The sequence below is a fragment of the Saimiri boliviensis genome, chromosome 5, assembly GCF_048565385.1.
Source record: "Saimiri boliviensis isolate mSaiBol1 chromosome 5, mSaiBol1.pri, whole genome shotgun sequence".
Lineage (NCBI taxonomy): Eukaryota > Metazoa > Chordata > Mammalia > Primates > Cebidae > Saimiri > Saimiri boliviensis.
In genome coordinates, this window is record NC_133453.1 from 147536707 (window position 1) to 147608795 (window position 72089).

Below are 72089 nucleotides of genomic sequence, written 5' to 3' on the forward strand. Positions count from 1 at the left end.
TATGTTTCTAACTCAGAGGAGGCCCCTTTTGACCCTGAGTCAAGAGAATACATTTTTTTTTCCCCCAAGAGGCATCCTCCAACTACCATGAACAGTCTCAGTTTGGTGAGGGCAGCTCACCCTGTCTATGAGGCTTAGAGGGAATTGAATTGCTGGCTGGCCATGAGGAAAGCATACATCCCGATTCTCAAATATTTGTACATTCTTAGCTGGGTGTGGTGACTCATACCTGTAATCCCAGCACTTTGGGAGGCCAAGGCGGGTGAATCACCTGAGGTCAGGAGTTCAAGACCAGCCTGGCCAACATGGCGAAGCCCTGTCTCTACTAAAAAAAATAAATGAATAACCATGGTGGTAGCATGTGCCTATAATACCAGCTACTCAGGAGACAGGCAGGAGAATTGCTTGAACCCGGGAGGTGGAGGTTGCAGTGAGCTGAGATCTCATGACTGCACTCCAGCCTGGGCAACAGAATGGGACTCTTATCTCAAAAATAAATAATTAATGATAATAAATTATTAGCATATTCTCAAATAATAGTATGACAGCAAGGGAGACTTGCCTTTTATAGGAGGCCTGGGCAGACCACACCAGCGCCACCACCACAATTACCTCAACCACCCCACAGCCCATGAGCATCCCCGGAGCTCCTCATCACCCCTTACACCGGCAACTAAGGGAGACAGTGCCAAGCTATGTCATTTCAGGACATCTGGCATCCAAACTTCAACAAATACTGGATGCTCTACACAATTACAGCCACAATTTCAACCTAGTCAGTTCGAAAGAATCAGCACAAAAGACCTCTGCTGTCCAAGACGATAGCCTCACTCATGCTGTGCCGTTCCTGAGCTGCACACGGGGAGATCCCAGGGCTCTGCCAGGCTGCCGGTCTTGCCTCACCTGCGGGAGACGGCTGCCCTCTAGTGGTTCACTGGAATAGGAAAAACTCATAGGAGTTTTCAGAACCGTGGTTTGGGCACCTGTATCTAATTAACTTCTGAAAAATCCTAATAAGTATGATTAAGAAACACCCTGTGAGGGCCGGGCGCGGTGGCTCACGCCTGTAATCCCAGCACTTTGGGAGGCCGAGGCGGGTGGATCACGAGGTCAAGAGATCGAGGCCATCTTGGTCAACAAGGTGAAACCCCGTCTCTACTAAAAATACAAAAATTACCCGGGCGTAGTGGCGCGTGCCTGCAATCCCAGCTACTCAGGAGGCTGAGGCAGAATTGCTTGAACCCAGGAGGCGGAGGTTGCGGTGAGCCGAGATCGTGCCATTGCACTCCAGCCTAGGTAACAAGAGCGAAACTCCGTCTCAAAAAAAAAAAAGAAAAGAAAAGAAAAAAAGAAACACCCTGTGACTTACCAGGTATTGCTAGCAAAACAATCTCTGGTAAACAGGTGACCTTTGATGTACGCATTGGCTCTATTTTTATTAAACAACTCCCAGTGGCTGTGGCCCTGCTGGCTGTCACTTTCTCCATTGTAGGAATGTATACATGTTAGAATAAAATCCTTGGTACTACCGGTGGGAAAGGTCAAATGGGAACCAGTGTATACCCCCATACCAATAGAGATGGCACTAACCTTAATATCAAATAAAACAGGCCACTGAGGGCTACGTGATTACTGTCATTATTGACCTCCTCAAGGAGGGCGCCATTGTTCCTGCACATTTTACCATTTAGTTGCCCCATCTGGCCTGTACTCAAGACCACTATAAAAGCAAGTGGAGTTTACCCACAGACTGCCACAATTTAAACACTCAGGTCCCTCCAGTAAAGGCTTTAACCTCAAACATGGCAATTGATAATACCGGTGCCTTTTTTCATAGCCAATGACTCGGTCAACATGTTTTACTCAATCCTATTGTAAAGAATCCTCCACCAGGCATGGTGGCTCACGCCTATAATCCCAGCACTTTAGGAGGCCCAGACAGGTGGAACCCCATCTCTACTAAAAATACAAAAAAAATGAGCTAGGCCTGGTGGCACATGCTTGTAGACCCAGTTAGTCAGGAGGCTGAGGCGGGAGAATCACTTGAATCTGGGAGCCAGAGGTTGCAGTGAGCCAGGATCACTCCACTGCACTCCAGCTAGGAGACAGAGTGAGACTCCGTCACACACACACACACACACACACACACACGCGCGCTAAACAAACAAACAAACAAACTTCTCAGAGCCAGATTGTTTTCACTTTCAAAGATGCCCAACATACATAAGTTCACCTGGTTACCTCTGGGATACTTAGTCTTGCCCTCCTGTGTAATCTTTGCCAACAGGATTTACAGAGATACTTTTTTTCATCGCCATTCCTGGCATGGCGTTGATGTTATATTACTAACAGGCACCTCCCAGGAGACAGTATAAACAGACTTACTACGCTCAGAAGATAGGGGGATGGGCCATAGCTATCCATAAAAGACAAGTGCTTTTCACCATTGTTAAATTCTTGGGGATCAGGTGGTCTCCAATGGTCAAGGCATTCTCATGACAGTGATGCACCACCTTCTCACAGCTACATCCCCAGGGCACTCAAAAGAGTTACATCTCCTGGGGCTTTTACTGTCCAAGGGACAAGCCCTAACCTGTCACTTATACTTAAGCCTCCATTCTATTTAAATTTCTTCTACTTAAGCCCATCTAGGCCACTACAGGAAGGCCCACTTCCTTCCACTGGTGGGGGGGACCCCAACAAAGAGCTTTACAATGAGCACAACAGGCTTTGTCATCTGTTCCCCAGGGTCAGCATTCCGGATCCAGTCCTTGGGCATCATAGCGTATATATCGCGGAGGCTCTACACTAAATATGAATGTAACTGGCTGCTCATGAACTTTTGAACCAAGAAGCTAACATCAGTCACTAACCACCGTGCAGCCTTAGAACACCAGATTCTGTGGAGACTGAGGTGTTTTCACACTCACAGCCTGGGATGCTGCAAATGTAAATTCCCTTTCTGCCTTGGGTGCAAATGCTTCCCACCTGTGGCTCAGCACAACCATTGACACCTCCTTGTTAAAAGGAAAATGGTACCTTCAAGAAAGGACAAAACCTGACAATAAAGGAATTTCCAAATTACAGGAGATTGTAGCTTCCCCCACACTCAGCCCTGCACCTACTACAGTTGAGGAATGGGGGACAGCACCTCCCCTGCTTCCTCATTTTGCCAAGTGGGGTGCCCCTTGGGACCAGTGGTCTGACACGGAAAGGGAGTCAGGGTAGGATCATGTACTGCATGACATTTAGGCTAAAAACAGACTGTATATACAAACGGGGTCCCGTAAGACTAATGGATCATATATAGAAAACTGATATATGACTCTTATTATTGGCCTTGCAGATCAAGTAAGGGAAATGACTGATATTAACGGTGCTGGGACATTTGGTTTTTCCATATAAAAATATGTGTAAATAAAAATATATATACCATTCAGGTTTTTGTCAGCACACTCTAACTTGTTCAAATAATGATGAAATCACCTAACAACACATTTCTCAGAACACATCCCAGTGGTTAAGTGATATATGCCTACATGTCAATGGCACTGCCACCACTGTACACAACGCAGCCTGTTAACGCGCAGCAGCAAACCACCCACCCGTAAACCCACTACCAGAGGACAGCATTGGCATCATCAGGTCCACTCAATTAAAAGAACTTGTTGCAGTTCCTTTGGTTCCAAGAGATGCCCAAAATTAGGGTCTAGCAGAGTTTTACATTTTTACTGACTCACAAACTGTGGCCAACTTTCCACCAATGTATAGTATGTATGTATGTGTAAATCATACCAGAAAAGTGGGCTAAATTATAAGTCTTATTTTCGGTGGCATCAGAGAGTTTTGGAAGCAACCAAAACTGTAAGAGTTAAAATTCTGAAAATGAAAAGTATTTGCAAATATGTATTAATGATCTACTGTTGCTCTTTTTTCAGAGGTATTTGTTGAGTGATGTTTCAGGCTGGAAGCGGTGAACCACTGCCAGGGATCAGAGAATTCTCCACAGAATTTGACAGTCACATGCATGGATTTAGAAAGACAAAGTTGGAAATGCATTGTTGCAGATAATTTCTCCCTCAAGACATTGTCTAGATTCTGAAGCTAGATCTGGTGGCAGAGGAAACTAAGGAGCTCAGTATTTTCATATAGTAACAACAAACAATCTAAAAAGAAACAAGATAACAATTTTATTTACATAGCTTCAAAAAATAAAATATTTAGAAATAAATTTAACCAAGAAGGTGAAAGACCTATACACTGAAAAACGTTAATAACAGAAATTATAGAAGACACAAATAAACTGGAAGATAGACTGTGTTTATGGATTGGAATAATAATATAGTTAAAATGTTCATACTACCCAAAATGACTTATAGACTCAATGCAATTTTTATCAAAATTGTGATATAATTATTCATAGTAACAGAACAAATATAAAATTAATGTGGAACCACAACAAACTCTGAATAGCCAAAGGAATCATGAACAAGAAGATCAAAGCTGGAAGCACCACATGTGTGATTTAAAATTATACTATAAAGCAATAGTAATTAAAACAGTGTGACACCGGCATGGAAATAGACTCAACAATCAATATAACAGAAAATACAACCCAGAAAAGAATACATGCATGCATAGTCAATAAATTTTTAACAAAGGAGTGAAGTATACATATTGGAAAAGGGACAGTTTCCTCAATAAATGGTGATGGGAAAAGTGTCTAATCACATGCAGAAGAATGAAATTGGATGCTTATCTCACACCATGTACAAAAATAAACTCAAATTGGATAAAATACTTAAGCATAAGACCTGAAACTCTAAAACTACTGAGAGAAAACATAAAGGGAAAAATACACAACATTGGTCTGGGCAATGTTTTTTTTGGATTTGACCCCAAAATCATAGGCAATAAAAGCAAAAATAGAGAAATGGCATTATATTAAAATAAAAAGATTTTGCACCACAAAGAAAACAATTAATAAAGTGAAAAGACAACCTACTGATTAGGACAAGATACATGAAGCTATACATCTGAAAAGGGATTAATATCCAAAAATATATAAGGAACTCGACTCTACAGAGAAACAAACAATTACATTAAAAAGAGAAATTACACTGACATTTCTCAAGACATAAAAATGGTCAACAGATATATGAAAAAGTGTTTTTGACATCACTAATCATCAGAGAAATGCCAACAAAATCTATAATGAAATAACAGCTCACACCTGTTAAAACTGTTATTGTAAAAAAAAAAAAATGAACAATTTGGCTGGGGAGGGTGCTGAGGAAAGCGAACTTGTATGCGCTGCTGGTGGGAATGCAAGTTAGTACAGCCGTTATGGAAAAACGTGTGGAGGTTCCTCAACCAACTAGAAATCGAACTACCATGTGATCCAGCAAGCTCACTTTTGGATATTTGCCCCCGAAATTTAAAATCAGTATGTTAAAGAGGTTATGTGCACTTCCAATTGCAGCACTGTTTCCCAAAGCCAAGTCATGAAATCAACCTAAGGGTCCGTCACCAGATGAATGAATAAAGAAAACACGGTATACATACCCAATACAACACTATTAAACCTTAAGAAAGAAATTCTGTCATTTGTGACAACATAGATGGAATTGGAGAACGTTATGCTAAATGAAATAAGTCAAGAAAAATGACAAATATTGTGTGATCTCACTTATATGTGGAATATAAAACAAACTCAAAGAAGTAGAGAGTAGAATGGTGGTTATGAGAGGATGAGGGGATAGAGTTAGTGGAGAGATAGTGGTCAAAGGGTATCAAGCCTCATTTAGACAATAGAAGTAAGTTGTATTTTCTTTGGAATGTACTGCATACTGCACAGCATGGTGAATACAGCAAATGAAAATATATTGTACATTTCAAAATCATTGAGAGTAAATTTCAAATGCTGTCACCGCAAAAAATGGATATGTGAGGTGATATACATGTTATTAAGTTTGATTTAATTATTCTGCATTGTATTTAAGCATCATAACATTGCTTTGTATTCCATAAATATACATATATAACTTGTCAATTTACAGTGAACAATAAAAGTAAATCTTTACAACAACAAAAACAATAAAAAGTGAACACAGGGTGACTTATTTTCACCAGATAAGGAAAGCTTCCCTGAGCAGATCATTTCAGATCTCAAGGATATGAAGGCATTTGCCGGGATAAGAGCAGCACATGAAAAGTGTCTGCGACTGAAGGATGCATGGTTGTGGGGGAACCATGATAAAGTGAAAGAGCTGGTGCACTGAGAGAGGGTGGAAGATGATCATGGGGGAAATGATACCATCACAATCGCGATCGAGGATGATTCTTATAACTGACATCTCATAATGGAATTGAAGCTGAAAGTAAACATATGTACGTACACACAAATAAACCAAGCAAGAGAACTGCTATGGTTAGAATCTTTGTGTTTTCCCAAAATTGACATGCTGAAACCTAACCCCAAGGTGATGGTACTAGAAGGTGGGGGGCTCTGTGGTGGTGATTAGGTCATGAGGGTGGAGCCTCATGAATGGGATTAGTGCCCTTATAAAAGGAACCTTGGAGAGCCCTTTCACCCTTTCCTCCGGGTGAGGACACAGCGTAAAAACAGCCATCAGTGAACCAGGAAGCAGGCCCCCAACAGACACCAAGTCTGCCAGCACCTTGACCCTGGATTTTGCAGCCTACAGATCCATGAGAAATAAATGTCTGTTGCTTATAAGCTACCCAGACTATGGTATTCTGTTATAGCAGCCTGAATGGACTAAGACAGGAGCTGAAGGAGACCCCACAGAGCAAAATAAATAACTTTCAGGAACTTTATAAAGCATTACTTATACCTGAATATCGGCAGATTGATTAGAGGGAAGGGTTCACAGACTTCAGTGCTACCCACACCACAGGTTGAGGACACAGATACACTGTAACAATTTTTATTTAATGCCATTCCCTGCACGGGTCTATCAGTTGCCAACCCTTCTTGCATATCCAGTGGTATCATTTAGTAATTCTCGCCTCTTTCTAATATTATTAATGTATCACACTTAATTAAAATATTCTCATGAAAATAAAAGTGTGCTGGTATTTCTTTTTTTTTTTTTAATTTATTTTACTTTAAGTTCTGGGATACATACGCAGAATGTGCAGTTCATTACACAGGTATACATGTGCCATGTGGTTTGCTGTACCTATCAACCCATCATCTAGGTTTTAAGCCCCACACGCATTTAGGTATTTGTCCTAATGCTCTCCCTCCCCTTGGCCCCCACCCCCGGATAGGCCCTGGTGTGTGATGTTCCTCTCCCTGTGTCCACGTTTTCTCATTGTTCAACTCCCACTTATAAGAACACGTGGTGTTCGGTTTTCTGTTCCTGTGTTAGTTTGCTGTGAATGATGGTTTCCAGCTTCATCCATGTCCCTGAAAAGGACATGAACTCATTACGGCTGCATAGTATTCAATGGTATATATGTGCCACATTTTCTTTATCCAGTCTACCGCTGATGGGCATTTAGGTTGGTTCCAAGTCTTTGCTATTGTAAATAGTTCTTGAACTCCTTAACCCTAGTTTTATTATCAACCATTGCCCCATATATTTGATTCTCTTTAAAGTGAAACTCTCCAAAACATTGTATATACTCACTATCTCCAATTCAGCTTAATGTTCTGTTCTCTCTTAAAGACACTCCACTCTGGCTTTCACCACCCACCTCCATTATAGCTGCCCTTACTAAGTTCATGGATGACCTCCATGTTGCTGCATCAAATGATCCATTCTCAGTCTTCCTCTTGCTTTATTACACACAGTAGATGACACATCTGATGGTGGTTCTCTTCAATGACATACCTGTTCCTTTGGCTTCTAGAAAACCCCTCATCTCTTGGTGGTTCTCTTACTTCTGGTTCCTCCTTCCTCCTTTTTTGCAGGTATCTCCTCTGTAACTTAACTTCTTAATGAAAAGTGCATCCATGGTTCCATCCCTGTTCCTCTGCTCTACCAACACTCACTCCCTCGATGACCTCATCAAGCTACGTGGCTTTAAATAACATCTATATCTCAATGACACCAAAATTTATATCTCTCGTACCAACTTTCCTCCTAAGTTTCGCTAATATGCCCAACTGTTCATTCAGTATCTCTAATGAATGTCTAATGAATGTCTGATACTTTTAAAAATCCAAAGAACATCAGCAATAACTTTCCCCATCTCAATTGGTGGCAACTCCAGCCTTCCAATTGCTCATATCCTTGCATTTGTCATAGGTGATTTATTTTTGTGTGCATAATCTACGGAACCTGATTTTAAAAAGTCCTGTAGGCTCTACATTATGTATACATATATATTTAAACACACGCATATAATCTATAGAGCCACTTTCTCAAAACCTTCATTCCTATTATTTTGGTAAAAAGCCACCATCATTTCTAGCCTACATTATTGCAGTAGCTTTTTAAGACATGTCCCTACTTCCGCCATGATGCTCTTACACTCTATCATCAGTAGGGCAAGCATAGCGATTATTTCAAAACTCAAGTCATATGACTCCTCCGGTCAAACCCTCCAACAGCTCTTACTCTCAGAAGAAAATCTAAAATCCTTGCAACGCTTTGTAACTACATCCGGACCTCATCTCCTACCACCTCTTCCTCTTTGAAAGCACTTCAGCCATGATGGCCTTCTGCTGTTCTTTGAATGCTGGGCAGTCTTCAGCCTTAGAGCATGTACACTGGCTTTCTCTCTGCACAGTGCATATTGTTAGTCACCTCGCCATCTTGGGGTCATTGTTGAAATGATTTGGTCTCATTCAAGCCTTCCCTGGCCATTCCACATAAAATTACATCTCTTCCTGGAAACTTTGATCTGCTTTGACTTGATCTAGCTTTTTGTTTTTCTATAGCATATTATTACTTTCTAAAATATTACATAATTTGTATGTTTATCTGTATTGCTAAATTTTTAGCTTTTATCTGTATTGCTAAATTTTTGGCTTTTCTAATAGAATGTAAGCTCCATGCTTACATGTATCTTTTTTGTATGTCTATTGTAAAGGGGATTGTGTTGTTGATTGTGTTGTTGATTTGGCTCTCAGCTTGGATGTTACTGATATGTAAAAATACTAGCGATTTTTGTACATTGATTTTGTTCCCAAAACTTTGTTGAAATTGTTTATGAGACCTAGGAAGCTTTGGACAGATAATATGGAGTTTCTTTGGGTATAGAATCACATAATCTGTGAAGAGAGAGAGTTGGATTTCTTCTCTTCCTTTTTGGAAGCTTTTATTGCTTTCTCTTTCCTAATTGCTCTGGCTGGGACTTCCAGGACTATGTTGAATAGAAGTGCTGAGAGTGGGCTTCCTTGTTTTGTTCCAGTTCTCAAGGGGAATGCTTCCAGCTTTTTCCCATTCAGTGTGATGTTGGCTGTGCGTTTGTCACAGATCACTCTTATTATTTTGAGGTATGTTCCTTCAATGCTTAGTTTGTTGAGGGCTTTTAACATAAAGGGATGTTGAATTTTACTGGGAGTCTTTTTTGCATCTATTGAAATAATCATGTGGCTTTTGTTTTTAGTTGTTTATGTGATTAATCATATTTTTAAAAATTTGCGTCTGTTGAACTCACTTGGCATCCCAAGAATGAAGCCTACTTGATTGTGGTGGATTAGCTTTTTGATGTGCTGCTGGATTCATTTTGCTCATATTTCGTTGAGGATTTTTACATCTATGTTTATCAGGGATATTGGCCTGAAGTGTTCTTTTTTCATTGTGTCTCTACCAGGTTTTGGTATCAGAATAATGCTGGTATCACAGAATGAGTTAGGTAGGAGTCCTCCTCCTCCATTTTTATGAATAGTTTCAGTAGTATTAGCACCAATGCCTCTTTATATGTCTGATAGAATTTGGCTGTGAATCTCTCTGGTCCAGGACTTTCTGATGTTGGTATTTTTTAAAATTATTATTACGGATCCAGTTTTGAAACTTATTACTGGTGTGCTCAGGCCGTAAATTTCTTCCTGATTCAATTCCAGGAATTTAACCATTTCCTCTAGGTTTTCTAGCTTGTGTACATAGAGGTGTTCATAATAGTCTGAGGATCTTTTGTATTTCTTTGGGATTAGCAGTAATGTCCCTTTTGTCATTTTCTGACTGTGCTGATTTAGATCTTTTTACTTTCTTTGTCTAGCTAGCAGTCCACCAATCTTATTTATTATTTCAAAGAACAAATTTTTGATTTCTTTGATGTTTTGTATGATTTTTCTCATCTACATTTCATTCATGTCAGCTCTGATTTGGGTTATTTATTTTCTTCTCCTGTCTTCATCATCAATTTGCTCTCACTTTTCTAGTTCCTTTAGGTGTGATTTTAGTTTGTTAATTTAAGATATTGCTAGCTTTTACCTGTAGTCATTTAACACTGTAAACTTTCCTCTTAACATCGTTTAGCTGTGTCTCAGACATTCTGGTATGTGATATCTGTTTCTTCATTAGTTTCAAAAAAACACCTTGATTTTTGCCTTAATTTTATTGTTTACCCAATTTCCATGTAATTATATGGGTTTGAGAGATCTTCTTGGTATTGATTTCTATTTTTACTGCACTATGATCTGACCATGTGGTTGGCATGATTTCATTTATTTTAATGTTGAGAATTGCTTTGTGGCTGAGTGTGTGATTGATTATAGAGGATATGTCGTAGGCATCTGGGAAAAACGTATATTCTGTTGTTGTTCTGTTAGGTCTATCTGGTCAAGTGTCAAGTTTCAGGTCCTGAATAACTTAGTGGGTTTTCTGCTTCTATAATCTATCTAATACTGTCAGTGGGGTGTTGAAGTTTCCCACTATTATTGTGTGGATATCTACGTGTCTTCTTAGGTTTCTAGCAAAATGTTTTGTTTTGTTTTGTTTTTTTCATCTGGATGTTGCGGTGTTGGTTGCATATATATATATATATGGATAGCTAAATCTTCTTGCTGAATTGAACTCTTTATTATTATGTAATACTCTTCTTTGTGTTTTGTGATCATTGTTGGTTTAAAGACTATTTTATCTGAAAGAAGAATAGCAACCCCCGCCCTTTTTTTGTTTTTCGTTTGCTTTATAGATTTTTTTTTTTCATGCTGAATCAGAGGCTACTTTCTATAAGAGTCATTCTAAACTGACTGCGACAAGGTGCTTATCCTGCTACCATCACCCACTGTATTCAGATAACTCATCTTTGGTTCTAGAATTATATACAAGCGTCCAGAATCACTGGATACAAACAAGGAAGGACAAATAAGCATAATATGCTCAATGGCTGATTGGTTGACTTCTCCCAAGAGGAAGTCCCAGGAGAAATAGACCTCAGCACTGGGTCAGGATCCTGCTATAAAAATGATTTGTGCTGTAAAAGAACATCCATTTGTATCCTACCATCAACCTCAGCTTTCAACTGCACCTCTCGAGATAAAATGCTATCCATTCCTTTCTTTCTTCCATCAGTATATTCTCTTCACCTCTTAGAGCCTTTTTAAACTAATTCTGTAAGTGTAAAACCGAATATTTATTTTCACTGTCTTTTCAGATACCAAGTTTTACTCTTTGGAATCAGAGTTTTGGTTGCTCCTTCAAAGTAAGTGACTTATGTCTACAAGTGGTCTGACCCTCAGAGTACACATGAGAAAGAGGAAAAAATGTGAAACACCAAGATAAATATTTCAGTGTATCATCAGGCCACATGTTCTTTCTTGGTTCGGCATTGGCATATAAAGAAGCGTACTTCTTATTCCAGGGACTTCATTTCTAGCGTCCCCCTAACCTGAAAAGGTAGCAACTAAAATTCTATCCCATATGTTTGCTTTTCTGGAATACTAATTACCATTTGCTTCACAGACACATCATCAAGTACCAGTGAGAAACCATAATTCCTATGAGTCCATAACTCAAATGGGCCTTATTTTCCTTCCCAAATTAGAATTTTCATTATCGTTATTTTTCCCTTTTCCCTATTGGCTGTTTGAAACATAACTTATCTCTCTAGTTTCTGGGTCTCTGACCACAGCAGGGCTTGTTGGAGAAGACTGAGTCTAATTCTGAAATCCTGAACTTTGAGCTGGATTCAACACATAGGTGAATTTTGAGTTGTTTGGTCTAAGGAGAATGTGTTCAATGTTTAAGATGAAGTGTAAAGTGGATATTTGATAAACACAAGGGCTAACATGGCAGAGGAAAATGCTGTGATTTTATCAAATCCTATTTTCCCTTGGGCACATAGCTGCCGTACATTTACTATCCATAGCTGGAGTTAGTTGAGGTCATGTGACTGAACGCCAACTAATCTAGGTAGAAATAAAGAACTCCACTACCAAATGCAGTTTGTAAAAATCTCTGACACAATCCTCCACACTCTTTTACTTTCTCTGACAGGTGAAACTATGAGACTATGAGAACCAGGAAGAGAGCCGAGTCATAAAAGGGTTGGTGCCTGAGTGAGGCCTTGAATTCGTGGAACAGAACTTCACAGTCTTCACTCCCCTTACCCATACTGAAGTTTACATAATTGATATAATAAATATAACATAAAACTAAATCACTCATATTTGGGAGTTTCTTTGATTGCAGCTGGCGTTAATTTCTTGGTAACTAAGAAGGAATACATGTTGGAGGGCATGGTATTTGATCTGCAACCAATCATGGGTTGAGAGAGGAAGCCACCCATGTAGGTATGGGGGGAACCAATTATTCCAGTTAGACAAACAACACACACAAAACCCCAAATCTGGCAGAATGTGTTTAAGCAACAAAGTAACAACCACAACAAAATAATGTAGTTGGTCTCTAGTGAATGGAGAGGACAGTGGTAGGAAATGAAGTTTAAGAAGAGTGTGAAGACCAGATCACACAGGACTAGGCAGACAGTGAAGAAAAGTTCACAGTTCATTATAATTGTGATGGAACCTCACTGGAAAATTTTAAGCTGAGAAAACCTACGATCTTACTATGATACACATGTTCTTGAAAGATTAATTGAGTTACTCTTTGGAGAATGAATTTTAAGGATCCAGAGAGGATGACAAGGACGAGCTAGGAGATAATAATCTTCCAGGCAAGACATGTTAGTGACTTAAACAAGATTATTCTAATGGAAAGGGGAAAATGGATATATCTAACTGAGTCATTCAATTAATCAAGTCTAAAAAATAATATGGATCATACATTTATGTAATAATTAAATACAGTACAATCATTACATTAGCAAAATATATGGGTCAAGAATTATGTTATATTCAGCACAGTTGTAGACAGTCTGCAGGAAGGCCTAGTTTTAGCTTTCACATATTTAGTATAAATTTAGTGATGCCTATAGTTCTTCACAGTAACAGAAAATACCAAAAGCTGTTGGTTTTTCTAGTGACCACTAGATGGCCCGATAAGCTCTACTTCATAGACCTTGGAGCCAGAGTTTGCAGAGACTGCAGTTTGTTGCCGAAGATTATGTAATATAAAAAAACCTTTGTTGTTATTGTGAATGGAAAATAATTATCAACATTCTACAGATTAAACAGGTTCATACTGAAGAGGCTCTGCTATAGCTTCCTACACAATGGAATTAAATAATATTGCTCTGATATAGAAAAACACTCATTTTAGAACGAAAAATAGTAATACGCATGTGTGCAAAATGTGTAATCTTACTCTTGGGCTTCAGTTACATGGTCATATAGATCACTGCCCTCTTTTTCATGAGAAAAGACAGCTTCTAGATACTCATATTTGGGAACTGTATAAATAGTGAATAATATAAGGAAGAAAAAAGTCTAAAACAAGGACTTGTCTGCACACTATCTACGAATGTCTTGAACACGTTTTATACGGTATTACTTTCCTTATTTATGAATTGGGTTGTTTTAATCTGTTGAACTGTAAGAGTTCTTTGTGTATTTTGCAAACGAGTCCTTTATCAGACATGTGATGTGCAAATACATCCTCCAGGGCTGAAGCTTGTCTCCTCATTCCCTCAAGAGTAGATTTCACAGAGAGAAAAAACAATTTTAATAAAGTCCAATTTATCCATTTTTTATTGGTTGTATTTGTTATCGAATCTAAAAACTCATCAACCAACTTAAAGCCATGCAAATTTCTCCCATGTTTTTCTCTAAGAGTTTTAGACTTTTGCATTTTATATTTAGTCCTATAATCCACTTTGAGTTACTTTTTGTGTAAGATGTGAGATATGTTTCAAAGCTCACTTTTTGAATACAGACATCTGATTTTTCCAACATTATTTGTTAAAAAAAAAAAAGTTTTTTCACCGTTTAATTGCCTTTGCACCTTTGGCACAAATCCATGGACAATATTTGTGTTCATTCATTTGTGGGTTTTCTATTCTGCTCCGTTGATCTATGTAGCTACTTTTACACCACTGTCAGCTTTCTTGATTTTAGAGAGAAAGAATTCTTTCTCTAATCATTTAGAATAAAGTTAGCTGTAAATTTTTCATATAAACCCTTTATTAGGTTAAGGAAGATTCCTGCTATTTCTAGTTTTCAAGACTGTATGTCATGAATGGGTGCTGAATTTTGTTGAGTATCTTCTACATCTATTGACATAATCATATTCTTTCTTGTTTATACTGTTAATAGGATGAATTATACATATCAACATTTATAAATGTTGAATCAGTCTTGTCTTCCTGAAATGAACCCCATTTGGTCACTTTATATTGTTCCTGTTATGTATTGCTGGATTTGATTTGTTAAAATATGTTAAGTAGATTTGTGTCTAAATTCATTAGAGCTATTGCTCCATAGTCCCTTTTTTGAAGTAATGTCTTTATCTGGTTTTAGTTAATGCTAGCTTCATAAATGAATCAGGTAGTGTTCATATGAATATGCTAGCTTCATAAAATGAACTAAGTAGTATGCCAATCTCATACTTTCCAGAAAAAAAATGTGTTAATGTTTACCATTTCCTTGTAAAAGTTTGGTAGAATTCACAAGGGAAAGCAGCTGAGGCTGGTGTTTTAGGTAGATATTTCTCCTTGAGTGACTTTTGGTAGTTGGTGTCTGTCAAAGAATTGCCTCATTTCATCTAGGTCATCAAGTTTATGACACGAGAAGGCTGGAGTGAGGCTAGACTGGGTGCACTTCCCTCCCCCACGACGGGATGAGATTTCAGTATTCCTGTCTAAAAGGAGCTCTTAGGGCTTCCTCTAGCCTAAGGTGTACAGTGGTTTCTGCTCCGTATCTTACATCCTGTATCTCCCTGGAGTAACCCTCTCTCTGGATTTCAGGATGGCAGTTTGCCTTTTAACCCTAGTTCCCCGAGGGATTCCAAAAAACTCATTAAATTTCTATTTGGCCATATTTGTCTTCACTTGGAGACAGAAATGATACTTTCATGCTCCTTATATGCCAGACTAAATAGGAAGTTGATTTTTTAATTAACTGGGGATGCCTAAAACCAGAAATGAAAATGTAAGATATTGCGAAGAAGCCTTTCACAAGACCTTGGTTTCAGACAGGATATTTCACCTCAGCATCTTCTGAAAATACCAGGAGTTATCAGCATTGTTACGTGACACTCTCCCTGAATGCAACTCTCTTCCCTTTTGTTCCTGCAGACTGTGAGTTTCCTTATAGTGTTTTCTTGTACTCTCCGGTTATCAGAAGTCTCATAATCAAAGTTTACAGATTTTAATATGGCAGTGGAGTCACAGAAGTGTTATCTCAGGATTCAAAGTTAGCAGTGATGATAGATTGTGTCTCTGACAAGCTTTATCTTTCTAGGCCTCAGCACACACCCCTAGGAAGGGCACCCTGTGATCTGGTGGCTCCTACTCGCCTAGAGACCAGGAGTTTATTTCAATCAGCAGTATACTCGCTACACACCTTCCAGGCTTTAGAAATTTAGCTAGCACTAGCTACCCTTTCATCAAACATCACATAAACCTTTCAGGAAATTCTGTAATCCAGATCTGATTCTTTTTGGCACCTAAGCTTCATAGAACCAATCTACGCAAACTCTGTAAAGACAGGTGGCTCAGCTGCTTTTTCAGGATGATTTAAGCACATCCAAAGATTTGCCTCCATACACTAGAATAGCTACTCCAGAGCTACCATCGGACAAGATCAGGTGTTTTTAAGGTGGGATGGCCATAAACTAAGCAACTTTAACAAAAACAAGAATTGACAACTGGGACATAATTAAACTAAAGAGCTTCTGCCTAGGAAAAGAAACTATCGACAGAATAAACTGACAAACTACAACCTCCAGAATGGGAGAAAATATTCACAAACTATGCATCTGATGAAAGTCTAATGTTCAGAATCTATACAAACCTTGATTTCAGACAGCATATTTCAGACCGTTTAAGTTCAGTTGCTTGTTGAATTGAACTTTAATAACTCAAAAAGCAACAAGCAATGCCATTACAAAGTTGGCAAAGGTCATGAACAGACACTTCTCAAAGGAAGACATGCATGTGACCAACAAACGTACGAAAAAATGCTCAACACGATTAATCAGAAAAACGCAACTCAAAACCACTTTGAGATTCCATCTCAAATCAGTCAGAATGGCTACTATTAGATTGGTGCAAAAGTAATTGTGGTTTTTGTCGTTACTTTCAATGGCAAAAACCATATTAAAAAGTAAAAAAATATCAGATGCTGGAGAGGTTGTAGAGAATAGGGAACACTTACACACTGCTAGCGTTCAGCCACTGTGGAAAGCAGTTTGGAGATTTCTCAAAGAACTTAAAACAGAGTTACCATTCCATCCAGAAATCTCTTTACTGCCTGTATACCCAAAGGAAAATATTTCATCTACCAGAAAGACACATGCACCTGTATGTTCATCGCAGCACTATTTACAATAGCAAGGACGTGGAGTCAACCTAGATTACTGGTAGACTGGATAAAGAAAATAAAGTACATATGCACCATGGAGTACTATGCAACCATAAAAAGAACAAAATCACGCCCTTTACAACAACATGGATGGAGCTGGAAATCATTATTCTAAACAAACTAATGCAGGAATCACCGACCAAACACCTTCTAAGTGGGAGCTAAACGCTGGGTGTGCGTGGACATAAAGATGGGAATCATGGACACTGGTGGCAACTAGACGAGGTGGGGGAGGGAGCAAAGGTTGATACGTTACCTTTTGGGTGGTGTGCTGACTACATTCATGGCAGGATCATCCATACCCCAAACCTTGGCATCATGCACTTTACCCATGTAACAAACATGCACATGTACCACCTAAACATAATAAAAAGCGAAAGAAAATAAGATGGAATAAAATAAAACTACCACCAATTTTGTATAATGGTGTTTCTTAATGATTTCAGTCAAACACCTCCCTTAGCTATATCTTCTTTTATGAGGTCCCAAGACTTACAAATATTTTGCATCATCCTAGAAATGGGGTGATGGTCACTTCCTTCTCTCCCAAGGTATGGAAAAAGTGCTCACTGCAGTGCTAAGGGCAGCTGGCTCCAGCAACACTGACCAGCTGCATCAACGTGGTAATCTCACTGCTCAGCCTTCTCATCACTACCTGCTGAGCTTCCTGAGGGATCCTTTCTGGAATCCATAAGCAAACATTATGTACTAACCTGTAATCAGCTAAAAGGCAACGAAGCAAATTCTCTAATTCCTTGCTCATTCCTCTCCTCATTTGTCTCAAATTAATCTCCCAAAATAACCTAGCCAATTATCCCTACCTTTGACAAGACTGGTTTTCCAAATCAAAGTCCAGTCACCCCAGAAGCCTAAACAGCAAGCGGCATATCCAAGGGGAGAGAAGCACAGAAAAGCAGTCTCGAGAGGCAATGCCAGCTGGGACCACTTTCAGAGAATCATAGCCACGCTGGAGCAGAGGACCGGAAGACAGGGGAGAAGCAGAGAACACCTGTTCTCAACACTCACTCCAAAGTGGTTCCAGCTGGCTTTAGATTCCAGCATTGCCAGTTAAGTGAACTTCAGAAATGCACTTAGCTCACAAGCTTCAGCATCGTTTATAAAATGGGAACAAATAGTTTACCTACCTTTCAGGGTTTGTGAGAAGATTGAATGTGCTATTCCATGAAAAATGCCTACCATGTATTGCCAAGCAATATGAGTACGATAAGCATATGCTGAGAAAACGATCTGAGACTCATATGTTTGGAAGATTTGCAAAGTGTTTTATATTTACAGTGGCTGTAATTCTTTTCCTTCATTCTCTACCATTTTCAGATTTCAGAGCTACTGCTTTCAGGCAGTGGGACTCTCCCAAATTCTTGGCCTGATGTGGGAAGCTCAAAGCTACGGCTGACTTCCACTCTCAAGCCTTGCACTAGGCACATTGGAAATGTACACCCTAAGGTGGGGATTGAGCTCAGTAACTCAGTGCCAGAACTCTGAACATGCCATTGCAGAGCATGATAGAAAGAACCTGATGACACAGAGAGGAAAACATCGCACACTGGAGCCTGGAGGGTTAGGGGGCAATAGCAGGGAGTGGAGGATTGGGGAGGGATAGCATTAGGAGAAATACCTAATGTAAATGGTGGGGCGATGGAGGCAGCAAACCACCACCATGGCACATGTATACCTATGTAACAAACCTGCACGATCAGCACATGTACTCAGAACTTAAAGTATAATAAATAAAATTTTAAAAATAAATAAAAAAGGCCGGGCGCAGTGGCTCACTCCTATAATCCCGGCACTTTGGGAGGCTGAGGTGGGTGGATCATGATGTCAAGAGATCAAGATCATCCTGACCAACATGGTGAAACCCTGTCTCTACTAAAAATACAAAAAAATTAGCCAGGCATCGTGGTGCATGCCTGCAGTCCCAGCTACTCAGGAGGCTGAGGCAGGACAATTGCTTGAAACTGGAAAACAGAAGTTGCAGCGAGCCAGGATCCCACCACTGCACTCCAGCCTGGTGATAGAGTGACACTGTCTCAAAAATAAATAAAAGAAAGAGCCTGAGTTTGGGCCAGGTGTGGTGGTTCACGCCTGTAATCTCAGCACTTTAGGAGGCCAAGGCAGGCAGATCACGGTCAGGAGGTCGAGACCCGCCTGGCCGACATGGTGAAACCTGCCTCTACTAAAAATACAAAAAAAAAAAAAAAAAAAAAAAAAAGGTAGCCAGATGTGGTGTTGCATGCCTGTAATCCCAGCTACTTGGGAGGCTGAGGCAGGAGAATTGCTTGAACCCAGGAGGTGGGGGCTGCAGTGAGCCTAGATCATGCCACTGCACTCCATCTTGGGCGACAGAGCAAGACTCCATCTCAGGGAAATAAAAAAAGAAAGAGCCTGAGCACAACTGCATGATGGGAGTAAAGAGAATGTTCCCCAGCCATGGAGAAGTGCAATGCATGTCACTATTCCCCAGTATAAAATACTGTCACACAAAACGAAGATATACAGGTTCACAAAAGCATGGCTGGCTCCCCTCGGGTGAGGTGCCACACCGGGGGTAGGTGGAAGGAACCCTGTGTGCATGCTTACACCTGCTATGATCATTAAGCCTCTGAGTCCCAAATATTATGTAAAAAAAAAAACAAGGGCTGAAAGTAAATAGTGATTCAGAAGTGAATCAAGTTTCATTGTAATTTATGGTCGTTGGTTATGGTGATAATGTTTCTGCATGGTATTTCACAATGAAAAAATTTCATTTGAGTAAAATTGACTAGAGAGATGATTTATTCCATCTCATGTTTGTCTTGAGGTTACTTGGAGCTTCCCCAGCACCCACGTGACCTTGGGACTCTACCAAAAGATGAAAGAAGCAGTGCTAATGCATGAAACCAGAAATCTATGGCTACCTGGCTACCTGGAGGAGAAACACAGAACTTGTTGCCCAAATCAGACTGTGGAATACTTGGAATCAATTCAGACGCTTGTAGCTATAAGTAACATAAAACCCAACTAAAACTACTCTTAAAATGTCCTGCAGGTAGGGTATTCCAGGATTTCTTGATACAGTGGCTTAACCAGATCACTGAAGCCACGGAAGATTTCTGTCTTTGTTCTTTAGTTCTTTGGCAGTGTTTCTTTCATGACTGTGTGATTACTAGGGCAGTTCCGGGAATCCCATGCAGATCTTAGAGTGTTCAGTGCTGAAGACACTATTTTCATTTATTTATTTACTTATTTTGGTGGAGTCTCACTCTGTCACCCAGGCTGGAGTACAGTGGCTGGCATGATCTCAGCTCACTGCAACCTCCACCTTCCAGGTTCAAGAGATTTCCTGCCTCAGCCTCCAAAGTATCTGGGATTACAGGCACCCACCACCACATTCAGCTAATTTTTTGCATTTTTAGTAGAAACAAGATTTCACCATGTTGGCCAGGCTGGTCTCGAACTCATGACCTCCAATAAATTGGAGATTAAACTTCCTTACAAAATCAAGTCTCTATCAGCAAAGAAGGAGATTGGTTCAAGTGGAAAGAGTGGAAATGGGAAGCAATAAAGAATGCTACACACACTTGGTTAAGGCTTTTTTTTCTTGAGACTGAGTCTTGCTCTATTGCCCAGACTGGAGTACAATGGTGTGTGCACCACCTCAGCTCGCGGCAACCTCTGCCTCCTAAGCTTAAACTATTCTTCTGCCTCAGTCTCTTGGGTAGTCGGGACTACAGGTGCTTGCCACCATACCCAGCTAATATTTGTATTTTTAGCAGAGATGGGGTTTTGCCATGTTGACCAGGCTGGTCTCGAACTCCTGACCTCAAGTGATCCACTCGCCTTGGCCTCCCAAAGTGCTGGGATTACAGGCCTGAGCCACCAAGCCTGGACAATGCATTTCTCATCAATGGGGTATGGGGAAGGATGGAGTTGGATTCTGTCTAAGTGATAAAAAAGTTTGGTCTCCTAACATAAAATTGATGAGCATAGGTGTCTGAGTACCAACAAAATAAATTTAAAAATTGGTTACATAACGTCTGCATGGAATTTTTTCCCCCAATAAACCTTCTACAGATGATCACACTGTTTCCAATTCAATTGTGAATTGGAAAATAGGAGGTTGAATAAAGCAGCTACCAAAAAGAGAAAAGCCTAAGTGATGATAATAGTTGTCATTGCCTGCTTTATGGAATGCACGGGAAGACAGACTAAGCTCCTTAGAAAAGGTAGGTAGATTGGACTGAGTAAAGCAATTTTGTAGGCTGGTTGTGGCTTTCTGGATTTTTATACCTGCTGTCTAATCCTAGCCTATTCAACTCTGATATTCACTCCATTCCAGGCACACTTAAAATTGTCCTCTTCTCAATCCATGAAGATCCTTTCCTTATGAGACCACACAGAAAAAGCCCCTGAATAACCTGCAATCACTAGCCAAAAGACCATGAAATGAGAAACCTAACGAGACAGAAAAACGTTTAGAGTCTAGATTCTCTACTGGAGACAAACGCCCATAGGAAAACTTGTGGCGTCACCCTAGACCCACTCAGCAGGACAGAGGGGAAAGCCTGGACTTCTGCCCTGGCCTGGGGATACTGAGGTAGCTCTCCCCTCCTGGGACGGCGTCAGAGTGAGAATCTGGGACTTTCACCTTCACCAGGCAGTAACAAGCCCCCACAGTGCGGTGCCAATGGAGACAAACTGGGGAGCTTGAACTTTGACCTTCCTGCACCCTCCCTGCTGGGGTGCTGGCAAGAGATGCCAAGTGAGAAGTCTTCCCATGCTAATGAGGCCTCCCTCCCCATTTTCTGTTCCTGGAGTTCATGGGGGAGCAAGGAAAACGGGCCTCTTCCCTTCTGAGTAGGGTGGTGTCAGCAAAGGCAGAGGGCAGACGCTGAAATTCTACCCCAGCTCTGTGCTAGAGAGCACACCCTCCCACTCACTGGGTGTCCACGGAGACCACATGGGGGTCCTGAACTTGTGCCCCTACCAGGCAATACTGAGGTGGGGTCCTTATTTCCCACCCATACAGTCTCCTTAAAAGGAAAGTCTGTTAAAGAGAAGATTTTAATTAGATCCAGAGTCTCATAACACAACACCCAAAATATTTAGGATACAGTAAAAAGTCACTCTTCATACCAAGAACCAGACAAATCCCAACTTGAACAAGAAAAGAAAGTCATCAGAAACAAGTGCTGAGATGATGTAAATGTGCTTCATTGAGAAATTATACACATGCTTTCTGAAGAAAATTAATCTCCATGCCCAGATGGTTTCACTAGAGAATTCCACCAAATGTTTAAAAAGGAATTAGCACCAACTTTACACAATCTCTTCCAGAAAACAGAAAAGGAGAGAATAACTTATTTTATAAAATTAGTAGTACTCGGAAACCAAAATCAGACAAAAAGAATGCCAGAAAAGGAAAGCTATAGTCAAACATTCTCCATGAATGTGGAGGTAAAAGTCCTCACGAAATATTAGCAAAGAGAATTCAGCAATTACATACGTATACAATGATCAAATGGTGTTTATTCTACAAATAAAATGCTGATTCAATATGAAAAGATAAATGAAGGTAATCCACCATATTGACAGGCTAAAGAGAAAAATATCACATCATCATAGCAATCAATGCAGAAAGTACATTTGATGAAACTTAATATCGATTCATGAGAAAAAGAAAAAAAAAATCCAAGAAAAATAGAAATAGAAGGAAACTTGCTCAACTTGATATAGGGCAGCTACACAAAACCTACAGCTAACATTATACTTCATAGCAAAAAACTGAATATTTCATCCCTAACATCGGTAGCAAGGAATTCAAATCTGTTCTCACCACTCCTATTCAACATATCACTGGAAGTTCAGCACAATAAGGGACTTTTTACTTTAAAAAGTACACAAATAGGAAAGGAAGAAATAAAACTGTCTCTATCTGCAGGTGACACAATGGTCTGCGAAGAAAATTCCCAGGGATATATGAAAACTCTTAGCTCTAATATGTGAGTTCAGCAACGTGCACACAACATCATCAACATGCAAAATCCAACCATTTTGAGTTCTGAGTTGAATAGGTGAAAACTAAAATTTAAAATATAATATATGGTCGGGCACGGTGGCTCACCCCTGGAATCCCAGCACTTTGGGAGCCCAATGTAGGTGGATCAACTAAAGACAGGCGTAACCAGTCTGGCCAATGTGGTGAAACCCCATCTCTGCTAAAAATAAAAAAAATTAACTGGGTGTGGTGGCTGGCACCTGTAATCCCAGCTACTCAGGAGGCTGAGGCTGGAGAATCGCTAGAATCCAGGAGGCGGAGGTGGTAGTGAGCAGAGATCGCGGCACTGCATTCCAGCCTGGGTGACAAAAGCAGAACTCCATCTTAAATAAAAATAAAAATGTAAAATAATATAATTTGCGATCACTCGAAAAGAATGAAGTACTTATAAACCTAACAAGCATGTATAGGACAAGTATACTGAAAAATACAAAATGTTGATGAAAGAAACCAAAGAAGATCCAAATAAATGGAGCAATATACTGTGTTTATGGATTGGAAGACTCAGTGTAGTAAACGTCAGCTCTTTCCCACTTGACATACAAGTTTAACTCAATTCCTATCAAAATTCCACCAAGACATTTTGTAGATGTATGCAAGCTTTTTTAAAATTTTATGTGAAAAATCAAAAGATCTAGAATAGCTAAACAATTTTGTAAAAAGAATATGAGAAGAATCCCTATACTCAATTTTAAGACTTCTTATATAATGACAATAATCACAACAGTATGGAATCGGTGGGGGAATATATCTATGTATATAATACACACATCTATATGTACCTTTTAAATATCTGTGTTATCCAGCAATGGGACAAAATATAGAATTCAGAACCCAGAAATAGCCCACATAATAGGGCTAACTGAATTTTTACAAATGTGCAAAAGCAAATATTCAATGTTGAAAAGATAGTATTTTTAAGAAATGTTAAAATGTTAATGAAACTACTGGACATCCAAAGGCAAAAACAAAACACAAACACACACAAGCACACACACACAGCAAAGAAAGAACCTCAGCTAAACTTTATACCTTAATCAAAATTAGCCCAAAATCAATCATAGATTTAAATATAAAACATAAAACTCTTAAATTTTTATAAGAAAACGTAACAGAGCATTTGGACACCTGGGATCTGATGAAGAGTACTTAGATGTATATGACACCATGAGCATGACCCATAAAAGAAAAACCAAATCAATCAATCAGACTTCATCGAAATTTAAAACTTGCTGTGTGAAAGGCCCAGTTATGAAGACAAAAGCCACACTTGAGACAGGAAAATACTTGCAAAATACACTCATATCTGAATATAGAAATTATTTTCAAAGGACTCAGTGCAATCTCAGCTCATATCTGGAATACGGAAATTACTCTCAAAGCTCAATACATTTTTTAAAAAATTCACTTAGAGGTTAGGCATGGTGGCTCATGCCTATAATCCCAGCACTTTGGGAGACCGAGGCAGGTGAATCACTTGAGGTCAGGAGTTTGAGATCATCTTGGCCAACATGTTGAAACCCCATCTCTACTAAAAATACAAAAATTTAGCTGAGCTGGGTGATGTGCACCTGTAATCCCAGCTACTTGGGTGGCTGAGGCATGAGAATCACTTGAACCCCGAAGGTGAGGTGGAGGTTGCAGTGAGCCAAGATGGCATCACTGCACTCCATCCTGGGTGACAGAACAAGATTTCAGCTAAAAAACAAAATTGCTTAGAAAAACTGAACCGTCATTTCACCAATGAGGATATACAAATGAGAAACAAGCTGACAGAAAGATGTTCAACAACTCTAGACGTAAGAGGAATGTAAATTAAGACCACAATGCCATATCACTACACATTGATTAGGACAGGTGAATTAACAACAACAACAAAAACTATACCAATTGCTGGTGAGGATGCAGATAAATGTTTCTCATACATTGCTGGTGGAAATGTAAAATGTTACAGCCCTTCTGGAAAATAGTCTGAAAACCTCTTTAAATAAGTAACCATAGACCTATCAAATGATATAGCAATTACCGCCACGGGCATTTGCACAGACAAATGAAAGTGTATCCTTAGAAAAACTTGTGCATACATCCTAGCAACTTTGCAGCAGCTAAAAAAATGGAAACAGCTAATTCCATAAAACAGTAAATATTTTATTAGCATCAAAAAAGTGAATGATTGATACCCACAACAGTGTAGATATATGTCAAGGGCATGATGCTCAGTGAAAAGAGGCCAGTTTCAAAGGTGTTATCGTTTTTAGGGCCCATTCTTGAAATTACATTGATAGAGATGGAGAACAGAGTAGTGACTGCCTGACGTTAAGGATGGAGGGAAAAGAGATGGACACAGCTATAAAGGGGTAGCTTGAGAGGCATCTTTGTGGTGGTGGAAGAGCACTGTATCTTGATCACAGTGCTGGTCACACTATCTGCACATGTGATAAGACGGCATCGAGCTGAATGTACAGATGGTTTGATGTCCATGTCCTTGATATTGTACTCCAGCTATACACGATATAAACACTGGGGGAAGCTAGATTAAGGGTACACGAGACTGCCCTGCACAGTTTTTGCAATTTCCTCTGAATCTATGATTATTTCAGGATAGAATGTTTTCGAGGCTGTCTTGCAGAAGCTAACAAAGCCAACATTTCGATTCCACAGCTTTGTGGCCCCACCCCGCTGGCTGTTTCAGGGGAAGATTCTGAGCCATTAGAGAGCAGCTCCAGGAAGTCTCCTGGGTCTAGAAAATGCTCTGTGGTGATTGCTGATGGACTGCATATCATCAGTCTTTCTGTTAACAGCAGCTCACAAGCTGAATTCACTCAGAAAAAGGGACAGCACAGAAAGCAGCTCTCATTTGGAGGTGAATGCGCAGCTTGCACAGCCAGACCATTTGCTAAGAGAAGGCCATGTCCCTGACACAGCCAGAATGATTTATTTAATGTCAGTAATAAGAATAGGAGGAAGATGATAATGCAGAAGGCTCCTCCTAAGTGTCATCTCTTAGAAAGAGGCAGATATAACTTCGAGAATCTCAACAGATTAGAGGATTGTACTACTGCGTTAGTACTGTTGTATATATCCCTTGGTAGAATTCACAATGAAACCCTCTGAGAAATCTGAAAGAACAAAATTGCTTGCACACAGGAAAATGTCACTTGGGCCCTAAATATCAGGAACTTTTTCTCCTTAGGACCCTCCTAGTGGCTGGCTCAGGTTTTCAATTCAGAATTCATGGAATTCTTGGAACTGTCCAGCAGAGGGACACCTGGCCAAGTTTGTAGATTTCTCCGTAGGTAAACCTACTCTAACCAGCTGCTCCTTGACCCTCATGTGTGGAAGGTGAGCTGAGGGGTGCTGCACCTTACTCTGAGGAATGCCCAGGGTCCTGAGATGCCTTAAATCTGCATTGATTTCCTGTGCAGCCAAGGCAGAAGTTTGATTACCTGGCAGTGCTGAAGGCAGACACCATGAAAAAGGAAACTGGCAAGTTCAAGCAGGAAACCGTGTCCTCAGGGATGGAGAGGAGAAAAAAACACTGCGTATACAAACTGGCAAAACCTGCAAGACCTGGCAACCGATTGATCAAACCCGGGAGAAAAATGCCCGTTTCCAGCCCCAGCAGCTAGGGGCAGGGGTGCAGGAATGCTCTTGTATCGTTTTGAGTATCATGACCATTGGTGTGAATTGCCAAGTTCTGGGAGCGCCTATAACTCTGAGGCAAATTAATAGGGTGGGCTACATGCCCAGATTACGGCAGCCACAGGGCCCTGGCACCTGAATCTAGAAAGTGCTCCATCAGTCATTGCCGCCCTTACCTCTGGTTTGCTGACAAGGTTGATTCACCGGTGGCTGTGACAAACAGCCGTTCCTTTTCTCTGTTGCTTTCAGGCGTCATGTCTTTGAGTAAAAATATTCCAAAATTCAGATCGTCCTCTTAAGACAAATATCCTAAAACATTAACTCACAGTTGAACACCCTATATAGGAGTACACTGAATTTTGTCACTTTGAGAACTGTTTGGCACTCTCTTTTCAGTAGAAATCATATGGCTTCATGTGAAGTGGATTTGGCTGAGATCATTCACGGCTTTGTGGGAAGTGTGCTGGCGCCACAGATCGCAACGACTCTTCGCTACAGCCCATAGTAGTGGATGCTGAGTCTTTGATTTTCTGTGTGTTGAAAAACAAATTGTAAGTTGTTTTCTGAGGAAGCCTGTGGTTTTTTCAGCAGAAACTCACTGTACTCCCTTGACATTGTATGTTTATGTAGGGAAGGGGGTCATGGGCACACCCTGATAAATCTCCTACGTGTTCATAAACAGCTTTCTCTATGACGTCTTTGCCCCTTCTTTGCAGATTATCCTCATTCCACATATTCCCAAATGAAAAATTTCTAGGTAAAATAGTATTAATGTGTTAAAGCCTCCTGAAGACAGAGTTGGCCGCATTGATTTCTGGGCAAATTGTAATAATTTACAGTTTCACTGGTTGTGTATAACAGTTCCAGTTTCAAAACAATATCATCGACATTGGATGTCGAATGGGGTCTTAGTTTATTTTATGCCAATTTAATAAATGAAAACTAGAATACTGATTTAATATTTCTATCTTTAAATATTAGTGAGGTGTAGCAGATTCAACAGTTATTTGCAATTTTTTTTCATGTGATACCTTTTGTCTATTCCAGGTTTGGGTTTTCTTCTCAATTTTGTAGTAAAAAAGATTTGTACTATGCTATCTACGTTTTAGCACTTTCAAAGAAGTGGGATTTTTTTTTTTTTTTTTTTTTTTTTTTGAGACGGAGTTTCGCTCTTGTTACCCAGGCTGGAGTGCAATGGCGTCATCTCGGCTCACCGCAACCTCCGCCTCCTGAGTTCAAGCAATTCTCCTGCCTCAGCCTCCTGAGTAGCTAGGATTACAGGCACACGCCACCATGCCCAGCTAATTTTTTTGTATTTTTAGTAGAGACGGGGTTTCACCATGTTGACCAGGATGGTCTCGATCTCTTGACCTCGTGATCCACCCGCCTCGGCCTCCCAAAGTGCTGGGATTACAGGAGTGAGCCACCGCGCCCGGCCAGAAGTGGGATTTGAATTCATTTCCACGGATTTTTAACTTGTAGTTTCCTATATTCTATTCCCAGTCTTTGTCTGCTTTTTCTTTTCTTTCTTTCATTCTTTCTTTCTTTTTTTTTGGCTGAGCACAGGGGACCTTATTGATGGTACACGACAAGGTGGAGCTCCGTAGGCCCCTCCCTCTTCAAGGGGTCTGCATGGAAATTGTGAGGAGGGGCAATTCAGTGTGGGAGGGGACTCAGTGTGGCAGGAGCTCCCCAGCAGTGAGGGCCTCTCTTCCTCTCGTGCTGTCGCTGGGCCTGGTGGTCCAGGGGTCTTACTCCTTGGAGGCCATGTGCGACATGAGGTCCACCACCCTGTTGCTGTAGCCAAATTCATTGTCATACCAGGAAATGAGTTTGACGAAGTGGTCGTTGAGGGCAATGCCAGCCCCAGCATCGAAGGTAGAATGGGTGTTGCTGTTGAAGTCAAAGGACACCACCTGGTGCTCAGTGTAGCCCAGGATGCCCTTGAGGGGGCCCTCCAGCGCCTGCTTCACCACCTTCTTGATGTCATCATATTTGGCAGGTTTTTCCAGATGGCAGGTCAGGTCTACCACTGACACGTTGGCAGTGGGGACACGGAAGGCCATGCCAGTGAGCTTCCCGTTCAGCTCAGGGATGACCTTGCCCATGGCCTTGGCAGCGCCAGTAGAGGCAGGGATGTTGTTCTGGAGAGCCCCACAGCCATCATACCACAGTTTCCCGGAGGGGCCATCCACGGTCTTCTGGGTGGCAGTGATGGTCTGGACGGTGGTCATGAGTCCTTCCACAATACCAAAGTTGTCATGGATGACCTTGGCCAGGGGCGTTAAGCAGTTGGTGGTGCAGGAGGCATTGCTGACGATCTTGAGGCTGCTGTCATACTTCTCATGGTTCACGCCCATCACAAACATGGGGGCATCAGCAGAGGGGGCAGAGATGATGACCCTTTTGGCTCCCCCCTGCAAGTGAGCCCCAGCCTTCTCCATGGTGATGAAGACACCAGTGGACTCCACCACATACTCAGTGCCAGCTTCGCCCCGCTTGATTTTGGAGGGATCTCGCTCCTGGAAGATGGTGATGGGATTTCCATTGACGACAAGCTTCCCGTTCTCAGCCTTGACAGTGCCAGGGAATTTGCCATGGGTGGAATCATACTGGAATATGTAGACTATGTAGTTGAGGTCAGTGAAGGGATCATTGATGGCGACAATATCCGCTTCACCAGAGTTAAAAGCAGCCCTGGTGACCAGGCACCCAATACGACCAAATCCGTTGACTCCGACCTTCACCTTCCCCGTGGTGTCTCAGGGATGTGGCTGGCGAAGGGAGACGAGATTCGGCTGTCTGTCGAACAAGAGGAGCAGAGAGCTGCTTTTCATTTTCACGTTAGCTGTTCTTCCTTAAACTTTTCAGTTGAATATCTAACTAATTTAGTTTACTCATTGGTAATGAATAAATTTTTTATTATTGTAATTTGTATCTCATTGCAATATAAAAAAATTCAGGTTTTCAGTCCTTGGCATTTTTAATGAAGGCCATTAGCTATATGTCACGTGTGAGACTGAGGTTTGTAGCTGGGAAGTAAGCCTGTCTACCATGGAGCAGACCCATCCCGCACCTTAAGCGTGGCACCAAAGTCCGTGATGCTACTTTCAAAATTTTGTTCCACAAAGAGCATCTTGCCCAGGCACTCTATGAGTTAATGGTCTGGAGAAAACTTTATAAGCAATCATAAATAAACTAAACACAAACAAGAAATACTAGATCAATATGCCAATTTACTGGCCTAGCTAAACGTCCTTTGGGAACCGTTCTCAGCTGGGGCATTGCTGCCTCCTTCAGCGGCTATTTGCTTTCTGGTAAAAATAACTAAACGTTGCTTGTGGACAAACATGAAGGACTCTCTGACCCAAGGAGTTTATAGAAAACTGTCTCCCAGTTTCTGGAGTATCTGACCACTTAGACATCTTGGGGAAGATCTGCAATCTGGCAGGGTCCCGGGACAGGAATCATCGTCCTGGAAAGCTCAGCTCTGCGGGTGCGAGGAATAGAGTCTGCATCTGGTGGGTTCCTCTCCTAGTCAACTTTCTAAGTGGCAGCGCTGCAGGACCAAGGGCAGAAATTGTTGCGTGAAGCACTGATTGGACTTGAAAACAGATGCCACCTTGGCCTATACGAGAAAATAAGGAATGTCTGGGCACAGATATAGATAAAATTATGGGCAAAAGTGATGCAGCAAGGAGTGGTCACAATCCAAGTATACGCACGGTGTGTAGTTAAGAACCGTGGGAGGGGCGCTGCTGCTGGGACCGCTGCGGTGGCACCGCTGCGGTGGCACCGCTAGGTGGCAGGAGAATTCCACCATTGCCACTAACCTCATCTGGGACTTTGGGTTCCTAGAAGCGGGATATGGAGTTGAATTTCTTCCTTCTGATAAGACGGTAGAGGGTGGCAAGCAGGGCTGATGCTCCTCTGTCCACATGGAGAGAGCATGACCTCAGGAAGGTCCTTTTGTGTACACCAGCCTTCTGTGTGCTTGAATATCCTTCCTTAAAACACTCAGGCCAGTTCGTTCCCTTGTCCCTTTCCTGCCTAGACCAGCCTCATACCCAAGGGCTGACCATGGGTTGTTTAGCAACTTCAGGCATTGCTGGCTAACTTTCCCTATTTGTTAGAATTGACCCTTCCTCCCAGGACCTTCCCCTAGAACTCCACGTTGCTAGGAACCCCACCACCCTCCCCTAACCCAGCCAGTACTGCCTGCCATCAGCAGCGTTTCTAGTTCAATGAAACCTGTTTTATTCCTTTTCCTTGTTATAACCCTGGGCATCTTGCAGGGAGCACATTTCCATCCTGATAGCCGTGTGTTAATGAAACCCAAATTTGAACTGCTGGACACCCATATGAGTGACAAATGCCCTGTTGGCCAATTTCTCCATGCAGCAAGACCACCTGGTTACTTGTGGTCCCACAGGCAGATGGCCCTCCTTCCCCACATACCCTTAAGGGCATTTCTGCTTCTAATAACATTACCGGCTGGGCACTAAGGTCTGTGCTTAATTAATCTCCTGGAGCCTTATCTCTTCATCTACAAAGTAGGGATAATAACGCCTCCTTTGAAAGAGTATTGTGAGGTTGGAATGTGACCCCTTTCCTAATTCAGCCTCACTGACTTGTGAAGCTTTATTTTGGTTTAATAGAAAGCTTATGTTTTACCACCCACTTAAATCACTGCATCTTTGTAAAGATGAATGGAGCACTCCCCTTCGAAAACAATTTCAGCACCGTGGTTTTTACTATGACTGAGAGTAGTCTTGGTATTCATGTCTATTCAGAGAATACGGCAAAACTTGGCTTGTACTATCTAGTGTAAAAATTAGAATAAAGACAAACACTTCTGTTATGCTGAAAGTATATTTATATATAGATATAGATATTTACTTCTGCGTAGACAGTTTTTACTGATGAGTCATTTGAACATTCAAGTAACAACCGGTTACAATGCAACAAGAACTATACCAGAAGGAGATGGATAGCTTCTCAATTCATTTCACAAAGCCAGCACAACGCTGATACCAAAACATAACAATCATAATACAAAACAGAGAATCACAGATCTCACTTAAAATTACAGATGCCAAAATACAGAGTAGAACACTAGCCGATTGAAATCAACACCACATGAAAAATGTACAAAGCTTTGGCAGATATGAAACCAAGTTGAAATCCAAACTTACACACGTGGAACCGGAACATAAACACCAGAAACACAAATGTCCCCCCACCCTCTCAGGAGCCTCTGGCCAGGGAAACACAGGAACGAGATCTCTGCTACACTTATTAGCGGGGAGGGGGTCTGCTGGCAGGGTCATGGTCACTGTCGCCAGTGTCAGATTCATCCTCATCTGTGTCTTCCCACTCACACTCTGCTAGCGCTTCAAGGTAATGGAATGGCCAGGACTGTGGATCTTTCTTATGGAGCTTGGCCAAAAACCTCAGGACAAGCATCTTGCTGGTTTCCAGGAATGCTCGAGGGCCCCAGAGGAATTCATACTCTGCAGGCTCAGTATAGGGGATTCGCCTGTACTCTAGGTACTTCTCCCTGACAAACACTTCGGTGATGAGCTTCTTCATATTTCCAAAGAGACCATTTGTCTCCCGGACATCCAACCCTAACTTAAACAGAAAATGAAAGATCAGATCCTCCCTGACACAATTGCCTTTCATAAAGATGAGGCTCAAGACCACCATCAGGAGGCCAAACTTGGGCCTGTCTAAATAGGATGCCACCAGATTCCCTGTAGGGTAGCCCAGCTTGTTGATGATAATGTAAGCGTGGCTTTTGGTATCAATTTCTTTTAACTGATAACCAAAGGCACACCCCAGCTTACTGTTGGCACGGTTGATGATATCTAAGCACTCATCTTTGTACTCTCGGATGATGACTTTCACCATCTCTGAGCGCTGGACAGGCACCTTGGCTTGGTCCTTGACTAAGAGGAGCTGCACCAGTGCTCTCTCATCCAAAGGGGACAAGGGCCGTGCCCCCACCTTGGAATCATCCTGGGTGGCACTGGATCCCGGAGAGACACTTGGGACCTCAGACACAATCCAGGGCAGAGGGCTCCCTGGGCCTTCAGAGAAACCCAGGGCCCAGGATGTGCTGGGCCCTTCCCAGCCACTCAGGATCCTGGAGGTGCTAGAGCCCTCCCAGCCACTCAGGCCACGGGGGGTGTTTGGGTGCTCCCAGTCACCCAGGACCTGAACAGGACTTTGGACCTCCCAGCCACTCAGATTCTCCCAGGGCCTTGGGCCCTGCCAGTCACGAAAGGGCAGCCTGTGTCCACGGCTGTTGTCTTTGGCTTCCAGGTGCTTCTTCTTTCGGGTGGCCTTGCCGGAGCGGCGTGGTGGCTCAATGGTGGTCTTGGAGGCCTCTTGAGTGGTGGCAGCTGCCTGGGGGGCAGCTGCTGTCGCCATCAGGAGAGTGGGCACTGCCTGGGATGCCTTTGAGGCATTCATGTTGGCCTGTGGGACCCATGGAACTGCAGGCAGGGCCTCTACACAGGCAAAGGGATCCTGCAGCGCATAAGGCAGTGACTTTGGGGTCTCTGAGGCAACAGAGGGGCCTTTAAAGGAATTCAGAGAAGCAGGCTGAAACTGGGAGGTAGCCGGGAAGACCCCTGAAGAGGCAGCAAAGGTCTCCGGTGCGGCAGGAAGGCTTGTCCAGGAGCCCGGCGGCTGCGCTCGGGCAGCCGACACTGCCTTGGGAGCACAGAAGGTGGCAGCAAAGATCATGCGGTCCTTTGAAGGGCCCCTGCGCTCCTTCGAGGAGGTCCTGCGCTCTTTAGAGGAGCCCCTGCGGTCTATAGAAGAGGCCCTGCATTCTCCTGATGGAGTCATCAATGATTTAGCGGAGCCCGGGGGAAAATTTGACGCCGCTACTGGGGCTCCCGGCTGGGCTTGCAAGACCGCAGGCGGGGCCTGCCAGGGGGGCTGGATGGGCAGTGCGTGCAGCTCTGCTTGCGGACCCGAGGCCTGCGCCTGCTGCGAGGGTAGCTGGATTTGCACAGCCTTTTGGGAGGGGGGGCCTCCCAGAAAGGGCTGCTCCAGCTGGACCATGGGGGGGGGCTGCCTCTGGGCCTCCTGGGCAGGCAGGGGCTGCCAGAAGTGAGTGGGAGCCTTCGGGGCCTGCCAGGCCAGTGCCTGGGTCTGCTGCACCTCCTGGTACTCCATCGACGTCGGCATCTCGTGTGGCACCGGGGGCTGACCTTTGGGGGCCTGCCAGATGATGGATGGGCAGGGCACAGCCTGCGGAGCAGACAGCGGGGCAGACAGCGGGGCAGGTAGTGGGGCAGGCAGCGGGGCAGACAGCGGGCCCGGCAGCACAGGCTGGGGCACCTGCGGGCCAGCGGGCGGCGCCGCGGGTACCTGCGTAGCAGGTGGGGCCGTAGGCACCTGCGGCGCCGCCTGCACCTGCGGGGCCGGCAGCCTAGCCTGCGGGGCCTGCCGCAGTGGGGGTGGAGGTGGCAGAGGCTGCCAGAGAGGTGGTTGGGTGGCCATGACCTGTGGAGCGGGTCGGATGGGCGGCGGCGCCTGGCGAATCAGCGGTGGGGCCTGGCGGATCACGGGTGGGGCCTGGCGGATCACAGGTGGGGCCTGACGGATCACCGGTGGGGCCTGGCGGATCACCGGTGGGGCCTGGCGGATCACCGGTGGGGCCTGGCGGATCACAGGTGGGGCCTGGCGGATCACCGGTGGGACCTGGCGGATCACCGGCGGGGCCTGGCGGATCACCGGTGGGGCCTGGCGGATCACCGGTGGAGCCTGGCGGATTACCGGTGGGGCCTGGCGCACCGGTAGTGGGCCAGGGCGGATGGGTGGTGGGCTGGGGCGGATGGGCGGGGGCCCCTGGCGCATGGGCGGGGGCCCCTGCCAGGCAATCGCTGGTGCCTGCCAGGTGACCTGCGTGGTCTGCCAGGTCAGGGGGGTGGCCTGCCAGCCTTGTGGCGTGGCCTGCCATCCTGAAGAGGTGGCCTGCCAGCCCGGGGGTGTGCCCAGCTGCGCCGGGGGTGCCTGGGGAACCTGGGGAACCTGGGGAGGAGCCCTTATGACTTGAGACTGGATTTGCAGGATCAGAGGCTGACCCTGCGGGCCCCAAGAAGCCATCGGCTGTGCAGGTGGGGCTACCGGCTGCCCCATCGGTGCTCCTGAAGCTGGAGGCTGGGTCATCGGAGCTCTCACACCTGGAGGATGAATCATCAGGACTCCTGGACCTGGAGGCTTGGGCATCGGTGCTCCTGAAGGCGGAGGCTGGGTCATCACGGCTGCTGGAGGTGGCTGAGCCATCGGGGCTCCGGGAGGAGCAGGCTGGACCATCAGGACTCCCGGAGTCAGAGGCTGGGCCATCAGGACTCCCGGAGCTGGAGGCTGGGCCATCGGTGTCCCCGGAGGGGGAGGATGAGCCATCGGTGTCCCCGGAGGGGGAGGATGAGCCATCGGTGTCCCCGGAGGGGGAGGATGAGCCATCGGTGTCCCCGGAGGGGGAGGATGCACCATCGGGGTCCCCGGAGGAGGAGGATGGGGCATCGGGGTCCCCGGAGGAGGAGGGTGGGACATTGGGGTCCCCGGAGGAGGAGGATGGGCAATGGGGGCTCCGGGAGCTGAAGGATGCACCATCAGGACTCCCGGGGTCGGAGGCTGGGCCATCGGGGCTCCCGGAGGCGGAGGATGCACCATCAGGACCCCGGGAGTTGGAGGCTTCCCCATCGGGCCACCCAGCGGGGGAGCCGGGACTATCGGGCCCCCTAGGGCAGGAGGCTGGACCATCGGAGCCACTGGGGCAGGCAGCTGGCCCGGTGGGCCCTCCCAGGCAGGCTGAGGTGCCTGCCAAGCGGCCAGTGAAGCCTGCAAGTCCATTGGAGGTGGATCCCAAGGGACTGGCGGAGCCCGGGAGGAAGCGGGCGGGGCCCGCATCAGAACCGTAGGGCGGCTATAGACAGGCGGCTTCGGGGCCTCCGCCGGAGGACTCGAGTCACCCAGATTCTTACTTAGCTGCGACATGTCCCTTTGCTGACAGCTGGTGGGTCTTTTCCTCGGACAGCTGCTGGGCCTTTTCCTCCAGAGAGAAGAGAATGCCTACGTGGCCGTTCAGAGGCTCCCTCCCTGCTGAATGCTGAATAGGAAGTGAGTGCCGCTCGCTCCGCAGCTTTCCGCAGTAAGAAGGAGGGGGGAAGGGGGCTCAATCCCGCCCCTTCCCCGCCCCCGACCACCACAAGTGGATATTGCACAGGGGCGTCTACCGAAGTCCTGACTGACACAGGATCCCTGCTCGCTCTGTCCAGCCCCCAGATGCAGACCAGTCAGACTCCACATGGATGAGTTTTCACAGGGGAGTGACAGGAACCGGTCCATGTTTTAGAAAAATCACTGTACTGCAGTGTGGAGTGGGACGAGACCACTGGAAACATGGAAGGTATCCAAGACCGGGGAGATGGTGTGGTCTGAGCTCGGAAGTGAGGTGCAGAATTTTTAAAAAAGTGCATTTACATAAGAGAGTTTTAGGAGCGACAGCAGACAGATACCTGTATTATAATTGAATAAAGGAGTCAAGGAAATGGAGAAGGCACACAAGTAGCTGTCCCGGGAAAGTGGGAAGTTGCAGGGACTGTTACTCTCTTAGGGTCCCGGGGGAGGCGTATGAGAAGAGAGGCTGATGAGCGTTGGCAGACACAGGGCATTTGCGGTGCTGCGGGACTTGCCAAGGAAGTATGCCCTGTAGGAACTCCCGTGTGATGTCTTGGGAGTCCTGCTCGGCGGCTATTCCTCATAAAAATAGACATGTGGAAGGGAATGTGGTTGCGCTATGTCTTGAAGAAGATAGGCATGTTAGAGACACATGGAGAAAACGGATAGCAGCAAGTAGAGAAAGAAGTCACGGAAACAGAGACGTGCCAGAAATCAATGGAAGACAGCATTTTTAGCGTGGGGAAAACTGCCTGTGGGATGGCTCAGATGCGGGAACAGAGCAGGTTTCTCAGTGCTTTTCAGTTTCAGAGCAGGAAAGAAATTGTAAAAGTGAAAACCAAATAATGCACCCGAAGATAACAAAATGGGTATATAAATAGATCCAAAATTGATGCATTTGGATATATAGGAAAAATAGGCAAAGCATAACAAAATTTCTGGGGAAAATACTCGTCATAAAAAATCAGTTTAAATATGAGACAATCAAGTATTAACAGATAAAGCAGATGACAATAACATTATTGGGCAATACTATACAACTTTATGATGAAAGGAACTGATAATCTCAGTAGTTGAAAAGTTTTCTGGAAACACACAAAGTACTGAATACCAAGGATATTTCTTTTAAAGAGGCTGTTTGTAGCCTAGGGCAGTAGTCCAGGGTGACAAAACATGCCACCAGGGGGCAGATGAAGACGACGAAGGGTACACCCCACTCCTCCCTGGGTACCCATAGCCCGGGGCCCTCAAATTTGGTAATTTATGGATCCAAGGGAAAGTATATTATTATTGCCTTAAACAATAATAGAAGAATTAGCGGGTGAGGTTTCAGTGATTTTCTGGGCATTTAAGTGATGTTGTTGTTCCCAGGAAATTCTTTTCTAAACAGTCGGAATTTTAAGGGTGCTTGATGATATAGTAGCCTCCCAGCTATCTGCAGGGGATACATTCCAAACCCCTTGGTGGATGCCTGAACCTGAAGACTGCACCAAACCCTGTATATACTATGTATCCCTTTCATTCTCCTTCTTCACAATTTCACAATTTCACAGGTTTGTTTTTGCCATATATCTTAGCAATCTCAGCGTGCAATTTTTTCTTTCTTTATTAAGTGGAGAACTGTCACCTTTTTCCTTCAAGGAAGCACTTAACAGCTTCTGTTTGGCACACCTAACTTGCCAAGATCACTACTCTTGTGTTTTGGGACCATTATTAAGTAAAACAAGAGTTCCTTGAACACAAACACTGGGAAACCGACAGCGGAACTGATATCTGAGGCAGCTACTAAGTGGTTAATGAGCAGGTAGTGAACACAGTAGCACTCCAGCGCCTGCAGTTTCACATTCTGTGGTTTCAGTTACCTGCAATCAACTGCGGTCCGAAAAGATTAAGTGGAAATTTCCAGAAATAAACAATTTATAAGCTTTCAATTACATGCCATTCTGAGTAGTATTATGAAATCGTTCTGTTTCATCCTGCCTGGGGCATGAGTTATCCCTTTGTCTAGTGTATCCATGCTGTATACGCTACCCCCCTGTTATTCACTTATTAGCTGTCTCGGCTGTCAGATGAAAACATCGTACTACATATAGGATTCAATACTATCTCCACTTTCAGGCCTCCACAGGGGATCTCAGAATATATTCCCCAAGGATAAGGGTGGACTACTGGATGTCACCTCTGTGTATACCTGGAGAAGACCATCTACACACAAAAAAGCTTCTGCAGAATGGCTACCACCGTGTTTCATGGTTTTCATTTCTCAACCCTGAGTTAATGGCTCAGATCCATATAGGATTTCTCAGCTTCGTGAGGGTTTGGAAACACTGTAGAGGGGTCAACTCGAAATGCCTTACCCTCGCGATCAGCTATTATTAACTCCGCTACGTGGACGTTATGGTCTGTGAATGGCTTTGGAAAAGCCAGTTCATTTTTTAGCTTATGGCATTTCTATCCTCACTAAAGCATCCTTTTTTCAACTCTAACTCAAATGTATAAACTATGCAGAGACTAAGTTATCCCACTAATTGTTTATTTTCCGGAATTTTGACAGGTTTGACCTGCAGTCCACCATGCTGCTGGTCATCCCGCACAATGAATGGCTCCTATTAAGGCCTCGCTGTTCTCACTGATGTTGGAGGTCCGTGAATAGCACTGACACACAGTGTCACCTCTCACCAAATCTATGAAAAGAGCTCCGGTTTATGCCAACAGGCAACAGCAAAGCCAGAAAGAAAAGATTAGGAATTATGCAAAGGAAAAAAGTTATGTAGGAGTAATTAGAAATGGAAGATTAAAAACGACTATGGCCCCACTGTTGCCACTCTTTGGAAACAGTCTTTGCCTGGCAGGGAAAAATTAAAGATTATGTATCCATTGATTCTGTAGGAGCAGGTAAAGAGGGTAAACGAAGTTTATTCTCCCTGGAAGAAACATCTGCTTATTTCAGACAGTCAGTGCTCTCAGACCCAGGCTGTCCTGAGACTCTTCCTGGCTATTTACAAATTACTTGTGGGCAAAATCGAATGCACATGCGGAAACAAGGGACACACGGGTCCTTTGTGAAAACTGAATACCTTAATAACAGCAAAACACAACATTGCCTTGAGTCTAGTGGGGTATTAGACCACAAGTCTTAGATAAATCTCCCCAAATCACTTCTGTGAAATCGTCCAGCTTCCTGAAGCCCTCTTTCCCTTTCTGTGCATGTATGTTCTTCCTCCTCAACACATTTGATGTCAAAATTTCCTTTTCTCATTTTTTTTTTTTTTATCAAACAGCTTGAAAATTTGGGGTGAGTGGAAACAAAAGGGAAAAATACAAAATATCCATGAAATGTTGGTCTCTGTTCTCTAACTAAAAGGACTTTTAATGGATTACATCAGTATATAACAGCAGTGTAGAAAATAATTTTTAAAAATAGGGAAGGGAGAACTAAAGATCTTGTGATGGGAGTAGGAACAGGGTGGAACTAGGAGCAGATTGGAGGCTGTTTTGCTCACCTTGGTATCCCCAGCTCACACTGAGCGGTCACTAAGGAGCTACGAGATGAAATGGTAAGATTAGCACCATAATTGCCTATCTTTCCATCTTCTGTAGCTGTGGGACTTTGTGTAAATATTCATAAGTAACAAAATCATTTATGATTTTCATAAACTCTAAAATTATTTATTTGTGAAATAACCTTTTATTAAGCATTCACTACATGCCCAGCACTGTGCTGTATATAAGACTCCAGAGAAAAATCTGATGCAAGTCCTATCTGCATCTGTTGTTAGTCAATAGGGACATTAATCTAATATATTGCTAGTCACATAGGGACATTAATCTATCATTAGTCACAAAGGAACATTAAACTAATCTATTATTAGTCACATAGGGACATTAATATGGTTTTTTAGTACAATAAGGTGTTGTTGTTGCATTGTTTAAGCCTCATATTGGTAATAGAGGATGAAAATAATCACGTACTCGCTTCTGCTTGGAACATGGGGTGAGGGCAGCTGTGACGCTGATTGCAGCATTGAAAAGACAGAAAACAAACCTGAAGCTGTGAAATATTCATGTGATCCAGATAGACAGTCTAAGCAGAAAAATTATTTTAAAAACATAGGACATATCGTAAGTATACAGTTTGAAAAAAAAGAATTGCAAGGATTAAAATAGTGTAACTACTATTTATTGAAGATTTATTATTTGATAAAATACCATCTTCAGAGTATAGACTCTATTCATTGATTACTTACAAAATCCATAAGTGTTGGCTTGATTTTACATGTCAAGAATTTGAGGCTCAGAAGATCCAGCAATATAGAGCAGAATTCAGATTCAAATCATAGTCTATTTGTTGTGAAAGCTGGCATTCTTTTTTTCTTTTTGCCACCCCCCCACCAGGCAGGATCTTGCTTTCTCCCTCAGACTGGAGGGCAATGGTATGATTATAGCTCACGGCAGCCTGAAACTCCTGGGCTCAAGCGATTTTCCTGCATCAGCCTCCTGAGTTGCCGAGACTAGAAACAGACCACACCACAGCCAGCTGATTTCTGCTTATTTTTCATTGCGACGGGGTCTCACTATTTTGCTCAGGCTGGCCTCAAACTCCTGGGCTTAAGTGATCCTCCCACCTTAGTCCCCAAAGTGCTGGGACTGTAGGCATCAACCACCACGCCCAGCCCATCACTCTTACCGTTACACCAGTCCTGCTAAAACCCTTTAAAATATGTTCGATAGAATTAACATGCAATTAAATGCACAGATCTAAGGTATTCAATTTAATGAGCTTTGCCACTGAGTAACCAACACTCAAAGCAATATGAATATTTTTATTATCAAAGAAAATTTCTATACACTCTTTTCTAGTCAATTATTCTATCTCCAAAAACATACACTTCTTTCTTTCTTTAAAAAATGGAATCAGCATAGAAGGGAGTGAGATGATATATAGATAGATAGATAGATAGATAGATAGATAGATAGATAGAGGTCAATATTCCTTTGTTCAATTTTTTGAAATGTAAATATGTTGCATGTATTGTAAGTTTGCTATTTTTTATGCTGAAAGTATTCCATTGTACTTATAACTTCATAATTTATCTGTTACAGGTTGGCATGTGAAACTGTTAAAATCTGATGCTATTATGAAAAAAAAAAGGTTGCTTTACAAATTATTTTACAAGTCTTTTTGTAAATATATGCTTCCATTTATCTTGGGTAAATGCCTGGGGATTGAAGGTCTGGGTCATAGGATAGATGACTGTTTATAAGAAACTGCAACAGTTCTCCATAGTTGGGTTAGACCATTTTACACTCTACGAGAATGCATAAGAATTCCAGGTACTCGACAACCTTGCAAAATTTTATAGTGTCAGTCTTTTTTTGATTTTGGTTACTCTAATGAATGTGAAGTGGCGATTGCAGTTTTATACTCCAATTAGCAATTATGAGGGTTCCAATTGCTCCACATCATTGCCAAAATTGATACAGTCACTCGGCCATTTTTATTTTAGGCTTTTCAGTGAATGAGAAATGATGGGTCGTTTATTGTGAGTTTTGTTTGTGTCTTTTGTTTTTAACTAATGAATTATTTTTTTTAAGGCAATTGTAGGTTTGCAGGAAAAAAAAATGAGAGTAAGGTATAGAGACGTCCCATATATGCCCTCCCCTCTCCCATCATTCCTGTCCTCCTATCCCCTGGAACTCCCCTATTTTTAATGTCTTGCATCAGAGTGGTATATTTGTTACAGCTGATGAGCCAATATCATTAACCGAAGTCCCTAGTTTACATTAGCATTCACTCTTTATGTGTATATTTTATGAATTTTGACAATTTGACAAATGAAGACAGTACAAAGATTTTAACAGAAATCACATTATTCAGATTCTTTATTTCAATTATACACTTCATCAATTTACTTCAAAATTATACATGTGTAATAACACATGTCTGTGTCCACCATTACATTTTTATATAGAATTCTTTTACTGCCCTAAAAAAATCTGTGCTTCCTCCCAGCAAATCTCTGGTAAGTTTTGATCTTTATACCTTCTCCATAGTTGTGCCTTTTCCAGAATATTATATATATAGCAGAAATCACAAAATGTGTAGCCTTCCAGATTGGCTTCTTTCACTTAGAAAAACACATTTAATATTCCTCATTTTGTGGCCTGATAACTCACCTTTTTCTTTTTATCTAATAGACCTTATTTTGTAGAGCGGTTTTTGGTCCACCACAGAATTAAGCTGAAAGTACAGCGAGTTTCCATATAACCTTTGGTTCCCCCAGCACGCGCATAGTCTCATCCAATATCAATATCCCCCACCAAAACTGTATGCTTCTCACAGCTGATGGACCTAAACTAACACATCATTACCACCCAAAGTTTGTAGTAGTTCACATTAAGTTTCCTCTTGGTATTGCACATTCTGAATTTTGACAAATATCTAATGTAATACATCCACCATTGTAGTATCACACAGGATAGTTTCCCAAGCCCCAGACTTCTGTGCTCTACCTATTCATCCCCTCCTCTTCAAAAACCTGGCAACCACTGGTCTTTGTACTGTCTCCATAGTTTTATCTTTTCTGGAATGTAACATAGTTGGACACACACAGTAGGTATCCTTTTCAGCCTGGCTTCTTTCACTTAATATGCATTTTAGTTAATTCTATATATTTTTATACCTTAATAGCTCATTTCTTTTCAATGCTGAATAATATTTTATTGTTTGGATATACCAAAGTTTATGTACCCATTCACCTAGTGATGGACACCCTGGTTGCTGCCAAGATTTGTCCATTATGAATAAAGCTGCTATAAACAGTCATGTGCAGATTACTAATTTCTTTTTGTCACTGAATAATCTTTTATTGTATATATGTGATATAGTCTGTTTATCCATTTACCTCTTGGAGAACATTTAGATTGCTTCAAAATTTTAGCAATTATGAAGAAAAAAATGTATTAAAAATGTACAAATTCCTGTGTGGACATAAGTTTTCAACCTACTTGGGTTAATACTAAGCAGCACAATTGCTTGCCTATATTTTAAAATATATATTTCATTTTCAAGAAGCAATAAAACTGTCTTCAGAAGTGACTGAACTGCCTGGCATTCTCACCTGCCACCTGCAATGAATGAGAGTTCCTTTTACTCCACGTTCTTGTCAGCATCTGGTGCTGTCAGTGTTTTGAATTTTAACCGTTCTCGTTGGTGCATAGTGAGCGGTACCTTGTTGCTTTAATTTGCAATTCCGTGATGACACATGTTATTGAGTGTGTGAGTGTGTATGTATACACACATAGACACATGATGTTGATACCAGCATCATATATATCAATATATATCTTCTTGGGTGAGGTGTTTGTTCAGATATTTACCTCATAAAAAAAAAACAAAAAACAAAAAACTTGGTTTAATGTCCAGCATTGAGTCTGTTTAAAATATTCTGTGTACACTTGAAAAGAAAATGCATTCTGCTGTTGTGAAATATATCTATAATTGCTGTTTAGGTCTTACTGGTTGAACATATTTTTCACATCTTCAGCATGTTTATTGATGTTTTTAAATCTAGTCATTCTATCAATCACTCAAAGAAGTACTTTAACATTTCCAAATATGGTTGTAGACTTGTCCATTTTCCTCACCCCCTTAGTTTGGCAATTTAATTTAATATAGTGCTATCTCTCTCTCTCTCTCTCTTTTTTTTTTTTTTTTTTTTTTTTGAGACGGAGTTTCGCTCTTGTTACCCAGGCTGGAGTGCAATGGCGCGATCTCGGCTCACCGCAACCTCCGCCTCCTGGGTTCAGGCAATTCTCCTGCCTCAGCCTCCCGAGTAGCTGGGATTACAGGCACGCGCCACCATGCCCAGCTAATTTTTTGCATTTTTAGTAGAGACGGGGTTTCACCATGTTGACCAGGATGGTCTCGATCTCTTGACCTCGTGATCCACCTGCCTTGGCCTCCCAAAGTGCTGGGATTACAGGTGTGAGCCACAGTGCCCGGCCCAGTGCTACCTCTTTTATTAGGTCATACACATTACATGTATGATTACATTTTTTAATGAATTGATTCTTCATTCTTACAAAATATCTCCTTTAGTTCTGTTCATATTGCTTGTTTTGAAGTGTACTGTGTCTAATACTAGCAGAGCCACACCAGCTTTCTGAAGCTTCATGATTATGTACTCTGTTTATTTGTGTTCCTTTAACTATCAACCTGCCCAAGTCTATATATACACACATGAAAGAAAAGGAGAGAAAGAAATTATAAGGAATTGGCCCCTACGGTTATGGAGGCTGGCAAGTTCTAAAATCTATGCCATGTGAGTCAGCAAGCTGGAGATTTAGGACAGCCCCTGGTTTAGTTCTAGCATGTGCCCAAACACCTAAGAACTTGGAACGCTGAAGGTATAGTTCTAGTCCAAACGCTGGCAGGCTCATAACCATATAAAAGTCAATGTTTCCAATCAAATCCAAAGACAGGAAAAAAACCCGATGTCCCAGTTGAAAGGACATTAGGCAGAAAGAATTCTCTCTTACTTAAGAAAGGATTAGTCTTTTTGTGGTATTCAGGCCTTCAACTGGTTAGATGAGGCCCATCTACATTATTAAGGGTAATCTGTTTTACTCAGTCCACCAACTCAAATGTTAATTGCATCTGAAATATCCTCATAAAAACACACAAAATAATATTTGACCAAATATCTGGGCACTACATTGCCCAATTAAATTCACACATAAATTTAATCATCACACTGAGGTTATAAATTTTAAATCTATTTTAATAATGTCTGCCTTTTTTCATGGAACATTTAATGTAATTGCTGATAGAGTATAAGTTGACGATATTGGTACTTCTTTCATCTGTATGCTATCATTTTTTTCACATTTATGATTAATTAAGTATTTTAGTATTCTATTTTATCTTCTGCATTGGGTTTTGGTTTATATCTTCTTTTTCAATGGTTAGTCTACACATCAAATAATATGCATCTTTAACTTAGTATTGTCTAGCTCAAAAATACTATCTACTTCATTAACAAGAGTTTTGCAATGTATAATTCCTGTTAAACTTCTCACAACTGTGTTCTCATTCTCATTCATTTTACATCTATATTTGCTTTAAAACCCCACAATATGTAGCTATTCCTTTTACCTTAAATAGCCAGTTATCATTTAAAAAATTACATATATACATATGAAGATATCTATGTATGTATGTATGTATCTATCTATCATCTATCTATCTTGTATATAAAGCCCTTCTTTAAACAAAACAATGTAAACTGATACTTACCCACATAGGAAAAATGTAGCTTACTTTGCACAATTCTGTGGTAGACGAGATCTTCTGCAAAGCAAAACACTGTTTTGATATGCATGAGTTGCAGTCAACACACTAGTGTGCAAAATGAGGACTACCTGTATTATATATACATGTGTGTTTGTGTGACTGTGTGTGCATGTATGTGTTTAACTTTAATTATATACATATTTGTATGTAATGTATGTACAGCATATTAAATCAAATACATTAAACTAATGTAAACATAATTGTGTGTACATTGTATACACTTTGTCATTAATTCAACAAAATTTATTGAGCACTTACTATATAACAAGTAGTCCTCTAGGTTCTGAAAATACAGCACTGAAGCATACCAGCAAAAATCTCAGCCTTTCTAGAGCTCATATTCTAGTATGGGGAGAGAGACAATAAATATAATCAGCACATTGTAGTACATGCTACGAGGTAATCAAAGCTATGGAGATAAAGAAACAGGAAGTCATCACAGAGAACATGATATTTTGGAAAGTCTTGAAGGAAAAGCAGGCTAGATGCAACACTAAGATTCTGAAGGGATATATTTTAGCATATGGCGAAAACTGGGTTGCCATATGAGGAATTCTGATTAAAGTCACTGGTGACTAGGAACCCATTTCAGCTATCTTCAGGAAAAGCCTAGAGAACTGGGAATTCCCTGGGCAACAACTAGCACCTGACCACTTGATGAAAAGGAAATGCAAGTAGCAACATCCAAAGCAGAAGTGAGGTAAGCAAAGTGACTGTCTTCATTACACTAATGGGTTGCAAAAATGACATCTTGGGTCCCAACACTCTGTTCACCAGGATGATCTTGTACAGTGGGTGCAGGGCAGTTGAGGACTATCTCTAAATCACTACTCACCAGCATCCTATGAGAAGTTTTGCATAATAGACAAGTAGAAAGAAAGGCATGTGGGGTTTCTATACTCATATCTGGGTACTCAGTGTCCTTTTTTTCCTTCTTTTTTTTGAGACAGAGTCTGGCTCTGTCACCAGATGCCAGGCTGGAGTGCAGTGGCATGATCTCAGCTCACTGCAACCTCCACCTTCCAGGTTCAAGCAATTCTCCTGCCTCAGCCTCTTGAGTAGCTGGGACTACATGCACGCACAACCATGCTCAGCTAATTTTTGTATTTTTTTTAGTAGAGACAGGGTTTCACCATGTTGGCCGGGATGGTCTCGATCTCTTCACCTTGTGATCCACCCACCTCGGCCTCCCAAAGTGCTGGGATTACAGGCATGAACCACTGCCTCTGGCCTCAGTGTTCTTTTTGACAGTTCCTCATCCGTTCTTTAAATTTAGATGGGTATCATGAAGAAATGATTCTTAGCATGTCTCATAGAGTAGATCTTCACAAATCAAATTCCTTCAAACTTTGTCTTTGTGATGATTACTTTATTTCGCCTTCATTTTGTAAAGAAATTTTTTTTGGATATAGAGTTATAAAGAGACAATTTTGTTTCTCCTTAAACTAGACACATAGACCAATGGAACAGAATTGATAACACACAAATTGACTCACTAATTTACAGTCAACTGATATTCAATAAAGGTGCCAAACTATATAATGAACAGTCTCTTCAATAAATGTTTTTGGAAGAACTGGATTTCCTTGTGCAAAAAAGTGAAATTAGACCCTAATCATTCACCAAATGCAAAAATTGACTCAATGTGAATGAAATAATTAAATGTAAGACCTATAACTATAAAACTACTAGAAGAATTCATAGAGGAAAAGTCCTATGACATTGGTTTGGGCACTGTTTTTTGTTGTTGTTGTTTGTTTGTTTTGTTTTGTTTGGGGATAAGCCTCAAAAGCACAAGCAACAAAAGCAAAAATAAATAAATGAGATTATACCAAACTAATAAGCTTCTGCACAGCAAAGAAAGAATCCACAGAGTGAAGAGACAACCTACAGAATAGGAGAAAATATCTGCAAATTATATATCTGACAAGTGGTTAATATCCTGAATCGTAAAAACCTCAAACAGGCCAGTACCGCAGTTCATGCTTGTCATCCCAGCACTTTGGGAGGCCAAGGTGGGCAGATCACTTGAGGCCAGGAGTTCAAGACCAGCCTGCCCAATATAGTGAAATCCTATCTCTATTAAAAAATACAAAAATCATCCAGGCATGGTGGTGTGCACCTGTAACACCAGCTACTTGGGAGGCTGAGGCAAGAGAATCACTTGAACCCGGGAGATGGAGGTTGCAGTGAGTTGAGATCATGCCACTGCACTCCAGCCTCAGCAACAGAGCAAGATTCCATCTAAAAAAAAAAAATAAGAAAAAGAACCTCAAACAGTTGAATAGCAAAAATCCCAATAATCCAGCTTAAAAATGGGCAAAATTCACACATAGACATTTCTCAAAGAAGAGAAACAAATAGCTAACAAGCATATGAAAAAGTGCTTGACATCACTAACCATCAGGGCAATGCAAATAAAAATTACACTGAGATAATGTCTCATTCCAGTTAGAATGGCTGTTAGCAAAAAGACCACCCACCCCCAGAAAAACAAAGAACCAAAAAAACAACAAATGTTGGCAAGAATATAGAGAAGAGTAAACTATTATACACTGTTGGTGGGATTGTAAATTATTATTGCCATAATGAAAGTAGTATGAAGTTTTCTCAAAAAGTAAAATATTGAACTGTCATAGCTAGCAATCCCACTACTGAGCATATGTTTAAAAATCGAATCAAGATGTCAAGGAACTATCTGCACTCCCATGTTTGTTGCCGTGTTACTCACAATAGCCAAGATACAGAATCAACCTAAGTGTCCAGAAACAGATACATGGATGAATAAAATGTGTTTATACACATAACTGAATACAATATGAATTCATCCATAAAAAGAAGGAAGTACTGTGGTTTGCAACAATAGTGATGATTCTGGAGGAGATTGTGTTAAATGGGATAAGGCAGACACAGAAAGACCAATACCGTATGATTTCACTCATATGTGGAGTTTTAAAAAGTGGATCACATAGAAGCAGAGAGTAGAATGGTGATTATCAGAGGCTATGGAGGCTACAAGAAAGGGAGGTTTAGGGATATGTTGGTCAAAGGATATGTATTTACAGTTCGACACGAGGACTAAGTTCAAGGGCTCTGTCACACAAAATAGCGACTACAGTTAATGGTGATGTATCGATTTCTTGAAAAAATGGTTAACAGAGTGGCTAGTAAGTGTTCTCGTCACAAAACTCATAACTATGTGAGATAATGCATTTCCTTATCGACTAGATTTAACTATTCCACAATGTTACATATTTATTTAGACATATACTGTAAAACAGTATGTCGTGTAGGGTAAATATATATGATTTTATCTGTCAATTTAAAAAGTAAAATAACTTTTAAAATGAACAAAGATGTTTTGCCTTTGTCTCCTCACAATAACTTCTTTGTTTCACTATACTGTAATATTCTCTCCCACTCAGCTACTTTTAAGATTTTATCTTTGGTTTTCAGCAGTTTGACAATAATAAACAAAGGTGTGAGTTTCTATTTATTTATCCTGACTGGGATTCACTGAGCGTATTGGATAGGTAGGGTAATACATTTCACCATTTTTACAAAATGCATGGCCATTATCCCTGCAAATAATACTCTCTTATTTTCTCTCCGATAGTCCTGTACTTCCGAGTACAAATGTGGTATGTATATATTTTTAATTGTCTCATGGATCTTCAGTGTTCTTTCTCTTTCTTTCCCTCTTCCTTTGTGTTTCAATTTGGATGCTTTTCACTCTACTTTCTTACTCACTGATTGTTTCTCTGGCTACTGTATTGTCTGCTATTAAGCCCATTTAATGAATTAGTCATTTTGATGTAATATTTTTCTTTGATAACATTCCTATTTGCCCTTTTTGTAGTTATCTTTTTGCTAAAATCCTCATTTTCTCATGTATGTTGTCTACTTTTTGCACTAGATGCTTAAACATATTTATCATAGTTCTTTTAAAGTTTCTCCTTGACAATTCACACGTCTAGATTACCTCTAAGACTTCTTTCACTGGTTGTTTCCCTGCTTTTACATGCATCACATTTTTCTGCCCCTTCCCATGTTTTTAAATATTTTTTATCAGAAGATAAGGTATATGAAGAAATAGACTAAAGAAAGTGATATTTACTCCCAGAAAAAGTGCAATATTTCTTCTGTCAGACCAATAATACATGGGACTGAAACCATCTAATATGTAGTTTAGATAGATATGACATTTTTTTGCAGCTGAGACCTAGATTCAGCTCCACACTGATAATTTTACATCTTTTCAGGGTGAGAGGAAGACATTGCTTTAAGCAGAGCTTCAGATTTCAGCCCAGGGAGACTTTAGATATCTCTGTGTACAGTAGCCCCAGCTGCTTGTTTTATGTAGTAGAAAATCTCTCTTTCTGTCTTTTGCTGTCTTCTCCTCTCTCTCACTTGGATTTGATTTGATTTTATTTTTTGTCTAAACCCACTTGTCAGTTTTATTGTTGTTGTTGTTCAATAGGGAGTTTTGTTTACTCTCCAGCTCTATTCCTGGCTTTTCCTGTAGCCTCAGGAGATTACTCTTCTTCCTAATTCCCTGCCTCTAGTCTTTGTCGGCCCATTGAAGTGCACTCAAGGAAGCTTTTGTGTACCTTGGGAGGATGGCTTCAGTTCTCTTTTTCTTCACACAATCCCTACAGGCTGCCGCCTTGCACTTGAGGAGCATCTGTGTACCTCAGAGGGTCTTTCTCAGCGTCCTGTAACATGCTAGCTTTCTCCTAGGCAATGCCTTGAATTGAAGAAAGAGTCCATGACTCCTCACCTTCCCAGTCCTGCTCTCAGCCATTGGTGTGCTCCTCTAATGCAGTTAGTGAAAGCCCTGAAGGAATGATTTGGTAGGCGGATTTCGACTTTTCTCAGACTCTTTGTAATTCTAATCTGTCATGCTAAATAACACATGGTCAATACAAATCAGTTAATAGTTTGGCCATTTTTCAATGTAGCCATCCACGGGGAGCAGATTCCTATTTCTGAACTACACCTAGAGGGGATTAAAGTAGCAATGAGGCTCTTTGCTCCTAGGAAGAGCTTATTGTTTCCGGAATTTAATCCGTTTGTGTTTCTCTGTGTCTTCAGCTGTCTGATAATTTTATACTTTATCCATATTTCTCTTGTGATTAGTGTAGAATGTTCAGCTTCCAACCCAGAAATTCTTTTCAAACCTCTTAGCCAAAGAATCCCCAAAGACATAGAGGATTCATCATTGTAAAATAGAACTGGAGGTACCACTGTAATGACCCCGCTTGACCCTGAAATTTCCTTGACAGCTGATGATTTTTATTCCTCAAGGATCTAGAAATAGAAATTCCACTTGACCTAGCAATCCCATTACTGAGTATATACCCAAAGGATTATAAATCATTCTATTATAAAGACACATGCACACGTATGTTCACTGTGGCACTGTTTACAATAGCAAAGACCTGGAACCAACCCAAATGCCCATCAATGATAGACTGGACAAGGAAAATGTGGCACATATACACCATGGAATACTATGCAGCCATAAAAAACGATGAGTTCATTTCCTTTGTAGGGACATGGATGAATCTGGAATCCATCATTCTCAGCAAACTGACACAAGAACAGAAAATCAAACGCCGCATATTCTCACTCATAGGAAGCTGTTGAACAATGAGAACACATGGACACAGGGAGGGGAGCATCACACACTGGGGTCTGTTGTGGAGGGTTCGGGGAGGAACAGTGGTGGGTGGGGAGCGATAACATGGGGAGAAATGCCAGATACAGGTGACAGGGGTTAGAGGCAGCAAACCACATTGCCATGTATGTACCTATGCAACAATCCTGCATGATCTGCACATGTACCCCAGAACCTAAAGTACAGTAAAAAAAAGAAAGAAAGAAAGAAAGAAAGAAAGAAAGAAAGAAAGAAAAAAAGGTTTACCCAAAGTGGACATTCTACTTCAAAATATGACAGGCTCAACGAAGAAAGGTGTCAGTGCCCTAACCAAGAGTCATTAGGGCTCCATCTTCGTTCTAGTATTAAAAACACTTGAATTAATTTTACCACACTCTAGCATCAGGCTGGGAAATACGTATCTGTCCCCTAAGTTATGAAACGCTTAGCACAGGACAGACTGGGAAATGTGTGACAAAGAACACTATTGTTACTGCCAATACAGAGGCATTTGTCTACCAAGGAGAGAGGGAGCAATTGGAAAGACACTTGGATAAGCTGAAGGAAAGTCGCTGTCTTCAAGGAAATATGATGTGGTGGTGAAAGAGCCGTATTTTTACTTAATAGAATGCAAAAATGCGGAGCGGCTACATGTAGGAACCAACTATAAACAGTACAAGGACAAAGCATTTGAAGCGGCTTCTAACATTGTCTAGATTTCCTCATGAATTAAGACAGGGTGAGCTTGAGGACAGTGAGGGTAGGTTGTAGTGTGCTGTTGGAAAGAAGATGAAGATTTGACTAGGATCTGGCAGATGCATTTCCCAATGAGTTAGGAGACCACAAATGTACAAAAGTTTTGATCCCCAGTCGGCAGATGAAGGAAGGAGACGTTGGATTCCCTGGAGCTTGGGATTTGTCATATGCAAGGCACAGGCCCTCGAGTGGAGCTACAGGGAGGAAGGATGCATGGGAGACACCATTTAACCCCTTAGTTCTTAGGTGTGATTTAACCCCTTAGCTCTTACTTTCCATGCCCAATCTTGGTTTTTATTTCCACCCTGCTTCTCAGACACTCATGAAATAGTGTATGTCCTGAGGCCTGCTTCTCACTATCTGCCCTCCATTGTGTTATTAAGTACATCCTTGGGCTTAGCTATGTGTTGAAAAGTTCTTTGTGGCTTCTCATCACCACATTCTTTGGTTCTGTCATGAGTTTCTCCTAAAAACTAAATTCCTATTCCAAGACTTTCTGGAGAACCATGCATCTGATGGGAAGGGAGAAACAGAATCAGTCACAAGGTGGCAGAAGTGTTCAGCCACACCCTTCACTAACAGCCTGGAGAGTCCTCAATTTCTTCTTGACCCAGGGAGGGTTTTGGTGTTGAGGTTCCTCTTGTTCTGCTGGGACTACTGAGAATGGGGAATCAGGATTGACACCAGCCCTACTGAGCTCCCTGAATGCTGATCTGGGATGAGGTTCCAGCTGGGGTGCCCATAAGAATGCATATTCCAAATACACCCAAGGAAATTTGCCGGGTAAAGGTAAAGGTGAAGTGGACAGAGCAGGGTCACCTGCACATTGGGTTCTGCCTGAATAAAGGACTCTTGAATTCCTTAATAAACAAACAAATAATAAAATAAACATAGAATGGAAGCTGGCGGGTATGTAAAGAGTTTCTGAACGAGCCATATCAGCTACGTGGAAGAACATCACCCTGGGCAGCTCTCTGCTACATTCCATCTCCCTCACCCAATTCCATCCCTATGGGCCTCCTTGCAGACCTTGGATCCAGTCCCAGCACCTGGACAATTGCAGAGGCAATGCCCTCTGTCCCAGATGCTTTACTCCTTCACCAACAAATTCCCACAGCTCACTCTCTCATGTCTTTCAGGCCTCCGCCCAAGGGTCATCTCCTCAGAGAGGCCTTCCTTGATAACCCTGTTAATCTTAATCCCTTATTCTACTCTAAGACTTGTGACTTGGAATTTTCTTGTGCTTTGTAGATTTGCATTGCCTATCTTCTCCTACTAGACTATTGTCCATGTCAGCAGGGACTTTGTATCCTTCATTCAGTGCTATAGCCCATGTTTCTAGGAAAAACACTGGCACACATATATGTTCAGTCACTATTTATTAATCAATAAATGCACAAAAGCACACACACACACAAAGGAAACATACAAACATGCTGAGAGAGGCTATTTCCTTCTACTGCCTTTCAGTGGATTCTCTTTACCTTTCAGAATTTTATTTTACAGAATTTTCTAAATTCTGTACAAATTCTAGGGCCAGACCACCTTGGATGAAAAATCTCAGGGAGGTAATTAACAAGCTCTGTGATCAAGAAGATATAAATTAATATCTATGTTTTTCACTTTTCTTCTCTATAAAATGTTGGTAATAATAACACATACTCTTGCTTATTGAAGGGATCACATATTAAGTGTTTTGTAAGCATGAGCCATTGTGGTTCATATCATTATTACTATGCTATCATATCAAGAGGACAGCTATGATTTTACCAACTTAGAGAAGTATATCCTTTCTCTTTTTATCATTTACTGTTTGTAATGTGCTTATTGTAAAACGTTGGATTTTAGTTTTCTCACATTATCAGGCACATTGTATATTCAAAAGGATGAATACCATACTTTTTCTTTAAAAATAATTATTTAAAAACACAGTCCTGTCTCTGGCATTACTATTAACATTCATTTATTTTAAATTTTCATTTTGAAATAATTTTAGACTAACATAGAAGCTGCAAAAATAGTATGGATAGCTCCTATATCCCTTTATCCAGCTTCCTCCAGTAATGCTACCTTATAAAACCATTGTAAAAATAATCAAAACTATGAAATTAACACTGGTATAATACTACTAAATAAACTACAGACTTAATTCAGATTTTGCCAGTTTTCAAATATACTCATTTTTGACGGAATGTATAGTTTTATGAAATATTACATGGATAGATTTGTGTAATCATCAACATAGGATATAGAACTGTTTCATCCTCACAAAGAAATTCTGTAACCCCTTCTCAGTCACAACTGCCCAATAACCTTGGCAACCACTTATCTGTTATATTCAATGCTATAATTTTGTCATTTCTAGAATGTTATAAAATTGGTATTGTACAGTATGCAAGCCTTTGAGATTTCCTTTGCTCTGAATACATGTAAGACCTTTCCAATCGATTCAAGTTGCCATGTGTAACAATATTTAGTTCCTTTCTATTTTTGAGTAATATTCTATTGAACATATGTACCACAGTTTGTCCATTTGCATGTTAAGAATATATGGTTTGTTGGCCGGGTGCGCTGGCTCAAGCCTGTAATCCCAGCACTTTGGGAGGCCGAGGCCGGTGGATCACGAGGTCAAGAGATCGAGACCATCCTGGTCAACATGGTGAAACCCCGTCTCCAGTAAAAATACAAAAAAATAGCTGGGCATGGTGGTACGTGCCTGTAATCCCAGCTACTCAGGAGGTTGAGGCAGGAGAATTGCCTGAACCCAGGAGGCGGAGGTTGCGGTGAGCTGAGATCGCACCATTGCACTCCAGCCTGGGTAACAAGAGCAAAACTCTGTCTCGAGTTAAAAAAAAAAAAAAAGAATATACGGTTTGTTTCTAATTGCAGGGCATAGCAATGTAGTTTTGGTATGAACATATGCCTTTCTTTCTGTAGAGTAAATATCCAAGAATAGAATAATTGAGTTGCATGTAAGGATATGTATAACTTTGTAAGAAACTGCCAACCCATTTTGCAGAGTGGTATATGTATGATTGTATATTCTGCTGGCACTATGTGAGACTTCTAGTTACTCCATATCCTGTCTTGGATATTGGCAGTATATTTTCTTTCATTATAATTCATATTTTATAATATTTTACATTTCTGTGTATAGTGATACATTATTGTAACATTAATTTGCATTTTCCTAATGGCTAATGATATTGACCATCTTTTTTTGTTTATATGTTTATTTGCTATCTATCAGTTACATCTTTGACTATTTTCTAATAGGATTTTTTTTCTTAATATTGAGTTTAGAGAGTTGTTTATACATTCTGAATATAAATCCTTTTATGGACTTGTAGTTTGCAAATACATTCTCCAAGTCTGTGTCTTGTTAGTCTCTTAACAGTGTCTTTGAGAGAGCAATAGCTTTTAATCTTCTTGAGGTCAAATTAATCAATTATTTCTTCAGTGGGTCATGCTTTTGGTGTCTTAAGATCTCTTCATCTAACACCATTTTATGACAATTTCCCCCCTGTGTTTTCCTTTAAAAGTTTTAGAGTTTTACTTTAGAACTGTAATCCATTTTGAGTTGATCTTTGTATAAGGTGTAAGGCTTATGTTGAAGTTTTGGGGATTTGTTGGTGAAGGCTGATGTCTAATTGCTCCAACATCATTTGTTGAAAGACTATCCTTCCACTGAATTACTTTTGCACCTTTGTCAAAAATCAGTTGGCTGTACTTGCATGATTCTAATTCTGAGTTATCTATTCTGCTCCAGTGATCTATGTGTCTATCCCTCCGCCAAATACCACTGTCTTGGTTGCTGAATTGTGCAGTAAGCCTTAAAATTGGTAGAGCAAACCTTTAACATAATTCACTTTTTACAAGTATTTTTTTCTTTAGCTATTCTAGTTCCTTTGCTTTTCAACATAAATTTTAGAATCAGCTTGTCTATATCTAAGGTGGCCAACTTTTTAGAGTCAACCCTGAGAGAATAAGTCATGATAATGTAACACATAATAATTATACACATGTTGTAATACATCATATAAAAGAGAGGTTTCTGGCCGGGCGCGGTGGCTCAAGCCTGTAATCCCAGCACTTTGGGAGGCCGAGGCGGGTGGATCACGAGGTCGAGAGATCGAGACCATCCTGGTCAACATGGTGAAACCCCGTCTCTACTAAAAATACAAAAAAATAGCTGGGCATGGTGGCACGTGCCTGTAATCCCAGCTACTCAGGAGGCTGAGGCAGGAGGATTGCCTGAACCCAGGAGGCGGAGGTTGCGGTGAGCCGAGATCGCGCCATTGCACTCCAGCCTGGGTAACAAGAGCAAAACTCCGTCTCAAAAAAAAAAAAAAAAAAGAGAGGTTTCTTTGAAAGTATTTTTCTATATCATTTATGTTTATGTTACACAAACTACATTTATTTATTTATTTATTTATTTATTTAGAGTCTCACTCTGTCATCAGGTTGGAGTACAGCAGCTCAGTCATGGGTCACTGCAGCTTCAACCTCCCAGGATCACACGATCCTCCTACCTCAGCCTTCAGAGTAGCTGGTCCTACAAGGATGTACCACCACACTTAGCTAATTTTTAAAATTTTTTGTAGAGATGGGGGTCTGACTATGTTGTCTAGGCTGGGCTCAAAACCCTGGCTTCAAGTCATCCTCCTGCCTCAGCCTCCCGACTTTTTTTAAAAATATGAAACAGAATTAAGACTAATTCACAGTGTGAATTGGTAGTAATTAATGATGGGACTAATAAACAAATAATATAAATGAAAAATATAACAAGACTTTCTATTTCTTGTTACAGCAATTTATTTTAACACCTGATTGCATACTTACATGCTGTAAGCTATGTTCAGTTATTCTCAGAATATGTAAGCATATGACTTTTAGGAGAAGAATGTAAGTTAAAATGATAATATTTAATTTAAAAATCAGAATGATATCATTATTTCTCTCTAGTGATACAGTGGGATATATACTTTTTTTCCTTTTGTTTTCTTTTTCAATAATATTTCTCTATACTGCTTACAGCCTTCACGATATCTTTATTTTATCTTATGTGGTGATAAAATTGAGTACAGTCAAACATATAATTCACTTTAACTTGCAGCTCTGTTATCATCAAGTCTGCATTACACTGATTTCGGTAGTAAGTCTGATGTAAAAACATAGCTAAATATGTTCAGGAAAAGAGCATTTGAACATAAGATAATCAGGACTTTACTTACCAGCAGCAGCAGAGTTTGGGATTTGACAGAATTTATGTCCAGCTTTCAAAAAAATCCCACCCACTTTGTATTAGAGATTTATTTTTGTAGAATAGCTGTTTGTTAATGAGATTATTTGCATGTATAGATCCCTCATTAGGCTGCTGACATGTAAAAAATGTCCATGAGTTATGAACATACATAAGTGCATTAGATGCCATCATAAGTTAACCCTCTTTCCCATGAAAATGGTTTCAAAGCACAGAGGTAATTTGAAGTTGTGAAATCAAATTTGTGTTCTAGATAATTTACAATTTCTAAAGATAAATTGAGAAAGTTCTGTTTAAAACAGGCTCGGTGCAGTGTCTCAAACCTGTAATCCTAGCACTTTGGGAGGCTGAGGCAGGCAATTGCTTGAGGTCAGGAGTTCAAGACCAGATTGGCCAACATGGTGAAACTCCGTCTCTACTAAAAATACAAAAATTAGTCGGGCATATTGATGCACACTTGAAGTCCTATCTACTCAGAAGGCTGAGGCGGGAGGATGAGCTTGAACCCAGAAGGCAGAGGTTGCAGTGAGTCAAGATCTCACCACTGCACTCCAGCCTGGGTGACAGCAAGACTCTGTCTCAAAGAAAGTTCTGTTTAATTTATCTGATCATTTCTGAAGCCTTTTTTTGAGTTCTGAAATAATAATATTTCCCTAAAACAGGAGGGTTTTTTGTTCATCTTGTTTTTTCTATATGAGTTTTTGTTGCAACCAGAACACAACATCAAGTTACTCAAACGCAGCCAGTTTATCATTTTCTCGGCTCCGTATGACCTCTTCAAAGATCACTAACAGCTTTGGGAAGAAAAGCATATACACTTCTGTTGTATTGCTCTTCCCTTTTCTTTATTCTCATCCTTAATATGTTTTCAGATTAGAGGGCATTCATCTTTTTTCATACTCTGAAAACATGATTTTATAGCAGGCTAACACTTTGGCATCTTTTCTATGGCTGGCCGCAATGCAAGCCGTTTTGCGGCACAGGTGTAAGGATTCTGTCTCCTTCCGTTTCCATAAAGCCGGCGTTATGATTCTTCTTTCTGCATGTTTTTAGACAACTGCAAAGTGATGAAAAACTTTAATTACAAAAGCCTAAAAATCACAAGTAAGCATACTATGTCCTTTTTTAGCAGTTCTATATTAAATGTGTGTGAGGCATTTAGCAGGTAATATCTTTTCATTTCCTTTGATGAGAAGTTCATAGACTGAATGGAGTTTGGCAAATTTACATTTGCACTGTCTGCCAGCTATGCATATAGATGAGCAAATTCTTGTTCGGATATGGAGAAGATATTAATAACCTTTTGTTTCATGTTTTCCGTGATTTAATGAAAAGTTTCATAAAAAACCAAGAAGATAATTTAAACCTCTGTTTTTCAAATAAAAATGTCTAAGACGTGGGGTGTATTTTTTTGCTTATCATGATTTGATGCATCACTTGGTATACTGTAGGGAACATGACTGACAGAGTCAGCTCTATCCTATAAAGAACCAATGTGTCTATTATCAAAATTTCCCGTTTTGTTTGTTGAAAGGACATTTTTTTATGGAACTTATAAGTTAACATAAATCGGTAAAATGATATAATGACATGTGCTGGTTTGTGTGGTATACGAAAACTAATTCAATTTTTTAGTGTCCCAGAATACCTGCTTCTAGTTACTCTGTACTTTCTGGTTACATGGGTTCCTCCAGAGCAGGATTCCCTGTCTTGAGCTAGGCATCTAATAAAGATTAGTAAATTAATAATTAAAATTAATAAAATTGTGAACCTCCTATCTCCTTTAGGATATATCACTGACTGTCTGAATAATTTCAAAGGGAATGTAAGTTTAGTCATTTTCAAAGAGAAATCAATAAAACAATATAATGATGTGTGCTGGTTTGTGTGGTATATCAAAGCTAATTCAGGGGATGCTATTTTCAACTGAGCATTGTTGTCTTTTTAGGAGACCAAAAATCAAAAGAAAAGAAAAGAAAAGAAAGAGAAGAAAAGAAAACGAGAAAAGAAACTTTGTTTCCTTTAGAATTACATGCTTATATCATGCCTAAATGGGTAAAATTCAGTCTCCGCACAGAGGGATGATACTGAAAAGACACAAAAAGTAGACAGCCATCTGCACCATCCACAAGCCAAGGAAAGAGACCACATTTTCTCACTGCCCCCAGAAGCAACCAACCCACTGACACCTTGATCGGAGACTTCTAACCTCCGTAACTGTGAGGAAATAGATTTTTGTTGCTTAAGCCGTCCAATCTGTGGTACTTTGTTATGGCAGCCCTGGCAATGTCACACAGATCACATAGCCTCCTCTACCATACCCAATCCCACATCATTTTTCAGCATATTGCACAATATACTCTGTTTTTTTACTTTGCTTTGCAATCCAGTTGTATGTGTCCTTCATGTACCATTAAAATAATACAATTATTGGCCAGACACAGTGGCTCATGCCTATAATCCCAGCACTTTAGGAGGCCGAGGCAGGTGGATAACGAGGTCAGGACTTCAAGACCAGACTGGCCAACATGGTGAAACTCTGTTTCTACTAAAAAATATAAACATTAGCTGGGCATGGTGGCTCGTGCTACTTCGGAGGCTTGAACTGGAACCAGGGAGGCAGAGGTTGCAGTGAGCCCAGATGGCTACAGAGTGAGACTCTATCTCAAAATAATAATAATAATACCACAATGATTTAGCCTTCTGGGCCATGCTGCATTGGTATTGTAATTGCTCGGGTTTTCTTTATCTGAATTATTAGAAAATATGGTCACAAGGTTTGTGAGCTAGCAGCAAATTGATTCAAAGTACAGCAGTTAATCCACAGCTAAAGTCAGATACAGACAAACACTCATGATTACAACATGCTTCAATTACATATTTAAGTCACAAGAGTTAAAGTGATTTGTGGTTTGCAACTCACAGTAATTAGCTGATTACTGTGAACTGCAAATCACGGTTATTCACATCAGTGGTCAGGAAAAAAACAGTGACAGCAATTTAAAAAAAGATAATATCTACTGTCTCCATTTGGCAGTAAAATGCATACAGCCCTTGTTTGGATGATGCCATATGGGTTTTCTAGCTTTTTTTCTCCAATCATCTTTATTCATAACCAAAAATTTGTGGGTTTTTTTCACATCCTACAGAGGGGCTTCCTAGAAAGTGAAACTTCCAGTGTCAAAATAAAGACAATTTCAGATAAACTGCTGGGATTTGATTTAAAATTGCCTGAATCCTACAGATCTGTTTGATCTATTTACTATGACGAGTCTTCTGATCTATGAACATAATATTTATCTCCATTTATTTAGGTGTTCTTTGATTTTTTTTAATGAGTGTTTTATAAGCTTTGCAAAATAGAGATCCTATACGTTTTGGTGCATGTATTCATAAGTATTTTTGAGCTATTATAAATGGTACTGAGTTTTAAATTTTTAAATTTCAGTTTCCAAGAGTTATTGCTGGTATATAGAAACATAATTGATTTTGTGTGTTGATCCCATATCTTGCGACCTTACTAGAGTTTCTTATGAACTCAGGTATGGTTTTTTTGGATATTATTTGAGATTTTCTACATAGTTATGCCCTCTGGAAATAGAGGTAGCTTTATTTCTTCATTTTCAACTTGTAAGCATTTTACTTCCTTTACCTGTCCTATGAACTGGCTAAAACTTTCATCACCAAGTGGAAAAGGAGTGATAAGAGTGGACATCATACTCTACCCTTCCCTCCAGTATTAGAGGGAAGCATGCAGTTTTTAGTTATTAAACACACTAAGCAATGTTAACCGTAGTAGCAGTTGTTGTTTATTTTATAAGGTGCTTTACCAAGTTGGTGATGCCCTTTTCTGTGCCTAGTTTGTTAAGAATTCTTATTATGCTTCGGAGTTGAATTCTGTCAAATGCCTTTTTTGCATGCATTGATATGATCATGTGTGTTTTTCATCTTAAGATTACAGATATAGTGGATATATTGAGACAGTCTTGCATTTGTGGAACAAATAAGAATAGGGGTACGCTGTACATATTGATAAATTAATTTTCCAATATCTGCTGGAGTCTGCCATGACACATTCTCCTGGAAAACTGCTGCCTTCTCCATTCTGTGGGATACATCTGGGACTGTCCTTCTCCTCATCACTTTCCTTCTCTGTCTTAAATTTTAACTTACCCTGCCACTCCTCTGGAAAAATAGAAGCAGCATCAACTTCCTGCCACAGATACAACAGGTATACATCAATCAGTCATTTCATACTTCATCTCATTCCTATGAAATATGCATTCTCAAAACTGTATAGTAACTCTGTTTGATAATGTAGATCTTACCATGTCAATACTGGTATCTCTCCATTAACCATTGAATACATATGTTGTTTATATTACATCCTGCTTATTCTTAATTCACTAAAGTTTGATTTCTGTTGACATCTATCTTATTGAAGTTCTTCATAAGATGAAAATAATTTCTTTGTGAGTAATTTCAGTGGGCACTTCTTAGTTATTTTATTTTTTCACATCTCAACTAAATTTAATTACTTACTAATCCCACATATGACATTTCTTAAACTACATTCTCTAAATCTCACTAATTCCAAATCTCTTCCCACTGTTTCTTGAGGTTATTTGAGAGTTACCTTTCTGCTTGTCTGTATAATGTGTTTTCTCCTCAATGTTCCATCCTGCACCTCTTCTTTCTCACTCTCCAAGGTTTCGAAACTCCTATGCCTTTAGGAACAAAAGTACCTGAGGATAGCTGGTGTTCATGTCTGAGAGTAAGCAGAAGAGGGCCCGTCCTGCCTAAACTGCTCAGGCAAAGCACAGAATATCTTTGCAAATCCATCCCCTCCCATCCATAGTTTCATGAAATTTTAATCTGCATCTTTTCTTGTGAATTTATCCCTAATCAAATGGACATCTCTGTTTAGGTGCCTGACATTCACGTTAAATTCAAAATATATAAAACTGAACTCATCATCCTTCCACATTAATCTGCTCTCTCTTTTCTGACAAACTCAGTAACTGACACTACACGCAAAATTGTGCATGTCAGAAACCTAGCCATAACCCTGATTCCTCCCTGTTCTTATTTCTAGCATTTCATCAATCATCCATTTTTGTCAATGTAATCCCCAATTATTTCTCAATTTTTCCATTAATTTCCATCTTCATTATTCATTCCCTAGTTAAAGCTACCATTGTCTCTCACCTGAGTGAAAGCTGAACACACGGCATGCCTCTGAACTTGACTTCCTTTATTTCCTTCTCTAATCAGCAGAGATCCTACCAAATGCAAAGATACTCCTCAAATACTTCTGAGAACTCAACAGCATTTGACACTATCGGCCACTTCCTCTGGCTTGAAACGCTGCCATTTTGATTACCATCTCTATCACTCTCCTGGCTTACTTTTCCAGTTTTTAGTCACTGTGGCAGCTTTTCCTTTAATACCGCACGTGGGAATGTTTTAGTCTCCCAGAATACCTGCTCCTAGTTACTCTGTACTTTCTCTCTGGATAAATGGGTTGCTCCACTGCAGGTCTATGATTCTCTATCTTGAATTAGGCCTCTTTATTAATCGTGAACCTTATATCTCTTTTAGGATATGTCACTGAGTGTTTGTATAAACTCTTTACTGTTTTCACTCAAAACCTGTTCTTTACCTCACTTCCCCATTTCATCAAATCACACTTACCACCATGGTATGGTGGCTCACAGCTGTAATCCCAGCATTTTGGAAAGCTGAGGATCACTTGAGCCCAGGAGTTCGAGACCAGCCTGGGCAACATGGTGAGACTCTGGCTTTACAAAAAAAAAAAAAAAAAAAAATACAAAAATTAGCCAGGCGAGGTGGTGTGCACCTATAGTCTCAACTACTTGGGAGGCTGAGATGGGCTGATTGCTTGAGCCCAGGAGGTCAAGGCTGTAGTGAGCCATGATCATGCCACTATACTTCAGCCTGAGCAACAAAGCAAGATTCTGTCCAAAAAAAAAAAAAAAAAAAAAAAAAAAAAAAAAAAAAAAATCAAAATCACACTTACTAGGCACCAAGTGCTCAGGCCTGAAGCCTGAGAGTCAGGATCTAATCTTTTATGTCCCTTACCTATCCATTCTCCATTCCTCAACTGAGCCCCAAATGTACCCTCTTTCGTCATGTCTACATCATCTTTATCTCTTAGCAGACTCTCAACTTTGATGCTTTCCCTTCACAACCTATTCTGAATATACTAGGGAAGGCAATATTTTAAAAACATAATGTCAATTAGATGAGTCTGCAATGAGTTAGTGGTTTTCATTTACTCTTTAAATACAATCTGCCTGCTTACCCTAGCCTGCAGGGCTGTCCGGATGCCTTCCCCTCTCCTGGTTCTGAGCCTTTCTTCCCTCTTCCCAAACCCAGAAAGCACCACCATGATTAGTATGATTTCTTGAGCAAATAACAAAACTGGCTTATAAATAACAAGCTCGCTTTTTTTAAAATTATACATTTTTTTTTCTGAGATAACTGGAAATGCCAAAGTGGTACAAACTTCAGAGCCAAAAGCTCTAATTCTATTCTCATGACCATTGCCATAAAATGAATGGAAGTTCTAATCTACATGACCTGATTGCCCAGAACGGATTAAGTTCCCATGTCTAATCTAAGCACTGCAGCAAGGAGATAGAATTACTCTGCTTGTCATAACCCATCTGTTGTCAGTAACACCCCAAAATGCGTACCAGACACAGAATGGGAGATGAAAAAGGAATTTTTGGAGCCTTTTCCAGTTAGGGATGTTTTGAGCTTCACAAAGCAAGCAAAAAACCCACATGACAATAGCTTTAAAAAATGGGATTTTATTTTACATGTCAAAAACTCTAGATACAAGTAGGTGGTTATTGGTACTTGTTCTGCAGTTTGTAGATGTCAAGCTTAACCTCTCTATGATTCTTTTGGCTGTTTTTATACTGTCATCACAGGAGCAACAATAGCTCCCGACTTTCCTTACACATTCCCAGAAAGAGAAAATGATGTAGTAAGGAAAACCACAGAGAGACTTCTCTGTATATGTCTCAACTAGAACACAGCTGAAAGACCAAGAAGTTTAATATTTAACTCGTGCAGCCTCAGCAGTGGAGACAGACAAGAAAAGAGTATTTGGTGTTGCATGCTGCTCAGCCGATTTATAATGCTATTTCTCGTGATACAGGCCACTGTAAAATCTAGTTACTTCACTCTGGGCCTTCATATATATATGTATACATGTGATATATCTGTATATATGCAATATATATTCAAATATTTGTGATATATACATTATATATATATATATATATATATATATATATATATATATATCTGCCTGGATTTATCTTGATCTTATCTCTGATCTTTGCTAACTCTCTTGTTATCCTTCAACTATCGGCTTAAATTTTACCTTTTCAGAAAATTATTTCCTGGTCATCCTGCCTTACTTTGTCTTCTCAACCATTCTATATCACTTTAACCAAGTCATTTCTTTAAATAAAACTTTTTTTGTAGAGATGAGGGGTCTTGCTATGTTTCCCAGGTTGGGCTCAAACTCCTGGCTTCAAGCAATTCTCACAGATTATCCTCCCAAAGTGTTGGGATTACAGATATGAGCCACTGTGCTTGACTCATTTTTTTCATATATCTTATTCAATCATCTAACTTGTATTTAAGGTTTTGTTTGTACCTTTTTATTGTGCTCTATCAATTCGAAGTTTATAAATAAACTGCTTGAGGCCAAGAACCATCTTGTTTAATTTAGCATATTGTACCAGTCCCCAGCAAAAGTCAGCTATATAGTTGAAGTGCAATAAATCTCTATTGAATAAATACATAAACAGAATAATTTATACAGCAAACAGGAATCTGTAAGGTTTTTTAGTATAAAATTGGTGGGCTAATAGAAGAGATATGAAACTCTTTAGATAGGGGAAAATAATGTAATGTAGTTAAGGGTTCCAAACCCTGAGTAGCTGAACCAAAGAATAGTTGGGAAAATGAAGAGTTAAAGAGGGATGTTTAAGATCCCTCCTTGGAAAGCAGACAACAGCAGCAACAAAACACTAAAGGTGGCTGATCAAAAGAAGGCTATCCTTCAGCGTGGCTCCTTCTACATCTGTTAGTCTTTCACGTGATTCATGTTAGCCCTCTTCTTTGTCACATCTTTGAGGAAATTGACTGTATCTTCCGCCAACATGTGTTTTTTCCCCCTAACCTCTAACCAATTCTGAAATTCGTTTACTTTTACTCTCCTTTTTACTCTGTTTATTTTGAGAAACTCGTTTTATAGCCCCATAGGTTTGTGTGTGTGGTCACACAGCAGATCCCCAGACACAAAGAGAGCCTCCTCCCAACTTCACCCTTCCACACACCGCTTTCACGTAGTTAATTGCTTCTTATCGTATAGAACTAATTTATGCCTCACCTCTCTAGGACAGTCTGAGTCATGTGCACCTGTTTGTGCCTCTTTAGGCCCCGCACTTCTCCTAGGATGGCACTCACCGCACTGAAGTGTAATTATTTTTATTCACCTGCTTCTTTCAATTCAGTGAATGCTTGGCGAGCACAGGACAATGTCTATTCTGTTCACTCTTGCATCCGTAACTCCTAGCCCTACATCTGCAGCATATTAGGCACTCAGTACGCACTCTGCGTGAATGCATAAAATAGCAAGTAGCAATTTACACAACTATAGCAGGGTCCAAGGACGCAGATTTCAATTCGCTTTTGCTAATACAGGGTATCTGTTTTTATTACACCTTCCATCAATTCACATACACAAAGTATCTTTACTTAATAAGTGAGATTGTATTTGTTTTTTATTTTCTCATTTGGTGTTTGTTTTTACTATTGAGGCACTGACCTCTCTGTATCCTTGCCCTTTATCTAGTCCTTTATCTAGTAAGGAGTTGTTAAAGCTGTCCTTGCCCTGTATCTTGTCCTTTATCCAGTAAGAAGCTGTTTATTGTACTGTTTTTCCTTCTTAAAATACTACTAGGTATTGGGTTATTTTGTTAGAGTGTAGCAATGATTCTTGAAACAAGTTTTTGCGTCCGTTGTTTATCTGCATTGTTTTTCTTTCTTTCACTAATTTCGACTTATCTACATTACCTCCACTTTACTTATTGTTGTTTTCTTGAGATGGAGTCTTGCTCTGTCACCCAGGCTGGAGTGCAGTGGCACGATCTCGGCTCACTGAAACCTTCAACTCCCAGGTTCAAGGGATTCTCCTGCCTTAGCCTCCCTAGTAGCTGAGACTACAGGCATGCACCACCATGCCCAGCTAATTTTTGCGGTTTTAGTAGAGATGGAGTTTCACCATGGCCAGGCATGTTGGCCAGGCTGGTCTTGAACTTCTGACCTCAAGTGATCCACCCATCTCGATCTCCCAAAGTGGTGAGCTTACAGACGTGAGCCACCACGCCTGGCCTATATTACCTCTACTTTAAAGGTAATTGTTATTGGCCACATGTGGTTTTGTTTTCCTGTGTGGATGGGTAGGACTTTTAAAAATATTTTCAGTCACTTAATATGTGTAACAAATATTTATTAAGTGCATCTAGTATGCCCCGTCCCTACATCAAGTATCAAGGAAATAATGAACAGGACACAGACAATTCTAACACTTAAGGATCTAACAATCCAGGAGAGAAATAAAACACACATAATTATAAATAGCAGGTGTATTCTGGTTGTGTTTAGAACATGGCTGTGCTTAGAGATCAGCGAGAGTGTTCTCCCAGGAAATAGTGTTCATGAGTTGGTCAGGTTAAGACTTGAGTTGGAGAAGGACATATTAGGGTTTTCAAGTACAGGAAATATTTGACTGCATCAGAAGTTCATTTAAAACACTTCTATTTAATAATAATACTGCTTAAAGTTATTTATTTCCTCTCAGGACAGCTTACACTAGGTGTCTTTATATTTTATATTAAATTTACAAAGATTACTTTTCCCTTCATGTCTTTAATAAAATGAAATTAACCAATTGAAATATATATGCAGGTGTTTGTGGAGAAATGAGGTTCCAGTTGGCAGGTGAAAGGTCACATGGTATGGGGAATTAGGAAAGCCTCTCCCACCCATAGCAGTCTGGGCTTTACCACACTGTCATCTTGGACTGGAGCACTGAGGACCTGCTGACCCCTTCCCGATTTACCTATCCCAGGACTTTGTAGGTGAATCTTTTGGTAAATATTTAACAAACTCTCCATTCTTTCCATTTAGAGCCCAGCATGAAAATACAAGAGAGCTGCTGAGTGCTCTCTCCCCATCCCTCAAGCTGCTCTCGCTGCAGGATCAGATGTCATGAAGTAAACTCATTTCACACCTGGAAGCCTTTTTCTCTAGTTCTGGCTGCCTCCTTGAGAGCATCAGGAACGAGTCGCTCTGCCCCATGCCCTGCCAGGGTAAGCTCCTCCTTTCTCATATTCTGTTTCTTCTGCAAAGGCTAGGTCCTCTATGGCCTGGCTAGGGTGCCTGTGTGAGTGAGCTTGGGTAAGCTTCGAAAGGGTGGTTCTCTGTGCCTCTCACGGCAGAGAGGAAGGTGGACACAGCTCAAGGAGTTAAATGGGGACGTAAGGGAACTGTTTGCCTCGTGATTTCTGGGCTTGACTGCAAGAAGTGCACGGGGTTACAGGGTTACAGCTCCTGCAAGGCATCATTCCAGCAGTGAGGGAACTATTAGGGCATTAGAGAAAATGACTAGCACCATGCATGGCAGGAACAACAGCCCATAGTCCTATTCCAGAAATGAAACGTCCTGTATATCCCCACAATTTTGAATGATAAGGGGCAGATTTATTTTGATTCTGGAAAAACTTTTTGGTGGATTGTGGGGTGGTAAGATTTCTAAACAATCTTAACACTTCTGGACAGGTGAGACATGCACATTGTCTCTGTGTAAGAGGTGCCATCAAAGCCAGGCCACCCCTGCCTGGGTTATTGAAGAAATGTCCCCCTTTCCCTGCAGGACCCCCTTGAAAGACTTCTCAGAAAGCTTTCTAAACTGTGACGGATTTCATCTCAGCATGCACAGGGACTTCCTAAGCATTTCCAGCACCTGCCCCAACCTGTTAAGTAATGCCACTAAGTGTTGGGAATTCCAGCTCCCAGTCAAAATTATAATTCCTTTGCCCCAGTAAGACTCCCAGTTTACTTCTTTGGGTGTTACGTGAGGCCTGTCCTCTTTATTACCCATTTTCCCCAGAAAACTTTCTGGCTTTGGCCAAATGGTCTTTCCCATTCCTTTGTAGTTTAAAGGACTTTTGGTCTTATTAAAGCCCCTTTTCTTCCCCTTAACCCCTGCAGGACTGAAAATTCACAATGAGATTTTTCTTGGGGCATTGCCCCTAGAGCCCACCTGAAGCCCATCCCATCCTCTGAGGATTACCTCGTGGCTCACCGCAACTCAAGGGCTGTGAGGTCACAGATATCCTGATGGGCAACCCCACCTCCCTCTCCCAGGTGTTTTGTGTGTTTGTCAGAGAAAGCATCTTTACCTCCAACCCTCAAGAAACATTGTTTCAAATCCTGGCTTCACTGCTAAACAAGAATGAATATCACTTTGTTACGTTAATCTCTCTGAAGAAAAATTTTTTGGCTGAAAATTCCAAAAACCAGATGAGTATTTCTTAATTTGCACAGTCAGAATAATCTTGCTTTTTCAAAAATATTGTGAGAACTAGAAATATAAAATTCCTAGCCTCTCTATATGTGTGGCCCATGAACTCATGTGAGTGTGAGAGGGGAGTTGGGAGTGTGGGCTCCCACATAAAATTTAAAAGTAAGTTTGAAAACAAATAACCTAAAAGCCACAGGGTATATGGGGGATTGTAGGCAGGTGGGGACAAATGTGGGCTCTGGATTCATTCTGAGTTGAAGTGCCAGCTCCTTTTCTTATTAACCTTTACAAGCTATGGAAAGTTAATGACCTTAATTATTCCTGTGTTTACTCCATGCTGCAAAGGCAGTAGATGCTTGCCTGACAGGCCTATTGTGAGGATTAAATAAAACGGGAAAAATACGTATTAGGGCTTAGTACAATGTCTCACTCTTTAAGTGCCCACAAGACATTTATTAATTTTGATAAAATATAGAAACTTAAGGGAAGGAAATTCTTTTTTGTTTTTATTCCCATATGATGTGATTATGGACAATCATACTGCTTTGTTTTTATACTTTATATTTGCACATGTTTTTGAAATAAACAGTTACATTTAAAGACAATAAAACTATAAACTTCACAAATTTAGGAGTAATCACGAGTAGCAATTTTTCCCACCCTATCAGGGAAAACAGTTACATCTGTACACATTGTAAAATAGAATTGTCTCATTCCCAATCATAGTCCTCTGTTAAAATGGTAAGAGTACACTTTTCCAAAAATGATTGTATCACAAGAATCTTTAATGTTTACTTTACAGTTGACTCACGGTGGGGTTGTATATGTGTTTAGTAAATTGTGCCAAGTGCTCACATTGAGACCAGTCCAGTTCAAACCAGTTTACTCCACGAGAATGTCTTCTGTGCCCAGCAAGGTCATGAAGGGCCTTGACTTTTCTCTTGGTTTGGCCAGCTTTGCTGGTGAGTTCTTCCAAACTCTGCAGGAGCAGTCTACCCCAACCCACATCATCAGTCCCATATAAAAGAATAAGATGGAAACTTTCTCAATGTACTTCATCAGTTTAGCCTGTCTCAGGTACAAAACTCCAAGAAAGGTAGCACAAAAGCGAAAGCACCAACCAAGCTTACATATAAACAAACATGCATACATCCTAAATACTACACCATAGTACCCAAATGAATACAACATTGCATTAAAGGTATAAAAGCACTGTACTGAAAACTTAAAAGTTACACGGGAATACTGCACTGTGAATCCTGAACACTCTAATGACCCACCCCCACCCTTCCACAGCCCTGGTGAGGGTCAGAAAGCATTCATCTGCCTCCAGACCTTGCTAGTCCTCGGAGACACTGTTGCGGGGGCAGTGGTCAGCGGGATTAGCCTCCCGCAGAGCTCTGGCTTCCTCCAGAGCTTCTCTGTATCGGGAGGGCCAGGCCTGGGGGTCTTTCTTAAAGACCCTGGCCAGGAACTCCATGATTTGCATCTTGGTGATTTCACGGCTGGCCCGGGAGCCCCAGAAGAACTCGTACTCTGGCGGCTCCACGTACGGGACGCGCTGGTACTTCAGGTAATTCTGCTGGACGAACTCCTCGGTGATGAGCTTTCGCACATCCCCGAAGGTGGAGTGCTTCTTCCAGGGCCGCAGCCCCAGGATGCGCAGCACGTTCCAGACGGCGCTCTCTCTGGCGCCGCGGCCCTTCACGTAGATGAGGCTCAGGATCATGAGCAGGAGGCCAGTCATGGGCATGCGGTTGCTCAGCGCCACCCTGTCCAGCTCCTCCGGCTCCAGCGCTTTGACCAGCGCAAACTCCATGGTGTGGAAGCTGGTCAGCCTCAGGTGCAGCCCGAACACCCGGGCGAGGATGAGGCTGGTGCGCCGCAGGATGCTCCTGCACCACTTCTTGTAGCTGCCGATGACATCCTTCACCATGTCTGGAAACCAGATGACCATCTTCTTCTGGTCCTTGACCAGCACGTACCACATGAGCTCGTGCGCCTTCTGCACCAGCTGCGCCGGGGCGGGCGGCGCCGGGCCGGGCTGGGCCGCGCTCGGGGACTGGTGGGCGCGGCCCTCCTCTGCGGCCTCCAGCAAGGCCTTCGGGTCCTCCTCTTCGCTCGGGGCCTGGGGCGGCGGCACGGCCTGCGGGGCAGCCGTCGGGCCTAGGGGAGGGCTCTGCGGCTCCGCCAGGGTCTCGGACGGAGGAACCCCCCCCGGAACCCCAGGGCTGCTCTGCGCCTCGGAGCTGGGGGCCTCGGCTGCAAAGTCAGCGTCGCTCAGATCCTTACTTTGCTCTGACATGTCTGCGCCGTCTGGCAAGGGCAGGGCCTCCGCGTCCAGGAGCTCCTCGAGCCTGCGCTCCCTCGGCGGACTCCTGGAGAGGAAGTGCGCGTTGCTGCGCGCGGCGCCTTCCGCAGCGGCAGGCAGGGCGGGGCGGCGGCGGGACGCGGCACTGCGCCTGCGCGACCGCGGCCGGGGCGGGCGGCCGGGGTGGGCGGGGCCGCGAGGGGCCCCGACGGGGAGGGTCCGCGGTGAGGCGTCACCTGCCGGGACCGCGTTCCGGGGTTTCCTGTTCCGGCTGAGGAAGTTCGGGGAAGGAGAGGAGGGAGATGGATGCCTGAGGAGAAGGGGCAAGTTTAGGGGAGAGATGGTCACTCAGGTTCTGGGGACGCTGGGCTCGAGTTGCTTGGGAAAGGCTCGCCTGGGTAGATCCAGAATTAAGTTGACTGGGAGGGTCCCAGAGAAAGGCCTGGGCGGCTGTGCAGACTGGAGCTTTATGTGAACGAGTGAGAGGAACAGTCGGGCTGTCAGAGAACATGTGCAAACTGTAAAGTGCATGTCTGAGGTGAGAATCCTGAGAAATTCCAACCAAAAAATTGATCGACTCCCGCCCTACCAAATCAGAGGGGTTATAACAAAAGGAGAAATGGGGTTGTAAGTCAAGGAGAAATGCAGTGTGTCGTGAATGGAATTTCCTATCCGCGTGAACTATGAACTTGTTACGTAGGCAGTGGAGTTGGACCGTCATGAATGCTTTAATGGGCGTAGATTTGGCTTCTACGCTTCCGTTGAGTCACTTTGATTCCATTTTATTTTATTTTTCGATGCTTAGGCCATAACAGAAGGATTGTCATATCTCTTAGCACAAACTCGATGATAATGCCTTTTTCCCTCTGCGCATTCTCCTATTCACCTTCTCCCAGGACCTTCCCTGAAGCTACTGAGTCCTCCATGTTGGAGGCCACACCCAAATCTTTCCTTCCTGAGATTTCCAAAAAGATACAGGTCCCATGGCTAATATCTGGCAGTGTCTCAGATGACCAAAAGGTAGCAGGGGCAATATATGGTTAGCCCTGTTTTCCAAGTATGGAAAACAGATTCCCAGTGGGCAAAGACAAAGCTGTCACTCCTAGAGGCTGTCCATGAAAAAAGGGGTCATTGTTGGAGCCTCTGCAACCAGGGGCTTCCATGCTGCTTCTGCATCCTTGGTCTGGGTTCATGTGGTCCTTCAGCTCTTCCTGGGTTTCCTCTCATCAGCAGCTTCTTGAATATGTTTTCTCGAGTCTAGTTATTGCCACTTGAAGCCCAAAGCATATTTAAAAATTGTCTTGACATG

General features: G+C 41.5%; 2 protein-coding genes and 1 pseudogene across 2 annotated transcripts; all 3 read right to left on the reverse strand.

Annotated features, from left to right (window-relative positions):
- Positions 1-28301: 28301 nt before the first annotated feature.
- On the reverse strand, positions 28302-31091 carry LOC101048108 (glyceraldehyde-3-phosphate dehydrogenase pseudogene; annotated as a pseudogene).
- A 420-nt stretch (positions 31092-31511) lies between these two features.
- MAGEL2 (MAGE family member L2) lies at positions 31512-35720 on the reverse strand. Its single transcript, XM_074400138.1, has one exon. It carries the CDS (start codon positions 35619-35621, stop codon positions 31902-31904), a length of 3720 nt encoding a protein of 1239 aa, XP_074256239.1. The 5' UTR covers positions 35622-35720; the 3' UTR covers positions 31512-31901.
- Positions 35721-68907: 33187 nt separating this feature from the next.
- NDN (necdin, MAGE family member) lies at positions 68908-70909 on the reverse strand. Its single transcript, XM_003944956.4, has one exon. The coding sequence runs from the start codon at positions 70772-70774 to the stop codon at positions 69809-69811; it is 966 nt and encodes a 321-aa protein (XP_003945005.1). The 5' UTR covers positions 70775-70909; the 3' UTR covers positions 68908-69808.
- Between the last annotated feature and the right edge of the window lie 1180 nt (positions 70910-72089).

What these genes read in the sequence shown, in the direction of transcription:
- MAGEL2 (XM_074400138.1), bottom strand. Translation starts at nt 35,621, where the DNA reads ATGTCGCAGCTAAGTAAGAATCTGGGTGACTCGAGTCCTCCGGCGGAG.
- NDN (XM_003944956.4), bottom strand. Translation starts at nt 70,774, where the DNA reads ATGTCAGAGCAAAGTAAGGATCTGAGCGACGCTGACTTTGCAGCCGAG.